Source organism: Grammomys surdaster, unplaced genomic scaffold (assembly GCF_004785775.1).
Source record: "Grammomys surdaster isolate TR1022 unplaced genomic scaffold, NIH_TR_1.0 363, whole genome shotgun sequence".
NCBI lineage: Eukaryota > Metazoa > Chordata > Mammalia > Rodentia > Muridae > Grammomys > Grammomys surdaster.
This window is the reverse complement of record NW_021604782.1, coordinates 11,354,318-11,414,476: the sequence shown is the minus strand read 5'-3', so window position 1 is coordinate 11,414,476 and position 60,159 is coordinate 11,354,318. Positions and strand designations below refer to the sequence as shown.

Genomic DNA, 60,159 nt, shown 5'->3' with positions numbered 1-60,159 from the left:
AGAGAGAGAGAGAGAGAGAGAGAGAGAGAGAGAGAGAGAGAGAGAGACTGGGAATAGCACAAGTCTTTTTTATTCTAAAATCCTGTCCCCAGTACATGCTCCTTCTCACATGGCCACATCCCTGATCATTCCCAAATATTTCCTCTAACTGTATACCAAGTATTCAAACATATGAGTCTATGGGAGATGTTCTCATTTAAACCACAGCAGTGCCCAAGACCCCTGACCAACCACACCATCCTCACACTCTCAAGCATAGCTTGCACACAAGACCAAGTGTGCAAACTTTTGCAGACCAAACAAACTTGGACAATAATAAAAACAGAACCAGGACTTCCACTCAACAGAAGCATGCTAGAATCTCATGTCCGACACACAGCCAGTGAAATAGATCCATATGCCTAGGTCTCACCACAAAAACACAAGACATATTAAAGGCTAAAACATCATGCCCCACTTGCAATCTACCAGTGCTATAGAAATGCTCTCCAGTGATATTTAACTAGATGAGCCAAGGACACAGAACTTAAAAGAACTATCACAAATTTCATCAAAGAACTCAAGAAGTAAGAAAATAAGAACAAACAGTTCAATGAACTTAAATTAAATACCAATTAATGTATGACCTTTCTTATTTGAGGTTCACAGTTCTAAATCTTTAGCTATCAATATATAAGCTAGAGCAATCATACAAACAAGAGGAGTAAAGGGGGCAGGAGTGCAGACAAAAGGAACTCTGCATGAGGAGGTAGTAAGATATAGGGGCTATGAAGAGGGGGATGGAGAAAACAACAACAAGGGACTTAATCTGGAGAGAGGGGAGGGAAATACTGAGGGAGAGGGAGTGAGGAAGAGGAGGGAGGAGTAAGGAACTCTAAGAATGTTTGGAAAAGGCATAGGGAAGCATATTTTGTGTTGAAAAATATATGTGTGTGCATATATATGTGTGTGTGCGATATATATGTATATATACATATAAGCATATATGTACATGCATATGTATGTACATACATACATATATGTACATGTGTGCACATATACATATACACTTATATATACACATGTATGTACATATATATGTATTCATATATACATATATGCACATGTATGTGTTTTTGTGTGTGTGTGTGTGTGTGTGTGTGTTGACAATGATCTCACAAGAGCCAAATACTTACAAAAACTGCAGTGTCAGCCATGGGAAGCAACCCTTTAAGTCATTGGTCAGAGAAATCCAAGAGACTCCAGAAACGACATAGGCTATTGCCACTGATCTTGGTCACGTCACAGAATTTGAAGACCCTTTACCATGCTTCAGGCACAGGACTTGGAGGAATCTAGCTGCAACTAAACTAGAAGCCTACTTCTGAAGATTAGCTCTTCTCCAATCTGAAGATGCTATGCTACCTGTGAAGGGAGAAAAGCAATCCAAAGTCCTGCCCAGCTTGAAAACCTACAAACCACAACAAAGACTAGCATGGTAGTCTGAGGGTGCAATAAACGCATTTGTATCTTGGGGGTAACCAATAGCCACACACTTGGACTGAAGGCCAGTTCAACAGGAAGGAAAGATATCATGCCTGCCCCAGTAACCCTAGCTTCACCACCTGTGGCTGGTCCAGTCAGGAACCTGAGAGGAGAGCCTACTACAACCACTTTCAAAAGCCAGCATTTGTAGTACCTATCCTTATATCCACAGATACCCTCATACCACCACTCATCAAAGAAGCTTTGTTTTGAAGTAGAAACCATTACAGAAACCCACAACTGTATCATTGCTCCTGCAGCATCTTCCCAAAAGACAGCAATGCCTGTGGATCAAGAAAGGTGTAGAGATATATACTCTGGAGACAGTTTCAGGAACAGTGCCTGCTCTATTGCACACTAGCAAGTTCTTATACAGTAGAAGCTTATCAAATGTGGTTGGTTAGCACATTACCTTAGCTAGCGATCATTCATATCACCAGGGTTTCTCTGTGGAAGAAGCACATTGAAGGAGACCTGGAGAGTACAGATTTATCCACAGGCCAGCTACAGGCTACTCACACTACTTCAGAATTCAGTGTTCTGACACCTGGGTCAAGGTGTGCCATGCTTCTTATTTAGAAGCACAGTATGCCAAGTAAGCTGGCTGCCAGGTCATGCCTGCATTTTCTCCTACAGAACTGGTCAAAGTGTAGATTAACTGTCAGTGATGTACCTAGCCCTAACTAATATAGCTACAACACAATTCCTATACCTAAGGCTCAAAGACTTCTTGGAAGAGGGATGGATAGATTGTTAAAAGCCAAAGGATAGGACTTCTGCTACAAGATACATGTTATTTAAATGACAGAAAGTTAGACCCAAGAAATCATAGCAATATAGTAGACTATATAAGACCCAACAATGATAATCCCAGTTGAAATTTCAATAGTGTGTTAGGGAATCCCCACTACATGAAGAGATACAGGTGATTTATAGCTGCTAAGAGAAGGAGAATCAGTTCTCTCTAGGGATGAGCCCCATAGAAGGTTATTCTATCCTAAATTAACAAATAAAAATACGTATATTTATATGACCCACACTACGTGGAATCAGTAGGCTGTACTTCTATATGTATGTATGCGTATGTAACAATAGCAATTAAAGACGGAGTCAGGAAATTGAGAGGGAGTAGAAAGACAGGAAGAATTTGAGGAAAGTGGTTGTCAGGTGCAATGATGTCTATAACCTACTCATCTATGAAGCTGTCAAAAGTAAATAAGCAAATACAATGTTTAAATTTAAACCAAAGCATTTCATGGCCTACCACTGCCCACAGCATAAAGCCCTAACACCCTGCCCTGGAATTACCAAACAAATGTGGTCTGCTTTGTACCTGTTCAGTCTATCAACCTCCTCCTTCTCTCATGCCTCCCCTAGCAGCTTCCTACAGATTCCAAGTAACCATGGCAAAACTTCCTGATAAGGAAACCATATTTGCTATATCTTTGGTACACACACACCAGCTTCTTTGATTGGCAATCAGTAACAAAGCTGTCCTTTCTCTGGATGCTTTCTCTTCCCGTTGTCACTAGCTAAAGCCTATCTATCTGACAAAGTCTCAGTCAAGTGCTGTCACCATGACCAAATCCTCCTTCTTCATCCCGGCTGTGGGTGTGTTATGCATTGTTTGCACCAAGTCTCCTGTGAGCATTGTGTAAGTTGATCTCCCTATAGTTCCAGGAATCTGCTACATGGAAAGGCTAGGCTTTTTAATATCTTTGTAGATACCTTCCCCTCCCTGGTACTCTATATAGATCACAGCATATGAGTAGTGTCCTTTGGTGACTGTGAACACTTAACTGGATGATGAAGTCAATCTTATCATGACACCGTCCTTCCTAAATTCCTTTAAAGCCATTTACTTCACTCAGACTAAAAACATACTCTTTCCATTGTCACTGTCCTTTTCTCAGACTCATCCAGAACCACCTCCTCTCTGTCCCTACATATACATCTCTCCCTGATGTGTTCCACGAACATATAAAGTTGTCCAGCCTTAAGACCATCATACATGTTTTTTTATTCACTTCTAAAACTTACTTCCTCCCATTAAACACATGATCTACAATTTCTGACATTTCAGGTTGCAGTACAAAAAGCCACATCCTCAAAAGACCCTTTGAAGTATGAATCCATCTGGGTAATGTCAAGATCCAGATGTTATAGACAGATGGGGTAAAAATGTTCATAATGAGCTATAAACAGGAGTATAGGTAGAGTTTAGAGACCCCAAGAAGAGACAGAGACAAAGCAGTTGCCTGTGACTAGTGATAACAGGAAGAGGTCTGAAGCAGGAGGAAATGGGCCATAGCTAAAAACCTGAAGAGGACAAGTGAAAACCGAAGGACATCAAAAAATATCAGTAGCAGGCTAGGCAGAGTGGTTCACATCTTTAATCCCACCACTTGAGAGGCAGAAGCATGCTAGTCTCTGTGAGTTTGAAGCCTGCCTGTTCTACATAGTGAAATCTAGGAATACAGGGTTAGAGAGTGAGACCCTGTCTCAAAAACAAACAAATCAGTGACATCCAGTACAGTATTTCACTCAAGCAGATCTAGAGATCTGATAGGGAATATCCAGCCCTATTATGGATATCTCACCATCTGGATAGCAAATTTATGGCAGCGAGATCTTTAGGGAAGCCCATCAACTAGTTCTTTTTCTTCTTAGTAGTCAGTAAAATTTCTAATTCTATGTTTGCCTTTTTGGATTATTTTCTGTAAGTGCCTTCTGTAGGACTGCGAAAGGCAGCCTGGTTCCAGTCGAGCACAGGCGGAAAACCCAGATGACTCTGAGGAACAGCAGGTATTTCACCACGACCCCAGACTCCAAGCTTCTGACATGAGGTCTCCATAGATTTGTGTGATTCAGTCACATAAGGGCAACGCCCTAGCCCCTCTACAGATAGAGGATGTGACCACAGGCCACATAGCCTCAAGACATATTTCCATATTAATGAGGTACCTAAAGGTCAGAAGGGTTTAGCTAATTAAGCTTTCCTTCCCAGACACTCCCCCCCCTGCAAAAGGTATTTAACCTCAGGTCTGCGCTGAGAAAACAGGTACGGTTTTTACTCATTTACTTTCAGCCATGACAATAAAAGCCTTAAAACCATGGACTGCCTCTTTTCTTTGGGATCTGCTGTGGGGCACAGTGAAACAGGCCTTCATCTAAAGAGCTCCATCTAACCTCCCGCAGAAGGCCTCTCTGCATTCCCAGCCACAGCGACCACCAACCCAAGAAAGCCAACTGCTGCAACCAGCCAAGAACTCTCATCCCCTCAGGACCCAGCCAGAGCACTCTCCCCCTCTCCCCTTTGGCAGCAGGACTGTCCAGCCCATGAGCCCTCAACTTTGTTCTCAGTTCTTCCGTGGCTTCCAGGAGCGCCTGGGTGCCCAAAAGCCTGATAACCAGACTGTCCATGGCCCCCCTGCAGGCCAGGAGACTCCCGAACCAACTCCAGAGGTCCCCAGGACCTCAGACTGTGCTCCCCCACCACCAAAGCAGTGTCCCGCGGCTTCATATAGCCCAACTCCCATTGTAAGCTCAGTCAAACTTCCAGCGTCCTGCCCCGTGGGGCAGATGTGGGACCCCACATAACCCAACAGCCTTCCAACTGTGATTCTCATGGGCACACTGCTACAAGTCTTCTTTCATGAGGACATTATGGCTTTCTCAGACTCTAGCCTATTGGAGATGCTAAATATTTACCATGTAATGAATTTGTCTGTAGTATTGACATATCTCATCATTAGGTGTGTAGTGCATATGTAATTATACATTTAGAAATCTCAGCTTCAAAGGAATAAACCATGTCTATGTGATTAAGGAATGCAGGAACATTTCTTATTTTGGTCAAGTCAATGGCAAGAAACTTACTTCCTTGTACAAAGACTTAAATTCAAACTTCAAACAGAGTGGACTAACCTACTCTAATCTTATTTGGAAAAACCCTCCATGAAAATGACAGGCTAGATGAGCCATGATCCACCACGTTACATTAAATCATTATCTTCCCCAGTCCACAGAGCATACGTAAGTCAAGTGGAAGTACTCTACATTAAATGCTGACCTTTTTGACATCATCATCACTCCTACAACATCAAATCAAGAAAGGTACCAGAAAACTCTAACCATAACAGTTTTATGTATCATCCCCAAATATATTTCTACTGGGGCTTTATAGTAATGTTGTGAAAAATCCACACACAAACTTTTGTAATTAAATTCTCCATAACTTCATTTTATATTGCATCCTAGTCTCACTTATGTTTCTGTGACTAAAAAAATAATAATAATACCCTTACTGATCAAAAGCATCTATGGAAGGAAAGTCTTTATTTGTTTTAGCTTACTGTTTCAGACTATATAATATCAATTTGGAGATGTTGAAGCTGCGTCCACATCCACAAAGAAGAACAAAGAACACGTCTTTGCTCTCTTGTTCATTTTCTTCACGCAGAGACTAGCCTAGGGAATGGTGTCACCCACAGTGGGCTGGGTCTTTCTATATCAATTAAAAATCAAGAAAATCCACCACAGATCAACTTGACCTAAGAAATTCCCATGAATACTCTCTATACAGGTGATTCTAGATTATACCAAGTTGGCAATTAAAGTTGACCAGCACATACGTTAAAGTATTTCTATATAGTTGTATTTGGCATATAAACACAAACTTCCACATTCACTTTTTTTTCTCTTCCCTAACATAGTCATTGTTTAATGGGCAGCAAATATTTTTTCATTTAGCATTTTATGCAGTATGATTCCAGATACTTCCCTTCAATTCCTGAAATGACTCATGGATCATGACTTTTGCAACCACAGCAAGTCTGCACATCCTCCTTTTCATTTTAAAATGTACTTTTCTTACTCAAACTCAGTTTATAAGCAAAGAGGTTAATAATTAGACCTTAATGATTATGAGAAATGACTTAAGCAATACAAGAACATCACATAGTATAGAGTTCAGAATACAGTAAGAGCTCAATAATTGCTATTATTATCAACAACAATTATTTCTTTATTTTCAAATTATTAACTGCAATGACTAAACCTCAGTGTTCATTGACTATAGTTGGAATCACAAGGAGACAACACTTCAGGAATGCCACTGAGGGAGTTTCTAGACAATTTTAATTGACTAGTGAAGACCCACCTTGAATGTAGGTGCTACCATCTCATGGGCCAAGAGTCCTAAACTGAATAAAAGGGGCAGAGAAAAACAAATGAGTACCAGCATTCATCTGTCTTCTCTGGCTGTAGATGTAACATTAGCATCTGTCTCCTGCTCCCATGCCTTCCTGTCCTTAGCCACAATAAACCCTTCTTTCCCTGAGTTGCTTTTGTTAGGTATTTGATCACAACCACGAAAAGCATAATAAATACACCCTCCATGTCCCTGTACAAGTATTTCTCCCACTCCATAAAGTTTCTATGTCCCCTAAATTTGTCAGTTGCCTTTACCATGGTCATGCATATGTCTTGTTTCCTTTTCCACACAGAACTTAAATTAGATTACAGTATTGAACAAAAGGCACAAAAGTAATACTGACCTGTAAGGAAGAAAAGTCCGTGAGGACTGTTTAGCAAATGCACTGATTATTGGTCTCTACTATATGGAGTTTCTAGAATTTTGTTTTAGAATTAGTGTTCAGAAGACACTGGAGAATGAAATGGACAGCCAATTCTCTCTTCCTCTGCCACGGTAGTTACTACATTTACATTAATATATTTATGTAATGTAGGCGTAGGCCCTCATCTTCTCCATCTTGGGAGTTTGACGCTGCTTGCCTCTTGCTGCAGGCCTGGGAGGGTGTTGGGCTGTAGAAAAGCCACCTGGAAGTGGGAAATCACAATCTTAGGTGTGGGAAGCTGAAGCTCTCATTCAGGTGTCCCAGAGCCTGCAATGACGCCTAGGCTGTGGAGTTCTCAGACTCTTGGATATCCAGGCACCACTGGGAGTCATGGAATAATCAAGAACAGAGTCAAGAGAGTTGGGGGACGTGGGCTGGGGACAGTGTCTAGCCCAAAGCCAGGGAGGAAAGGGGAGCTCAGGCTTGTCTTACAAGGTGATTGTCCTTAGCTTGGTGGAGGCAGGCTTAGTGTCTGTCGTGGCTGGGAGTGCAGAGAAACCTTCTATGGGAGATAAGGCTGTGGCTCTGTGGGTGAAGGCCTTCTTCATGGCTCCCCACAGCAGATCTTGATGAAAAGAGACCATCCATGGTTCTGAACAATTTATCGTCAAGGCAGAAAATGGATGTGTAAAACCACATCCAACTTCTCAGGGTGGGCCTGAGATTAAATACCTTTTTCTGGAGTTCAAGGAACTAATGCATCAAGTAACCACATGAGTTCCAATTCTCAGAATCACAGGAATACCAGAGCCCAAGGATGTATGTTTCAAATCATGAATTATCCTTGGGATTGGCAGGAAAATGGCAGAAAATATGTTGCAAAGCAAATCATTATCTCCTCTCTAAATTTGTATGCTGAAACTCTCATCCCAATGTGCTATTATTCAGAGGTAGAGAGTTTAGAGGCACTTAAGTTTGCATAATGTTGTGAGTGAGGGGTTCTTATGATGAGCCTTTTCACTACCCTGTGGGTACAGCAAGAGGACAGCTATTTTCAAGGCAGGGAAGGTTCCCAGAAGCCGAGCATGCTAGTACAAGAAAGGAGAGAAATAAATGCCTGATATTTACTTCCTCTAGACTGGTTATTTTATTACAGCAGCCCATGAAGACTCATGGTTTCCTATTGAAAACTGCAATGAAAGCTTCTTTGAAGAGCCTTAAGATGAGGGGGTGTTCCTAGTCTCACTGCAACTTTATACACTGTTTGGTTGATAGCCCTGGGAGTCCTGCCCTTTTCTAAAGGTAAGCAGGAGGAATGGATTGAGGAAGAAAAGCAGTGGGAGGACTAGAGACTGAGAGGAGAGGGGAGAGGGGAGAGGGGAAAGTGCAATTGTAATGTAATATATAAGAAAAGAATAAATAAAAAAGAAAGAAAATAAGTCTACCATATCATGAGCTGAAACCATGAAACATATAACCCTTTACTTTGTAATAACCAACTGTCTCAGATATTTGATTATAGTGAAGGGAAATTTACTAAAGCCTGCTGTCCACTTTTGACTCTATCAGAGCTCCATGTCACTCATTACACTGCAAAGAAATTGGAAATAAATACAAAGAAATGAGAAATAAATTATTTTCTTAAGTCTCTGATACTTAAAGGTTAACAATTTGTGGATGCCTATGTCTGTACTGTCTTGATGCATCTGAAGACATGGATTAGAAGTCTAGAAAAAGAAAGAACCAAAAGTTTCAGACCCACTTTTTCCCTCAGCATATAGAGTGAAACTAGAAAGTCATAGGCTCTCTGACCCTAAATTACTCACCTGTGTTACTCACACATGCAGAGATCATAATAGATGATCCAGCTTTCTCCATCTTTATCTGGAAGCAGAAGTCAATGTTTTATTACACCCTTCCCTCCCACACACAGACAAAGCTCTATATACACTGGTGAATCATGTTATTTTCATTGAAATCAAAACAAGGTATACCTAGAGTAACCATACATGTTTTCCAGTTTGACTAAGATGGGTTGAATTTATACCTATGTCCCCAGTGTGATTCAACTACATCTCTGTTGCATGCCTTCTCTTGGAGACATATGAATGAATACCCATTTACTCCAAATAGGGTTCCATCAACAGACTAAAGAAGTCTAGCTAGCACAGTGAATCACTGAGCACACTGGTGTTATTCACAAGAGTATAATAGGGGATTACTTACAGATTCATTGATGACTCAGAGGCAGCAGTTTCACCAAAAAGCCCACCCCAGCCACCATAAGTGATGGGTAATTCATGAAAGCTATGTCCCTGGGGGCTCCTGACACAAAATGCAGATAGCTAGAACCCATAAGAACCCTCCTCTTCTCCCCAACCACTGTGACTCTTCAACAACTTTGCCAAGGGGTCACATGTATCTTTGTTTTGCTTTCCTTCCCCTCTCACTTCCAGATTGGGCAGCAACAAGACTATTTTGTACATCGACATACCCAAAGTAGAAAATTTGGCCCACAGAGGATCTCAAAGCTGTGCTAACTCATAATATTAATATATAATGAACAAGAAAGGCAAAAAACCCAACTTACTCATTTTATGTGCAAAGCACAATTATTCAAATGGCATTTAAATTACATGGTGAGTGTTTGGGAAAACACCATCCAAAGATGTTTCTTACAAAGGCAGTAACTTTAAAAGGTGCTAAACACTGTGTTAAAGCTCTTTCAAAAATTATAGTTGGAGGCTTACATTTGAGCAATACAAAAGCCAGCAAGATGTCTTTCTACTCATTTCATATGGCACCCACAGGTAAGGCTGAAACCAATTGTTTTTCCACCCATAAATAAAACAAAGGACCATGTGTGGGATCATGTTCCTCTCACCACTGACAGAGTGAGCTGACAGACCTCAGGCAGGGCATTTCACCTTTGTAGGCCTCAGTCTCTCCCAACCTCTTGGGCAGCTTAAATTGAGCTGCAGACTACAAGGTTGAGACTCTGGGTATCTGGTATGTCTCAAGTATTTGATGGCAAAGCTTCAGAGGTACAGGTTGAAGCACCCATGGACTCAGACAAGTTGCAACAAACAAACTCTGAGATCTGACCTCTTTCCTCTCATTGAGTCAAAAGGTGGCAACCACTGCAAATGAGGTTTAGAGTTAAGGATCTCATTGATTCTCCTGTTCTTGTATACAGACATGTATCAACCATCAAGGGTGAAGGGCAGGGCTGTAAGCCTCAATCACAGGCTTCACCAAACATAGGTAGAGCCCAAAGAGGGCCCTGGGAGCACAAACCTGCAAGGGTCATCAGCACTCTCACAAGTGATACAGGGCATTTCAGGCAGCCTGGCTGCTCCAGTGAATTCACAGGTCCCAACACCCAAAGGCTCTGTTGTCAGCATGGAACAAAAGCCTTGCTCAAGTCCTCTCCAATCACACCTGCCCAGCCAAAGTGTGACCCTGGGAGTGTCCCTCTCCTCTTTAAGCCTCAGTTTCCCTCAAAAGAGGTACAATGGCCAGACCTTAGGCCAGGCAGGTGAATGGTGCCAAATGCACTGGAGCAAGGATGCACATCGACCATCCACCATCCACTGAGAAGGTGGCTCAAGCAGGACTCCAGGCTCTGTAAATCTCAAGCCCTGTAAGTTTCATTTACTTCCTGGGTCTGGAATGTTTTGTTTACTTCTTCGGTGTTAAGAGCCTATTTCAGTTGGAAAAAAAAAAGTAAATGCACAAGAGCCCCCTTTGTCTCTTAAGCATCCTGATTTAAACAATAACTTATAGAGGTAAACTAATTACAGTGCACACGGCATCCAACAACACTTACCACATCTCTCTCTACTTATCAGGTCCTTCCTCCACCTTGAAGCTCCACTCTCCCCCATAATCTTCCTGGGACTGCTTTACTGACTCTTTCACATGCAGACAGCTAGATAGCTCTTCACAGATTAAACTCGTAGGTTCCTAGCATAGCCCATGGTCCCAAGAATGTTGCAAGTCCCTGTCATGCCATAAAGGAATCAAGGAATTAATACTCTTGGCAGGCCTGTGTGCTCTAAGGCAGTGTTAGCACAATGCCCTCATCCCTGTGGGAAATGACTATGGATTAGTCTTCTAGCGTAGCCTATTCCCTAGAAGCTATTTCTTGATACAAATAGAACAGCATCATTAAAGGGGAAATTACTTTAATCAATAAGCTGCAAAAAAGGTAGAAATGTCTGGTGGGAAGAAAGATTTGGATTTCCCACAGAGCAGGGCCTGGAAGCTATTATAAAGATTCTGAGTTCTGTGGAATTTAAAGCTTTTAAGTTGAGTGCAGCTCCTAGACACACCTTATATGGCCTCATGACAATGCCATAGCTGTGTCACCAAGAAAAAGAGGACAACAACTTGAGAACTGTTGGGAGGAGTCCTAATGAAGACAGGTACAAGGTGCCATCTCATTGATTTGCTAGGTTTCCTCTGCCTTATTCTTCCAAATGAAGTGAGTCACTGTATGAAAGTTTGACTTTCTCCTTGCACATTTAACTGTGGCCTTTGCAAAAGATGCATCAGCATGCTCTAGGAATTTCTTAGAAATTCAGTCACCTCCACTCAGCATGTGTGAACTAGGATCTGCATGCTCAAAAGCTCTCAGGTCATGTCTCATGTAGCACTGTAGTTGGAGAATCAGGAGTACATATAAACCAGTGGCTAAATCATCAGTCACATAGACAGGGCAAAGCAATGAACACCAGCCAACTTCTAAAGCACTTACCTCTTTGTAGATAGAATTGATATCCATGTATGTGTTTCTTTTCACTGTTCCTAGTTTCTGTATGGTTTAATGAAACCCAGACCAGGAGCTCTATGTTGAGGCCAAAGGCAAAGCTTTACCCATGGTATACACTTTCCCCACAAAAAGGGACTGTAACCTCACCAAAAAAATGTTTGTGGTTTTATAGGGTGATTTTAATTGAGTGGGAATGTGACAGGAGAGTGTTAAGGAAAAGCAAAACGAAACCAAAAAAAGCCTGTCACAGGCAAAAGGGACTACAGTAAGTAAAACTTTACCAGGGAACCTCTGGTCATTAGGATTACAGGAGACTGTAGTGAAGCTGTTCTGCTAAGGCAAGCTCTGGGGCCAAATATCTTCTGATAAGTATAGAATTCTCACTTTCCATTTCCCAAAGAGCTTGGGATCCACACAAGTCATTCGTTTTGGTGTCTTAGGTGACCAAGAATCTGGACCAGCCTAATAGTTTCCATCTTTAATTCCTAATCACAGCATTACTAATATTCTCCAGAAGACTCAGTAAACAAATCAAGACCTGTTTTAGCCTACAATTAATTAGTTAGCTCTTAGTCTCAGTGCAGCACAGCTAATGTTCCTAGTATTTGAAGTATAGTCATATTTAGGGTTCATTTTTTGACCCCACGTTGCTGAGCACACTCTATCACATCGAAAGAAGTGAGAGAGTAAGAGGCAAAGCCAGCCAGTCAAGAAGACCCTTGAAAGTTGGGCCAGTTTTGTTCTCCTAGACTCTCCCATGGACATGTACAGAAACCAAAGATGGAGTCACAGGGAGAGCATAAGGCCAAGATGGCCTCTCCCAGCCTTGCCTAGACAAAATGATCATCGAGGGCTTGACCAAACTGGTAAGACCACACTCCTGGCATAGCTGTACCTCTCCCATTTCCCCAGGGTTTGTAGGCTGTCCAGTTACTAATCAGCTATGCCAACATTTTATGAGCTGAAGAATGAAAGGGCTACCTGGGAAAGTGACTTTATAGAGAAATGGGAATAAAAAGGATATGTGAGGCTGGATCAACCACTGTGTACTAGGTTTAGAGAGAAAGGTTTAAATCTATTTCTGATTATTCTCATTCCCCAGAAAGAGGTAGTGAAAAGTGGTACGTGACATTCAGACAAAAAAAAAAAAAAACCACTCGATTTTCCTATGACACATAGGAAACTACATGTATCAGGAAAGGAAAAATTCAAAATGAATCCAAGATATTATCTATAGCCTTGCCTAAGTGCAGGAATTATGGGCTGTTTCTATAACCTTATTCATAAAAAAGCAACACCTAAACATTACAAACACTTTGGATAAAATGTAATAAAAAGAAAAGTCATGAGTGCACTTGGTAAAATTACAGCTTGGAAGTTAGCCAACAACAGGATAAAAGAACCAGAACGGAATGAGATGAAGAAAGCAAAAGGGAAGAGCATGAGAGCACAGAAGGAGGCAAGCAGGAAAGAGAAAAATTCCATTTTTTGTGGTCCAACTAGAAAGAGTGAGGTGAGGAGATTTAGCTTCGTTATGTGGTCTAGCTGGGATAATTTGCTAACAAGGTGTGTAACACTTCAAATGAACAAAAGGAAAGTTTGGGAACATTCCACAAAATGTATGTCAAGGACCTACTCTGTACCTGGAGGTATCCCAAGGATTCTCCAGTCCATAGCATCTTCATCTGAACTATACTAAAAGTAAAAATGGTCATCATCTTCCAAAGAAAGCAACCAAAGTTTGAGTGACTGAATTCCTTCCCAGCTCAAAGGTTACAAGAACCTGACCCGCTTCAGGCTCTTATCAAATGGAAGCAGTAGAGGGGGACTCAAGCTCAGGCCTATAGTCCTTAAATGCCCACCATCTTCTATCACCTCATCAAGGCAGGATTTCTCAGTGAGGCACTCCACCTAAGTTTTCCAATTTGAGCCCCCCACAAAGTGGTATCTATAGCTCCAGGACTCACAAGTATCAAGGAAATGTGTACACTTGAGCACGTCCAGCCGGCCAGTGCACCCTGCATTCCATAGCTGAAAATTCAATATTAGAAAGGCAAAGTTAGGCCAGGATGTTTTTGTTCTCAGTAAAAATAATTACCGTGCAAAATGCATTGGTGTGATCTGTTGTGGTTCTGTCTGCTTCTCCCCAGCTTGTCTGTTCCCAAGTGAAAATATGTGGCCCTGCACAGCTAGCTCAGCCAATCAAGGGTTTGCTGGGTTGCCCTGTCTGGAGATAAATTGATTTTTACATCAAAGCCATGACTGCTGAGCTTACATATTTCCTAGAAATTGAAAGAAGAAAATTTAGCCCACTTTAAAGAGAAAAAAAGATGTCACTTCCTGATTCTGCTTGCATTAGAAAACATTTCTGTAGGACATGGGTGTCTCCTCTCACCTCCCATAATGCTCCACACATCTGGTGCAATATGCAGGTCAGATTGTTCACATGAAGTAATGTATTAGTGAATTCATAAATGATCCATTTTTCTAAAACAAAAACCAAACCAAAATCAAAACAAAACCAAAGCAGATTTCTACTAGGTTTGGCTGTAGAAGCCTGTGATCCTAGCACTCAGGTAGCTGAGGCAGGAGGATCATGAGTTTGAGGTCAGCCTAAACTACAATGTACATAACTGAATCCTGTCTAAAAAAATAATATAAATAAATAAATTTAAAGATACATAAACAAGAAACAGTCCTCAGATTCCGAGCTTTCAAGACATACTAAGTTCTTCCCTTACCACCTCCTCACTATCTCCTCTCTGGAAACGACACTGGTCCATCCAAACTCCTCTCACAGTAGTTATCAGGATTCCATTCTCTCAGGAGTGTGATAGTTTCTGTTTGTTCTATTTAGAAGACATGCATATTTGCCACGGGGAGAGACAGCACTGGAAAACATATATAAAAGCTGTCAATAAGGGGGTTGTTGTAAAATTAGCAAAACAGTGAACAAAGATGCTCAGAAGAGAATGACCCAAAATTTGAGTTCACCAAAATGCATATAAGTTGCTGAATACATAAAATAATTACTCCAATCAGAAGCAGAATCATGTTACAAAGGAGAGAGGTTTATTGTTAATTGGAAGCAAAGGGTAGAAAAATGGACAATATTTGAGCAGCAAGTTAAAACATGTACATACAAATAACATTACATGGACTGAGCCAATTATACTTAGGAATACACACACACACCACATGAGCATGTGCATGTGTGTGAGCGTGTGTGTTTAACAATCAAAGGAAAAGGCCATGGGGTTGGAAAGATTTCCTAGTGTTTAAGAGCACTTGATGCTCTTGCAGAGGTCCTGGTTTCAATTTCTAGCACTCACTTGTTGATGTATGACCATCTACAGTTCCAGACTGAGTTAATCTGATGCATCTTCTGACCTCCTCAGGTACCAGTTACATATGTAGTGCAATGACATGAGTACAGGCAAAACACTTATATACACAAATAATAAAATTTACACATTAAGTTTTTAAAGAAGCCATTCATTTGAATGAAAGCTTCAAAAAATTAAATTAAAAAAATGTGAACTGCAAGAGATGTGCGAAAGAGCCTTTGATGTTGCAAGAAGGATATTGCCCTTACAAAAAAAGATGAATCAGAAGAGGTTAGTAGGTATGGTTCAGAATAAAGCAATGCATCTGTAGTAAGAGAAGGATTCAGTAGGATCAAAGGCTGAAAATGAGACATAGAGGGGGGTAAGAGAAGCCTTACAAATGATGCAGCCAAGATACTGCAAGCAACATCAGATGCTGACAGATTTCAGTCCAGAAGGGGAAGGGAGCTAAGTGGCTTACTAAGAATTGGTAGTGGATTACTTCTTGTTGAACTAGTACAGAGGCCAAAAAGGATACTGTCTTTTCCCACAAAATTAACCCTAAAGAATGGTGGATCAGAGTGAGTTCTCCATGTGTGCACACAGCACTCTGAATCAACAGTTAGGAATACTGTCTTGTTACAGCTAATTCTTTAAATGAGCTTCATACCAGCCTGTTCATAAACTCCATGCAAGAAAGGATAATGCGTGCCTCTCACATTGCTACCTTGATGATGTGATGATGCTTCCCCTTCTAGTAGTTACCTTGATAGTGTCCTGCACATAGACTCTCCATGCTCAATGATGATGCCTTTCCCTGTACCATGACTTATCAGCATGGAAGACACTTTCCTCAGCTCAGCCACAAGTGCAGTGTCAACAGCTTTCAGTTTCAACTATTTGAGTTTTCCAACCCCACACTGGAATAGATCGGGGCATTAATATATATTTAATCCTTTGCTTCTATTTTGGTTTTCCCACTGTTATCATTAATTCTGTGTAACTGAAAAATTAAAGTATATTTCTTTATTGAGGCAAGTTCTCACTAGATACTCTAGACTAGCCACAAATTCAGGGTCCACCTGATTTTGTCTTCCAAGTGCTAGGACTGCAGACATGCCCTGTCCGGTCTGGCTAAAACTATGTATGTTTTTTAAGTGTTTCAGTATTTCCACTTGTTAAAGTTGGCTGATATCCTAATTCTCCAATGGCATGCTTTCAACAATCCTCAGTTTCTAAATGTTATATATTTCAAAGTGTCTTTATAATCATCAGATTGTGTATTTCTATTTTTGAGCTCATCTGGTTACGTGAGAAAAGAAGGTGATGGAATCTAATATGCTTCCTTTTTCGCCATGATGACCAGGACACCTGTAGATATATCTGTCATACTCAAATACATTTCTCAATACATTAACCTTATTCTGTCCCTTCAGTTCTCTGGTTTTATGTTAATCATTCCCATTATTACCTGTAAATTTATTTTAAATTGTCTTAAAACTTCCATGTGCAATTTATAAACAAATGCATGGACTACTGAGAACATCTTTGTATGTATCTCCAGAATTTTCTCTACCAACTCTTTTTCTTGGATGCTACATTCTGTACAGCAGTCAACCTTCATAATAAAACAACCGTATGGCTCAAAAAAAATCTTCTTAGATGAAAGTATTGATTAGCAAGAAAAACATTCACAACGATTTTATTTTAAAGGAAACTTCAACTTTTCTCTGTTATTCCAAGTCTTCTTCATTATTTTGCCTTGAGTTCATTTTAGTATTCTGTATTGTGGAAAGTCTAAATCAGAAAAGTCTAAAAGGACTATAAACTCTATAGTAAAAGAGCTTAAGACTCCACATGAGTAAAAATTTTAGATTGCATGTACTGTGATGTCTTATTGAAGTTACTCATCTCTGCCATTATAGAAAACTGCCACAGAAAGTGCATACGCAAATGTTCACGATTATTTCAATAAAATATTATTGACTAAAATAGAAGATTTCCAGATTTAACCATGGGCTATATTTCAGTGACCTTACTCTAAACTTATCACCCTTTTACTGTGTCCTCTGAGTAAATGTCATATTGTGACTGAAATCTGACGTCCAAGCTCTTCAAGTTAACCCCAGCAGAATTGAAGGCTCTTGGGTTAAGGGAACAGACAGTACCTCCCCAAAAAGTAGTTTAGTTCTTTGCTTTGTTGCTTAACGCATACTCTATGTGAGTTTGTTCCCTCTCAAATATACTATATTATTTTAAAAAACAACTTTTTATTACACAGTTGCAATTCAAAAGAATTATAGATACTAAATCATCTTCATTTTTATTCTAGACGTATCTGCATCCTCATAACCAATAGTAACTTTAGATCCCACAGTTGTAACTGAGCTTAGATGGTTCATCCAAGGCACCAGAAAAATAGTCCTCAAACCAGCACTTCCCAACCACATGATGCTGGAGACTATTTTATTCCTCTTCACTTTTTACATCCACATAGTACAAGAGTAGTATTCCTGCCCAAGGATACCTCAGATGTTCTTTCTTAGTTATTCTACCACTGTTTGTCAAATGCTCCCAGGATACTCTGAAGTGCTTTTCCAAACATGGGTTTCCTGATGCCAACCTGAGCATCTGCTTCAGTAGCCTTTGGAGGTTTAAAAGTTCACTCTTCTCCTAGTGATGCTAATGTTGATGGTGCTGAGTTAGAGACCACTCTTTAAAAGCTCCTCCTTTGTATGAGGGAGTTCCCAAAGCCCATACTATTAGGAAGTGATGAAAGGTAGGGAAACTACAGCTGTGTCCTCTCTATTTCAAAATGTGTTTTACTCCTCAAAGGATGAAAGATTAGCTTGGTTTAACACACTGTCGGGTACTGGAACCACATCTTAGCAACAAACGCTACATTAAAGGACACCAATGGATAAGCTCACTTTGACATGCTAGAACAGAAGTGCTGCTAAACAAATAAGTAAGGAAGATGGCAACATAGGAAAAGCAGAAGAGGCAGAAATTCCATCGCACAATTATTTTGTATACTCAGCCCTCTAGAACTTTCTTGCTCCATAGCCAAGTCAAGATGGTCAATGATTGAGGGTTGGTCATTTATGGGCGTAGACCTAAATCATGCAGATAGGATGCAAAGATGAAGAGAGCAAGAACATACAGAATAGCTTTGAGGCTCTAGCATCTCACAAGGTAGGCAAAGTCCACACGTGCTCATGCACTTGTCGGTAAGTAGAGCCAGGCAGGTAATTAAATCATTAGGTGGCATGGCCTGGGATCTAGAGAGTGTGCACGTGGGCTGCTAGATGGAGGCAGGTTTACCTAAGGAAATGGAGCCAGATGACCACAGTCCAGAGAGATCTGAAAGACAGACAGAGGCATAGCCAGGTGAGAGAAAGCCTGAATGGGTTTAGCATAGCATCAACAAAGACAGCTGGAGAACAGACAGAGGGAAGAAGAAGCCTGTTTCTGTCCCCTCCCTTATGAACCAAATCATTCCATTTTGATTTTGAGAAAGGGGTGTGTGTGTGTGTGTGTGTGTGTGTGTGTGTACACAGAATGGAGGCTACAGGTCAACTTCCAGTGTCATCCCTCAAGATTCACTGCCCTTGCTTTTTGAGATGGAGTTTCTCAGTAGTCCTGAAACTTGCTGATTAGGCTAGGTTGACTGATCAACAAATCTACCTGTCCTTGCCTCCCAAATACTGTGGTTATAAACACCTGCCACTGCACCCAGCTTTTATATGTGGGTTTTGGAGAGCACACTTAGGTCCTAATGCTTGATCACCAAGTGAGTTCTCAGACCTTTCAGGTTATGTCATTTCAGTGTCTCCATTTCCTTCCTTGTGAAATAAATAATTTGAGCTAAGTAATCACAAGACTCCATATTTCATGTATCATGTAGTGACTCTGGGCCTTGTAAAGTGAGCAATCAGCTAGGCTCAGCCTTTCTACCTGGCCTTCCTCTGCTCTAGCCAAGTTCCACTTTTTCTTTCTTTTATTCATTTTGCATTTCCTGTGCAGTTTTACCTCCAAGAAGGATTTGAAAATAACTCAACAAGGAACCTGTAGGATCCTTCCATTTGCACCTTGTGTGGCTTAAGCAGACATAGAAAGGAGCCTGTTTTCACAAGGAGTTGACTGTTAGGTTGCCTGGACCAAATCTTGCAACACATGAAAAGTATAGAGGAGTTGAGAACAACGGGAGTAGGGAATAGGGTGCCTCTAAAATTTCACTAGCAGAGGATGCAACCGCAAAAGAAGTGAAGTTGGGCCCACAAACTGTTAATGACTGATCTGAAAATCTCAACTGCTCAGAAGGTTCTAAGAACAAAGGGTAATTTTTCCCCCTTGTCAGCCCTCCCTCCTAGGACAATGTACAATATGCAAAACTGTAAGTAGAAGACAAACATTTTTTTCCACTGCCTTCTCAGCCCCACGGGCCTTCAAGAAGACCTGAACTTTAAGCAAAACCTTTTTATTTTTCAACACCCACAGCTTCCATTCAGCAATCATAAGTTTTCCACTTCGATCAAAGGGGCTAAACAGAGAGGCCAAGGGAGCAGCTGGTTCTCAGCAGCTCTAGGCAGATTGCCACCCACTCCCTGTCCATACCCAGCAAAGGACAAGGCCTCCTCCCGAGTCAAACAAGTGTACCCCCCAAAACACTAGCTCGCCTCACCCTATCTAAACCAGCAGGACAAGTGAATACTGAAAAATCTGTCTTCCAAAGCCCAGATTCGGCTTCCTTGACAATCAGATAGAGACACTGCCTGCAAGGAAGTATTCACAAGTTCGTCTCTCACTTCCCCTCCCACCTCTGTGGATTTTCACTTTATGAACACACCAAAAAGAGCCTCTAGACCATCTCCTAAGTCCAGGCTGCCTTGCAAAATGCTCAAAGAGAGATCTACATGGAAGCAGAAAGGTGAAATCCAAGCCTGGGTTTGGACATGGCATTTCCTTGAGGCTTCTGGTATCTCCCATGACCTGCAGAGGTAGACTATAGACTACAGAGAAGGATGCTGTCAATCTCAAGAGAAAGAGCAAATGAGGTTTCTGAAGGCCACATCTGGAGGCAGCTATGAAGCAGTGATAAGTGCTTTTTGAGGTATTCTGTAATAAAGGTCATTCATATCCACAGATAGGGTCCAGCTCTGTGTCCCAGGGATCTATTTATTATATGAAATTCCAGACATGGCCCAGAGGGCAACTTGAGCTGTTTAACAGGAATTGTTCAACAACAGCTGCCAAGCCTCTTCCCATTCAGGAAGCCCTCTTACATCATCCTGTTTGATCTTCCCCATGACTGCAAGGCAGAATGGGGTTAAAGCAAGGGCTGTGTTGACTTATTCAAGGAGCAAAGCTGAGAAAGGGAAAGGCTAAGAGGCAACAGGAGGCTTTCAGCCTGTAAGGAAAGAGTCCCACGGGCTTTTGGAGCCAGGCTGGTTTGGATACACCACCAAGTTCTTGCATTAGATAAGCACTGGTAGATTTGATTGAGAATGTTTTTATGCTTGTTGGGCATGGGTTTTCTATACTGTAAAGAAGAAATATTACTTGCCTCTGAGGCTGGTGATAAGTGTGACGTCAGCTTCTAGGCCAAGTTCCCCAGACTGTACCTGAGCCAGAATGTTGGATTCTAGTAACCTCTGTGCACAAACTCACCACAAATACCTGGAGCACTATTTGTACCCCCACACACATACCCACAGACACTTCACACACTCATTCCACAGCACTGAACCTCTCCTTCCTGACCCCTTCACTGGTTTCTTCCCCTAGTATGAACTTTATGGCAAGCCAGTTTCATCGGCAAATTTAACAGCCCCCGAGATCACATTGCAAGAGATTAAGGAGCTTTGGTTCAAAAGCAAACTATTTCCAAATTCGTGTTCTCTCACCATGTCATTGAAACTATCCTCAAATTTCCTACTGCCACACCTTGTCTCCAGGTAGGTAAATGCTCACACAGTGGGCTCTTCTTTCCCAAGAATGGGTGTAGAACAAGCTGTGATTGTCCAACAACCCCAACAGTCATTTTGCTGCTGACAAAGGACTGCCGTCTCTGGGAACCCAGCAAAGAGACTAATCTAGAAGCTTTCTGGGCCACCAGCATGGATCATGCAGTGTGCAGGGTCCCCACAGCAAGGCGTTCTGTGGCTGAGCCTAAAGGAAACAGAAGTGGTTGGTGAACACACACGCGGAACTGTCTCCTTCCTACCGCCCGCTGACATCAACCATCGTCTCTCGCTACAATTTCTCTGCACTCAGATTAATCCCGGGCGATGAAAAATGAACCTCTCCCCCACCCTTGCAGCCACTCTTTGCCTCACGCCCCCAGAGAAGAGTTTCTCCATCCGGCAACTGGTGAAGGCTTTTTTCCAAGTCACATGATCCAGGATGCAGGGGAAAATCCTTCTTGGAACAGAACTGGGTACAGAATCGAGTCAGATGAGAAGAGATAAGGTGTGATGTGGGACAGACTATATAAAGCATGGAGCCAGGGCTGCAGCAAGCAGGCAACCGTGGGGCCCCTTCCCATGACCCAGCCATGCAGGTGCCGCCCGACTTGGTAGCCAGCCCCTGGAGAAGCACGAGGCCCTGGAGAAGCACAAGCCGCAGCTACTTCTACCTCAGCATCACCGCACTTGTGTGCCTTGTTGTGGCAGTGGCGATCATTCTGGTCCTGGTAGTCCAGAAAAAGGTGAGTAAACGTCTTTTCTCTGGTTTTCTTTTCTCACTTATAATTTGCATCTTCTACAGGAACAGCTCTGAGAGCTAATGAATAGGTTAACTGGGAGCAAAAACATTTTTTAAAAATGAAAAAAGTAAGTTATGCATATATAGAGATATTATATCAGAGAAAAGGGGGAAAGAAATAGAAATGAACTTTCTGCACTCATTTGGAATTTTTTAAAGAGAAATATAACTGGACATGAGCTCAAAATTTTCCAGATGTACTTGAGCCAAAAGAGCAGAGAGGAACTATTGACCTTGAGAAATTAAGATTTAGGCCCAGATGGGTCACAGCCTCACTGTATGGAGGGAGGAAGCATGCCGGAGTGTGTACATGTGGGTATCATCTCTGTAAGGCATTCATCCTAATTCTAAGGTTACGCCCTCAATCCATGCTCCCAGGGCTTCTGAGGCCTCTCTATTGCCAAGAGTCTGATGTTGCTGTTGTTTGTCTGTTTGTTTGTTGTTGTTGTTGTTTGTTTTCTTGTTTATTTTTAGTGAGGAGCCACTTTTTAAAGACTGTGATGTTTGAGAGAGAGAGAGAGAGAGAGAGAGAGAGAGAGAGAGAGACAGAGACAGAGACAGAGACAGAGACAGAGAGAGACAGAGAGAACAAAAGAAGCCAAGGCTTCCCAGAGCTCTGGTTATTTCAATGCTAAAACCCACAAAAGAAATCGAAAGCTTCCTCACAAGCCACTGGCTTTGAAGAGCTCAGGGTGTTGAAAAGTTTTTGTCACCTGTACCCTCTGAGATGCACATATAACATGCAGTGCCACACCATCTTGAGAGATTTAGTTTGTTTGAAATGAGGGTAAGATAGAAGGGTTGGAGGAGAAAGTCAAACTGTAGTTTAGAAAAGTATAGTTGAAAGAGAAAGCTTACACACTGTCTGGAGAGTACTGTATGTTCAGCTCACATGACTCAGGGGCTTGAGGTGAGACCCAGGCATAGTGATTTGGATACTGTATACTATATGAATTGCACCCACTCGTGCAACATTCGTCTTTTATTATTCTATAATTCTCACAAGTCATATTATAATCACTCACATTTTTTTTTCTTGGCTCTCCTTCAGTTGCCTTGCACCACAGGCTCTGCAGCTTACTAGTTGCTGAGAGAAAGCTAGGGCCTTACAAGAATCATCAAGTATTGAAATTCAAATAAAGCGTGAAAGCTTCTTCCTCCTTGGCAGTGTGAGAAGGGAGTTATTCACACTTGGCCTTCAGAGCTGATGGGAGTCATGATTTAATGTGTCATTTGCATCTGCTAAGAATGACTCTTAGGCAAACCTTTGGGCACCTTTTCTTATCCCCACATTCTCCACTTTCTGTCACTCTGATTTTCCATACACCAGAAGTGTGTTGTTTTGCAGCAATGGCCAGATAAGATAGATTGGAGTGGCCTTAAGACATTTGTCACTCAGAGGATACAGGCAGAACTGCTGAGTGTGGGGGTGAAGCCAAGATGGGAAGGGCTGATGATGGCACTGTGCAGAACCAGTCTCAATCCATTGTTGAAATGATTCCTTCTGTGAAATCTGGACAGGCTACTACCCTGTTTCTGAAGATGCAGAAAATGAAGCACAGACAAGGGGACAGGGCTTGAAGTCAAGCACCCTGAACAAGTGGTACAGTAGGGGCTGCTTAGTGGCTCTTGGTTGCTCTGTGAGAATGCTGTTCCTTTTGCTTGCCCTGATGGTGGGAGAAACATGGAGAACCTTAGTTCCCATTCTCTCAGAGGTTTGTCCTCTCATGTCTGTTGATCTGAATTACCTCCGAGTCTAGGTACAGAACAGTGCAGTCTGTGTGTAAGCTCTAGTATGCTGTGATTTTTTTTTTTACATGTCAGATACTTGCTCACAGGCTAGGGCTTTCCATTTTAATAGCCATGCCATTAAGAATCTAATGATTTTCACATATCATTTCTAGTACATTACCAGGCATTAACTGTGGCAAGAACTGAAGAAATATGAGTCCCCTGGGCCTGGGTTATCAGGAGTACGTTCAGTAGGAAGACGGATGAGGACAGTTATAAATAGGTGAACTTAGCAACTGAAGAGGCTCAATAGGAATCTGTCAATGAAACCAAAGAAAAGGTCCAAGGAGCTAGTATTAAACGTGGAATGGGCAATGAACACATGGTGTCCTCCTTATACCACTGGGACCAGGTAGGGAGAGGTGAGATTTACTCTACTGCCCTATGTAGGACCACCTTGAGACTACCCATGAAGAAGTGTCTCCCCGGCAGATTGCAGAAAAACATCACTAGAAATGACAGTATCTGGTCAGAGTGAAAAATATGAATAGTTTTCAAAAAATGGAAGAGATAAGAAGAGAGGCCCTTCCTGGACAACTGCAGAGATGAGAAAAGAGATGGAGAAGGGACAGTTAACCATGTCAGGAAAGTCAGTCAGGATCCTTGAAACTTGTCTAGAGGAACAAATAACTCCAAAGTGAAAACTCCATAGTGGAGACAAAGGGGAAACTGAGGAATCACTCTCAGTATTTACTGAGTATCTATTTTGTACAGGACACTGTCATAGACACTGAGTACATAACCCTAACCAAACCTTTGAACCAAATCCACCCCTTGCCCTTGAATTGTTTTTATAGCTTTCTAGTGATGTCTTTGAAGCCTTCTGAGATAGCTGTACTTTTGTTTACATTTAAACCAACAGTATTTATTATGAAATATGATTATATTGCTCCACAAAACTAACCAACTAATAAGGAAAAAGATACTAGAAACTCTTCTTATCCTTTCCTCCAAGCAGCACCCTGTCTTTGCTGAGAATGTCACTGTAAACAGATCCCTAGTGTTCTCTCATAAATCTGAGTGCACTAGTGTACAGATTTCATTATTAAGTCCACCTCATTCACTTGGGGCTTTATCATAGAGATCCATCCATGTTTATATAGAGAAGTCTGCTTTGTGTCACTATAGAGTCCTATCTGATTCTATTGTGCCGATGCCTCGTGCTTTACCTGTGCCTTGTAAGAGTCCCATTACACTTCCCTCTAGGACGTTTTGCCCTTTGTGCATGTTTACAAACAGGTATGTGTAAATAAAACCCTAGAAATAGGAATAGAATGTGCATCTTTCACTTGAATAAATGTTGTCTATCAACCTCCAAAGAGATGACACCGTCTTGAGGCAGGGAAAGTCTACCATCAAAAGCACGGCTCTTCACATCGATATGGGAAGAAAGAAAAGTTGAGGAAGTCAAGCGTAAACATGCTTTTCCCATAGCTTGGGAAAGACTGCAGAGTAGTGATGAACTGTCTACACCCAGGGCAAAGCAAAAGGAAGAAACACAATAGAGCTTCCCTTATTCCCCCCACCCCAGGAAGAATCCAGGATGACACTGGTTTCCCAGGCACGGTATTCACAGAGAGGTTTTTGCATTATAAGGAAGGCTCTGGGCTCTCAACCCCTCAACCATAGTCATGTCTTTGCTTCCTAAGTCAGAAGGCTGGGCATACCAAGGAACACAAACACAGTCCAGAGTGGTATAGCAAGGTCTCAGGTTGTGTGACTTTCAAATATTGGACACCATTTCTAGAAAGAGAAGACAGCTAAGCCTACCTCTCTCTTTCTTTTGTAGAGCAATTGTTGGCAAGGATAGTTGTAGGACTGAGGCTGTTTGGGAAGAGCCCTGTTTCTTAAACTCAAGACAGTCAAAGTGAGTTGAAACGTCCTGAGTCACTTTCCTCTCCTTAAGGGACTCCCCACATCTGGGGTTCATTATATTTAATAATTTGTTTAATTAATTAATTTAACTAATGAAGTTTTTCCAAAACGCTGAGATTTTTTTCCTAAGAAACAAGTGCTCTGCAGGGCTTTGAAGGAAAGACTCACATTCCTCTGTGGGACCGGGTCTGGGAACTCTCCTAACTTGAGAAATTGAAGCCTAGGAAACTGAGCTCCAGGCAGAATGCTCCTGATATATGAATGGGCCACCTATGGTTAGGGTAGGGAAGGTTTGAAAGAGTAACTAGAATATAAACTGAACTCGAAATATTTAGAAACTCTCTTTTAAATTTTTTAAAAGATAGTATGATAAAGCCCATATAAACTTCCACTAGATTAATCAAGCATCCATCACATTCATACTGTCTCTGTACATATATGAAAGCAAGTCATAGGCAGTATGGCTTCACTCACCTATATTCTGCTATCCGTCTCTATCCACCACAGCACTGTTACCACATTATTGTTCATGGTAATTAAACAGTGTTGCCTAGTAACACACAGACATACAGTCCATGTTTCATTTCCCCATGTCTTCTGTGGCTGGGATTTTTATGGTTACTTGGAGGTCTAGGTTCATACACTACCTTCTGTGTGATATCTACATATGTTTTAATTTAAAAAAAAAACTATTTTCAGTGTAATGAGTAGCGCTATCTGGTTTTGTGTCTCATATCTGTGATCCTAGCTTCTCTCAAAGGTAAGGCAAAAAGATTACAAATTCAAAACCTGCCTGGGCAAACTTAGTAAGACATTGTCTCAAAATAAAACTGTTTAAAGGACTAGGGATGTAGTTCAGTACTAGAGTGCTTGCCTGGTAGGCAAGGCTTGAGTCCACTCTTCATACCACAAGAAAGTAAAATAAACAAGCAAATCAATACGTGGATCGTCTTGAGAGCTTGTTAGAAGTAGACTCGGGTTTGAGAGATGGCTCAGTGGTTGAGTTGCTTGCTACCAAGCATGAGGATCTAAACTTGCATGCCCAGAATCCAGGTGCACAATTGTAAACCCATTGCTCCTAGAACAAAATAGGAGTTAGGGACAGGAAAATCCCTGAGGCTTCTCATCCAACTACTAGGTAGTGAACACATAACTGACCAACCAAAGGACAGACATGACAAAAGCTAAGAACTGATATCTGAGGCTGCCCTCTGACCACCACATGTGCATATATGTACTCATACTCTGACCCATGAACATGCATAGATAGACACATATACCCACATACATGATACACACACACACACAAACACACACACACACACACACACACACATATATATATATATATATATATATAGAGAGAGAGAGAGAGAGGGAGAGAGAGAGAGAGATTAGGACTTACCAGTTTCACCCCAGAGCTACTGAGTCAAACTTGCATTTTAATAATCTTCCCAGAACATCTGTAAAAATAATAAAATTGGAGAAGCCGTGAGCTAACTATTACACCTACCCTTGATTGTTGGTTTTGTAGTATTAGCTATGCTGTTAAGAGCTAGGCAAATTCTTTAATAGAACAACCTACATTCTGGGTCTGCCTGAGGTTATCTTTGCTTGGTATTATATTTTTTATGGTCTTTTTTTAAAATTAATTTTTATTGAGTATTTTATTTACATTTCAGATGTTATTCCCTTTCCCTATTTCCTCCCCACCAAGAAACACCACTATCCCATCCCCCATCCTCTTGCTTCTATGAAGATGTGGCCCCACCCACGCACCCTCTCCCACCTCCCCACCCTCGAATTCCCCCACACTGGGGCATCAAGCCTTCATGGGACCAAGAATTTTCTCTCCCACCTATGCCTGACAAGGCCATCCTCTCCTATGTATACAGATGGAGCCATGGGGGCCCTCCCTATGTGCTCCCAGGCTGGTGGTTTAGACCCTGGGAGCTCTGGTTGGTTGGTATTGTTGCTCTCCTCATGGGGTATCAAACCCCCTTCATCTCCTTCAGTCTTCTCTCTAACTTCTCCATTGGGAACCCTATGATCAGTTCAATGGTTAGCTGTGAGCATCCGCCTCTGTATATGTCAGGCTCTGGCAGACCTCTAAGGAGACAGCTATATCAGGCTCCTGTCAACATGCACTTCCTGGCATCCACATCAGCGTCTGTCTTTGGTGACTGCACATAGGATGGATACCAAGGTGGAACAGTCTCCAGACAGTCCCTTCTTCAGTTTCGGTCCCACGCTTTGTCTCCATATTTGTTCCCATGAGTATTTTGTTACTTCTTCTAAGAAGGACCAAAGCACCCACACTTTGATCTTCCTTCTTCTTGAGCTTCATATGGTCTGTGAGTTGTATGTTGGGTACTGCGAGCTTTTGGGCTAATATCCACTTATCAGTGAGTGCATATCATGTGTGTTCTTTTGTGATTGGGTTACCTCACTAAGGATTATATTTTCTAGCTCCATGGATTTGCCTAAGAATTTCATGAATTCATTGTTTTTAATAGCTGAGTAGTACTCCATTCTGTAAATGTACCACATTTTCTGTATCCATTCCTCTGTTGAAGGACATCTGGGTTCTTTTAGCTTCTGGCTATTATAAATAAGCCTGCTATGAACATAGTGGAGCATGTGTCCTTGCTGTATGTTGGAGCATCTTCTGGGTATATGCCTTGGCATATACCACTCCTGGGAGTGGTATAGCTGGGTCCTCAGGTAATTCTATGCCCAATTTTCTGAGGAACTGCCAAACTGATTTCCAGAGGACTTTAAGAAGGACATAAATAACTCCCTTAAAGAGATATTCTTGATATTATTATAGCAACTAGGGACACATGTCTGGTTATACATAATTATATGTTTAGACACTTCATTAAGGGGATAGGTAGCAACAATTTTTCTTTTCATGAATATCTAATCTATTGTGTAACATACTCTAAAGTCATGAATGTCTTCTACTCAGCAGTCTGGCATTTCTTGATGATCCTTATCTGAACCCTTTAACACCCTGAGGATTGATGATGGAGGGTTAGTAGATGCTGTCATCTGCTTGACTCACTAACTATATTCTTCTATAAAGATGAGCTCTCCATTATGATAATGGACCAGGCAGACATGGAGCCCATCAAGCTAGACAATAAGCTGAGGCATGGCCCAGAGAAAGAGAAACTGGATTGTGAGAGTTATTGGGGTTTGAAAAGACCAAGACATACCAAGAAGTGAGATTAGATGACAACATTCATTGATAAAGGAGGCCCAAAGGACAAATTACCAACTCCATCTTTAGAAAAGAAAAAACTCTTAATCTCACATCTGAGAACAACTTCCTGCAGCAATTTTCCAACCTACTTGTCTATTGCAATATGTCTTGAAGTCAGCACTACTCAAAGAGTAGCTGATGGACCAGACAGGAGACTGACTACAATCAGAACACCTCAGAGCCTGTACCGGATCCACTGAATCAGAATACCTATTTTCATGAGTATCATTCATATATATATATATATATATCCTTGCAAGTGAGAGAAACACTGTTTAGGCCACTGCTCCGAATCCCAGACCTGCCAAACCAAGAGTTCCTAGTAAAAATACTTTCCCTGGGGTCTCCTATGACTGCCATTCACTCTCTCATTGGGTCTTGGGAGAACATACTGCTGTTTTGTCTACCTTAATCTAGAGAGACAATGCTACAGATTCATTGGCCTTCCAGACAGTATGACCAACTTTCTTATCTCTAGCATCTTTTGTCATGATTAAGTCATTGCTCTGTGTTTTAGACAACTCTTAATTCTTGATGTCCATTTAAAGACCAATACAATAAGGCCCAGAAAGGATTTGGTTCCCAGAGTAACCTGAATTAGATGTTTAATCGTCTTAGCTTAAGGATAGTAGAGATCTCCACGTGCTGCAAGCTACCTTCTAAGGCAATGAAAGTCAGAAAAGAAACAGATGTGGAATTCTCCATTGAATATTCCACACTTTAGTTGTCTTGATAATTTAGTAACAAAGGACTTTGTTTGAAAAGCAAATACAGGAACTTACACACATTTGTTCCATACCCTCCACATCATTGTTCTGAAAGCAAGCAGACCTTTCGGGGAATTATGACAAACTAAATACATTATAAGGCTCAAAGCAGTCCCTCTCAAATAGCTACTATTTTCAAACAATGGCTAGTCATTTACATACCATATCTTGTTATGACTGCAACAGCCCAGAGTAGAAATCACTGTCCAGAGTTCTACTCACGGTAATTAAGGGAGAGAAAAATACAGTTCTAAGCTAATGATTGGGTTGGGGGGGTTCATTTCACCTGGAGAAAAACAGACTATGCATGGCCATTCTTTCCATTACACAGAAAGAACTCTAGTACTGTTTGGAATGTCCATCAGATGTCCATAAAGGCTGTAAGAAAAGAGAAAGTATACTTAAGGAAATGAAGCAGGGTTTGGTAACCATGGTGATTGTTTTTCCAGAGCTACTATGGAGATGAGATGACAGCCTGGGGGAAGCCATTTGTTTGCATGTAGGTCAAGTCTGTGTCCTACCTTACTCAAAGCCAAGTCACTAAGCACGATAGTTCTCATTTTCCCCAGCCAAGGTCTAAAATTCCCTGGGCTAGGTTTATTAAAAGAGTTTACAGACAGCACTCAGCATAGTGCCTCAGGTCTAAACAATCTAACAAATTCTAACAGTCATCATCATGTCTCATAAATGTAAGCAGTCATCATGTCATGTCCTTAGGCCTTGCTTCTCCATCCTCAAACTCAAGGGCTGCTTGAGAATAAGGAGGAGAGAATAATGAACGGTTCTGTCTTTGGCCAAGTAGAAAGTTCACTGAAGAATTTTAGTTCAGAATTGGCCCCAGACTCTAGTATCTTGGCATCCTTTCTTATAAAATCAACTTGATGATCTGTAAGATATCTGGGTTTGTCTCTTGCTTTGACTATGGAATCATATCTACTATGGGTAGCCATAGGAAGCTGTAGAGACTTTGTGTTCTTCAACATAGGAACAATCAGACTTCTATCCTGAATTCCCTGGAACCTAGGTAAAAGATGAAGCTACAGGATCCCCTGCCAGTGCTTTGGCACTGGAGAGATAGAACTCTCATTTGACAGGCAAGAGCAAGGCTTTCCCTTCTGTGACCCCATGCCATTACATACATCTAGGTCCTCCTCCCAGATACACCTCTTTTATCCTTGATGATCAAAGGTTTTTTCTGGAAGCCAGAAGCATCAACTGAGGACTTGTGAGAGATAATGACAACCCAAGCTGTACCCAAACCTGCTGCAGCTTGAAATCCTCAGCATTAAAGCTTCAGAAATTCTTTCTTTAAGCACTGTGATCCTTTCACTGCATGTGCTATACTCATTTTTCTGATTCCATATTTCTTAGTGGTTTTCAAATGGCTGTTTTAATGGACCAAGTCCATAGCATATGTTTTAACGAGTGACACAATGTACACCACAGATGATCCAAGGCTAAACGAGCGATTCTTTAGCATTTCTGCTACTGGGATGGCTCTGCTGGTGTTGCTCTTCTGTTAGTCACTCCGGCGTCTAGGTGGATATGGAGCTCTTGGCACATTCAATCCTGTTAGGCTTCATCCAAATGGGAATGCCTTTCTTTGTGTGTTTGCACATCATGCTAATCGAAAGTCATGCTTGGCATTGAGCCAGCTGCTTAATAAGTTTTGAAGTGCTGGCTGTTGTCTCATAGAGGCAACATAAAGGGGAATTTTGTGATGTCAGGTTTTCCTAAGAATCATATGGGTAATCAGGCAATCACAGATGTAAAGCACTGTTACACACATTTAGAACTCTCAGGAAATAAGGCAACATAATCGGAAAACAAACAGAGGGGAAAGTATCATTCAAATCAACCTCACATCCCTTCCCCTTAAAAAAACTGAGATCCAAAGTTATAAACTTTCTTAGATTAGTTGTGACACCAAAGCTTTTATTCCTGAGGCCTCCAGAGCTGTATTCCTGAATGCCACCTCTTGAGTTAGAGAAAATACCTATTTTACAGATAACAGTGTGTCCACAGAAGGAGAATAACAGAGCTCTTGGGGATGTAAATTGAGATGATACTTCCATATAGTCATCAGCTCTTGCACAGAACACTAAGAAAGTCAGATATAGTTAGTTGTCAACTTTCAGCTTTGGTAGACATTGGGAAACTATTTTTCCCATGAAAATATTCACCCATTTCTAATGTTTATAATTATCTCAGTTAAGTGCACTAGAGGTAACTGACTTATGCAGGCCAAAAGGTAAATGTGGCATCCCATTCCTTTGTGAACAGCTGCTTATATGCCTCTCTAGGCTGACAGGTGAAGAGGAACACTGGAAAGCTGGTCTCTGAGGAATCTGTTGAGAACCAGTGCCCCTCCATCTCTGTGGGCCACCTTCAGAGAGCACACTAACTACTTTTCTCTTTAATCCCCTCTGACCCTCAGCACAGTTTCTTCTTAGCAGGCAATGTTTCCTCTTACTCATTTACATAAAAATCTATGTAGACGTTTATGATTATTATATAAGTCATTTGTACTACTATGTGAATGCATAAACAAATACACCTCTGTTTGTGCTGCATATTTACGAATATTTGCAAATTATATCCGGCCATAAGCTTGCAATAAATCCATGAGGTCAGAGAACCAGTTTACTTGTGACATCATCCCAATATTTGGAATATAAACACTAATAAAAACATCACAATTTCCAACCACAACCGAGGTAGAAAGATATCTTCCAGGTATGTTTACAACACTTAGATGAACCAAATACGGAAAGAAGAAAGTGTGCACATTTATTCACTTCATTTGATCACATGTTGACTTAAAGGGGAAAAACAGCACTATATGAGGAGAGGAGGAAGCTCTTGACTGGGAGGTGGAAGTTCCCTCTGTGGTCCTGAGCTCCACAAGCTCGTTGGGTGTCCCCAGACAAGACATATTGTCTTGCTTCTTGTTTGTGAGATGAGGATGGTAACCCTTATTTATCTTGTGTTTCTGGTAGACAGGTAGGCTGGCACGGATAGGAAGCCACTATAATGAATCAATGAATGAATAATCACACTTTAAGGGTCAAAGGGTGGGTGGGTTCTAAATTGCACAGTGCTGTGAGGACTCCCAAGGTAAAAATGAAGCTAAGTTGTTTTACCTCAGCCCTGTCCTCACCCTGCTCTTCTCTCTTCCCTTCCAGGACTCCACTCCAAAAACAACGGAGACAGTCCCCTTTAAAGGAGGTAAGATCTTTAGGAATGAATGTGTAGTGAATCATGCAGGTGATACCACAAGGTGTGACGCCTACTTACCAACCAGAAGTTCTGTGACTGTCCCCAACAGGAGTGGGACAGATGGAAGCAGAGGCTGATCGACATGAGCTGATGCTTTTGACTCATCTGTGTAGACCCTGATCACTGTGTTAATCCACACAAACTTCCCTCCTGCCAGTCACACTCTCACTGACAACAACATTGCTGTCACCAAGCTGAGGACCCTGCCAGGGACACAAAACAGCCTTGTATTTTTGAGCTGGAAGCCCTAAAACTGAATAAATTTGCGAATGAATGAATCTTGATACCATTTCCCACATGGAAGTCTCTGTTAATACATCCATTAAACATGGATCACTGTGGTTCTAGATGAGCCAATCAGGGCCAGCTCATAACTGCTTGGCATGACAACCAGCATAAACTAATGTTTAAATAACTAGTAATAGCCAAAATACCTAACAAAGTTTAAGACCTATGAAAATAGACAGAGGGATGAAGTGTCCGGCTTTGATCATACAGGCTAAACCAAAAGGTCCTTGACTCTGACTCAGTGTCTTTATATTCAAAATATCAATCCCTACCTTAGCTCCACTCACAATTTTCAGAGCCAAGGTACCAAGCACATCTGCCTAACCACAGAACTAAGAGAGGAAATGGAAGGAGATAAGATGGGTAGATAGACCTTCATGGACACCAGGGTAAAGATGCTAGGCATCGTTGGGACCAGAGGACACAAAAGAACTGACACAGCTCCTTACAGGAGCAATACATTTGTAGTTTCCTTCCTTCAGGGCATCCTACTGAAGATTTAGAACGTATGGGCAAAGAGCCCTTGGTGGACATAGAGCCTTCTGAACCTTTTAAGATTGATGAACAACCTCAATATTGGCCAAAAGCACTTAGGGCCTAGTATATAGTCTTATTTCCTCACTTGTGTAGATAACCTGTTATGCAATCAAAAACAAAGGTAAAGTGTAGAAGGCCACAGACACTGTCTACAAATATGTAGATAGTAAATATTCTAGGATTTGCATGCCTTGGCTGAAAGGCAGTCATGCAGTTACCATGCTTGTAGTAATCATGCTTGTAGGTAGGTAAATGCTTCCTGTGCAGCATGAGAGCCTGAGTCACATCCCCACCACCCACATAACAAGCAGGAGCAGCTGTGTATACCAATAATACAAGCATTGAGAACACAGAAACAGGAAGGTCTCTGGGTCTCACCAGCCAGGCAGCCTACCCAAACTGGAAGGCTCTGAGTTCAGTAATAAACCTTGTCTTAAGAAATAATATAGCAAGTAATTGAGGAAAACACCCTGTGTTGACCTCTGGCCTCTACACATGTATACACACATGAATATGTATGTGTATGCACACATATACACACACACTAACAAAGTTCTTGGACACTTTCTGAGACTAGAATTCTCTTGTCCTATATATAAAGACAGAAAGAAATAGCCTGACAATTGTCTGAAGAAATTCTGAAGCCACAACTTTTTTTTACCAACAAACTAATCTTAAGCCAACTCAAGAAACAAATTGCCCTTTTGGAAAAGGAAAGAAGCAGGCAGGGAATAGGAGAACACTGTTGCAAGACATCAGACAGGGCAGACCTACTTTCCAGAAATTCCTGGGAGGAAGTTCCAGGGGTGGCATGAGGTTTGTCACAAGGACAAAAGCCACAAGGTTGGGAGCCCTCTGCCATGACAGCTGTTGTAACCAGGAAACCAACACTGACCACAGCCTGGGATGCAGGGCTCTGCACACATGCCGAGGTAGTAGCCCAGCACAGGATATCCTTAGCTACAGGGAAACCACAGAAAACCACACCCGTGTTAGTAATGAGCCCTAACACAAACTTGTCATTCCTGGGCAGAATAGGCTCCAGTCAACTGCTGACTTGCACTCAGCCCACTGTGCTTGAGACTTGTTAGTCGTTCATTTGGATCCATGAACAAGCTGGAAGGCTGGGAGGCAAATCTGTCTGTCCTGTATGCTTCATGCTGGGTTTTATTCTTTCCTCTGGCAGACAGAGTACCATGCTTCCTGCAGGGAGCTACCATGAACATGAAATGGAACCAAAAATATAGCTACATTTTCCCACTTGTCTGGACTCAGAGCATCCATCTGGTCCATTTTGCTCTTCCATTTTCCGTTAAACAATAGATCCACCTCCTCCACATACAGCTTAGAGCCAAGGCTCCTGCATCCTCTCGTCATTTCTTGTTCTAATGTTTTGCTTCCACTGAATTTTAACTCTCTAACATTGTTCATGCTCTGGGCTCATTTGTTCAAATCTCAGATTACAGCTCCCTTTACCTGGATTTCCCAGGAGTTCCAACTTCCACCCTGGGTGTGCTTTTCCCCTCCAGGCACCTTTGCACATGGAGCTGGACTGGGAGGAGTGAAGCTTAGCCAGGGGGAGTAGGTTAGATAGGATCTCAGACTGAGTGAGATCAGGAGAAACAGCCTTCTCCGGAGACCGTTTTCAGTGAAACAGCTCTCTTTACTGGGGAAGAACAAGGACCATATAACCCTTGGGAAGTGGGTAGAAGCTTGGAAGTGGAATGAGTGTACATCTTTGGCTGAGGCTGAGGTGCTGTGGAATCCTTCATCTGCATAAAGAGAAATCCCAGGTGCTTGTAGGACATATTCTTGTAGGGTAAGACGAATTTAACCTATAATCTGGCCAGCAGGCTATGTGACTACCTCAAGGGTGGTGGAGGTGAGGGTTGTAAGGCTTACATGTGCCTGAACATGCAGGCCCACAGCAAAGAGTAAGTGGTCCTACTCCTGCTCCTCTCAGGACAAAATTTTCAGGGTTTGGACACAACTCAACCTCACTTTTGCTCTGGACCAGCTCCTCTGGTCACACAGCTTTCCAGCCCCACACCCAACAAAACCTCGAATCTCTGTATAGCAATATCTGCAGGAGGATGTAAGACTTTTAAAAACTGCTGACAGGGCAGTATGGTACAGTGTCTTCCAGCAGGGGGTGGAGACCTCTGGGGCTCCGTTTTGTAAAGCTGGAGTTGTTTCAGCCACTAGGAACTTCTCAAGGGCTAGCATACTCTCTCACTAAGTTCTGGGACAGAAAGGGTCACTGGTGCTTTGGGGCATGCTTGAGGGGATCGTGTGACCTGGAGTGATTCCATATCCTGTCGTTAGAAAAAATTGTTGGTTTGGGAGTTTTTGTTTTTGTTTTGTTTTTCTTGTTTTGTTTGTTTGGTTTGTTTTGCTTTTTTTCCTGCAAATTCTATGCGGCCCATGGTACCCAGAGGTCCTTGATGTCCTGAGGAAATTAATACCCTTTAAAAGCTAAAAGGAAAAAATGGGCAACAAAAGAGGAGAAATGAGGTGGACAATATGATAAAGAAATATTGAGGGTGAGAAAACTGAACAGCCAGGGAAACGAATTTCTCCAGTATTTCACTGACCCAAATGGTCTATGACCATGTGCTGTATAGAAGTCACATTGATGGCAAAGATATGGCACAAGGAGTGACAGCCTTCCTTGTCCTCACAACCCCTTCCCCTCAGGAGAATACACTGTGTCCCCTCAGGGACACTGGCTGGCAGAGTCCCACTCTGTCAGAAGGTTGGGGCTGGATCCAGAATGCCCAAGTCTCCAGTTTGTAACTCCTGGTTTCCATTTTTCTTTTTCCCCTTTGTAGCATCATATGATGGTTTCTGGTGGGGATAAATTGCTTTTCAGCTGTTCACTTACTTCACTTTCCACAGGAACCTATTTGTTCCTCCAATCAATCTGAACTCAATAAAACCTGCTCTTAAACCCACGTTCTTATACTCATGGCAGGGCTAACAGGAATCAGGAATCTCTCTGTTGAGAATACCCAGGAAGTGAGCCCTTCAGAATGAAGTGGAATTGAGTCCTGGATAAGCTATCTAGTGTTCTAAAGCCACCACTTCTAATTTTCACATCCTCCAAAAGAATGAGGAGGCAGGAAAAGACATGAGGTACAGGATAGAGGAGAGAACACAAAGGTGAAAAAGGTTTCAATTTGATGCTAGAATTGCTAGATACAATCCCCAGTCTCTAGCTCCAGAGAATATGCCAACTTGCCTATCATCCTACACTTTAAGAGGCTGGAGGAAGGAGAAAAAGAAAAGGAAAGGGAGGGGGCGGGAGGGGAGAAGGTAGATAGTACTAGACCTCAAAGTGGTTCCTTTTCATACTCTGTTCAAGTCCCAGACACATCTGTGGTCTTGATTCTCTGCTAGCCAAGTAGCCCAGGCCCCAGACCAGAGAAGGGGAGCCAACTATTTGCTATTGTTTGTGTGATATACAGTAGGCTCAGCGTTGTACCTTATTTCCATTTAATTCTCCTGCAAGCTGTTGAAGTGTATATTATTTTCACTCTGAGGAAGAAAGAACAGCTCATAGAGTCACACATACTTGTGCTAAACCATACAACCAGTAAGGAGCCAGGGTGGGACTTGGACTCACGTGTATCTCAGCCAAAACCTAACATTCTGAGAGTGCTTCTGTACTTCCACATTGTAAATAAGCCATGGCATAGTAAAGGCCATTTAGAATGTTAGAAGAATTTTAAGATGTTTCTTAAACACCCCCCTCTTACATTGTCGGGTCCATCGGCCTTTAATATGCATTAACTGCAATGAAGTGCCTTAGAGCCAGATGTGTTTATCTTACATACCACAGCAGGTCAGCGCTTGACAGGCTTCCAGCTCCCAAAAGTCTTCACAGCATTGATGTGAATCCTAATTTCATTTCAGCCCATTTGTATTCATTGCTTTCTCTGTGTTCAACAACAAGCATGCTATCTATCGCGGATGTTTTCAAGGATTATTGTGAACCCAGAGTCTCCCTTTTTCATTTGACTTCTGTTGAGATTTCTGTCTATATCATAGATGTTCTTGGCCTGGTAGTGTCAAGGAAATGGTTAGATTTGAAGGAATGTCTGTCAAGAGACCCTTTGCACAATGTCCACCAGGTTAAGGATTCACATTGATCCCAAATGCTGCTGGGAATGAAGATTCCTCTAGATGTCACTGTTGGGACTTTCCTGGGTCTTCTCCAAGGGAAAAGAAACTAAAGTATAGGGCTCTCTGCTTCTTCAAAGATTAAGATATTTCCAAGAGGTTTTCATCCTCCCTTCCTCCAAAAAGAAAAAAAATAATCAGAGAGCCTCAAACAATTGTGTAGAGAAGTTAGAAAGTCTACTCTCACAGGTAGCACAGTGTTTCATTTTAGTGAGCATCTCATTATCCAGTCCTCTCTGTATGGCATCACAGAGCTATGCCAAGAAAACAAGAGACAAGAAGAGAAGCGACTTTACATTTTCAGAGTCACGGCTAGTCATGTGCTGTGCCAGTCCCTTGACATCTGTAATCTTGATGTATGTCACATTAGCTACACATCTGTGTTGATTATTACTGTGCTTACTTCACTGATACAGTAAGTAGCTGAAATTCTGGGAGAGGAAATGACAGATCTAACACCTTTACTAGAACCACATGCTCCCTGAGAAGCACCATCTACCTGGTCCTTATAGCAGAGGTTCTGAAGAAGCTGACTAGGATTTAGGTCACATATCATCTGACTTGAAAACCCAATTTCCCGACCTGTGACTTGAGCCTGGCATTCTCCCAGACTGCAGGATCCAGAAAGCTCACTGGAGCTACTTTCCCAGCAACGTCCTCTAGCTGTGTCTTGAGGCTTCATTTGCAGTGTGTGAAATGGCTACAGACTCATTTCTCCCTCGTTTAACCCTCACTGCTCTAGAATGATCTAGAAAGGCATTTCTATAGCTCAGTCAGCAGTGTTCTTCATCTAAATTGGAACATTAAAGTCTGAAAGAGAATAGTCCAGAATCCCAATATCCAAACATCAACTTAGCCTCCGTCTCCAGAGAGTTTTCATATTCCATCTCTCAGAATAGGCCCCTTCAGACTCAGTCACTGGGGAGACAGATAGCAGAGATACAGTTCACAGTCTAGATGCTCAGTCCACAAAGCTCTGGAGCCACAGCAGGATCCCAACTGCCTGGGGTACCCTACACAAGTTTCATATCCACAATAGACTATCTTATCATGGGCTCACAAGCTGATGAGACTTGAGCTGCATGACTAGTACCCCACACAATACTGTCTAGGTCTTAGCAAGAGCCCTGTGACTTTCAAAGAGGCCAATCCACTCCTTGAACAGCACTAACCGGCCAAATATTCAAGCTTCCATCTTTGTGACTTGGGTGAAAACTTGGGTGTCTGTGTACATCTGCCCCAGTACCATGTGGGACAAAGGGGATCAGAGAGGTGTTAGTTGTTAGCTAAGAGATTTTTAAGCCTTCAGAAGCCACTGAGACTTTTGATGTTCGAACCCCACCAAGCATCTTTCACTCTTCTTCTGCTGGCACCTCCAATGTGAAGTAACAGATATGGAGCCCTCATCCGGGGTCTTCTTCAAGCTCAACAGTGAAACTCTTTCAATGACCAGTCCCTCCTTGACCGAGCTCCAACAATACCATTCTTAGAAGGAGAAACCTATGCTTCTTCTTTAGCATGAAACCATCTAATCAATTCTTTAAGAAAAACTAAAGTATGCCTGCCATTTGACTTCAGGAAATGCAAATGGTTCAAAATAAGATAGACTTTTTCCATTATTGGGTTTCTCAGAATTACAACTGAGGTCACCCCACTGTACACATGAAGACCAAAGGGGAAAAACAGAAGAAAAAAACTGCATGTTTGAGAGACAAGCCTGGGCTTGTACTTCTGCCACCATCTGTATGCAGATGCTCAGCTCTTACAGATGTCACCACAAGCCACCTGATACAGAGGGGCCTTTGGACCAGAGAGATAGAGCCTGTCTTTGATGTGACATCCTAGCTTTGGTCCAGGACAAGAATCCTACTTTCCCAGCTAACTTAGACAGAATCTGTGAGCATAGGACCAATGTTCTTCTTGCCAGGGGAAAAAGTAAGCCAAGCACCCCTTCTCACTACACTGATGCCCTTAGTACTGGTCTGGCCAGAGCTTCCAAAGGAAATAAGAGAGATAGACTCGTTGACTCCATTTGGCAAATGTGTCTTCTTGACTGATCAGTAGGAGAGACTAAACAGTAGTCTCTGCCAGGGTATGTTTCAAAGGACAGCTGACTTGGTAGAGGTAGGGGATTCCACGTGGCAGGAACCAGACTTGTTCAGGTGGAAGCATATCCATGTGGTTGTGAACTGGAACCACAAGCCTCCAAACTTGAGTAGAGGTAGAGGGAAATCTGTTTGAACATTAGAGTCACACTGGCTGAATTTTAATCTCTACCCTAACAGCAACTAGATGTGTGGCTAAGAACAAGCTAGTTAACCTTATTTGTTTACTTATATCCCAAATGCTGCACCCTTCCTGGTCCCACCTCACAAAGTCCCTCTTCCCATCCCCCATCCCCTTCTCCTCTAGGAGGATGATCCCTCAACCCCTACCCAAACCCCCTGTATCCCCTTCCACCATGGAGCATCAAGTCTCTGCAAGATTAAGCACATCCTCTCCGATGCCCTCTGCTACATATGTGCTGGGGGCCTCTGTCCAGCCTATGTATGCTGTTTGATTGTTGGCTCAGTCTGTAAGAGCTCCCAGGGGTCCAGGTGAGTTGACACTGTTGGTCTTTCTGTGGAGTTCTTATCACCTTTAGGGCCTTCAGTCCTTTCTCCCAACTCTTCTATAAGGGTCCCTGGCTTCTGTCTAATATTTGACTGTGGGTATCTGCATCTGTTTCAGTCAGCTGCTGGGTAGAACATCTCAGAGAACGGTTATGCTAGGTTCCTGTCTGCAAGTACAACATATCATTAATAGTGTCAGTGACTGGTGTTTGCCCAAGGTCTCAAGTTGGACAGTTATTGTTTGGCGATTTCTTCAGCCTCTGCTCCATCCTTGTTCCCCAGTTAAACTTTTAAAACCCAGGACTTCTAGTATGTATAACAGAGATAACTATAAACTGTCTCTCATTAGATGGTTGTAAAAATTAAATCTCTTATAGGATGGTTTTAAAAAATGTAAAAATGAAATCAAGGCTGTAGCATGCTCAGCAAAATATCACAAAAGTAGTCAACGTTAGTTATGATGGTGGTAGTGGTAGTGACATTGATTATTATTAAGACACAGAGGAAAATGAGATGAGGGAAGGTATGGGCTGAGCCTAGAGGGATTGGGAGGAGTCAAAAGCCCATAGGAGCTGTAGGAAACATAAATCAGAGTCTATAAGATTTGCATCTCTCTGGTTTCTTCTGGTTGATGTTCTACACTTCCAAAGATGAGATTGGACAACAGTCACAATTCCTTAGACTATCATACTTCAGGATCATAGGTCAGATTATATATACCCCATGAGTATGTGCAGGGCAGCAGCAAGCCTCAGAAGAACACTGCTTGGATGATAATTATGGGATAAGATCTAGAGAGTGGAAGCTGGCCTTCAGCCTTTGATGGGCCAGAAAGCCCTTTGTGAGTCAAGAGCAGCTAGAGATGAATACAGCCCCTACTTCTGCTGGGGAAGGGGGGGGGAGGTTCTCTCGTAGTGAGCTTGCTCAGACAGCAGAGGGAACCACTCCCTCAGCTTTTAGCCACTCTTGGGCCCCAGGGACTTTCTCGAATCTGAACAATGGGATATAGAAAGAAACTTGGAGCTCAGGACATGCTACTCAGAGATAGTAAGGAAGCTCAGCAGAGCATGGCTCCTACTGCATGAGCTTAAAGCTGTTAGTCTCTGAAGGATGGGCTGAGTGGTCATCTCTGGTGACATCATCAAAATATATCAATGTTAGGTTGGAGGGTTTCCAGTTCTCCAGATAGGGGAACCAAGGCCCAGAGAAGAGATTTGCTCCAAATACATTGAATTCATGAGTCACTGCAGGAAATGTATAATTCGGTTCTTTGCATACAAAATAGCTTGTTATAATAAGAAAGAGCGATCATCATCAGTGATGATATTAAAAATATTTTTATTTCTCTAATGCTATAATGACACAAGTAGTATATTTGTCTCTATTAAAGAAGCTCCAGATGGGAGGCTTCCTGCTAAGATGTCATTAATGTTTTGTCCTCTTAAAATTGAGTAGGATATTTTCATCTTTGTTGTCTAGACGAGGCAGATGTAGAGAATCCTCACATTCCTACATGCTCTTTTAACCCTGAGTATGTCCTTGAGTGTCTTCAGACATAAAAGCTGGCCCTGGGTTAGGCTGAGAACCATATTAGCTGGTACTGGTAAAAGCAGAAGATACTGGGTAGCAATAGCTGCATCCATGTTGCTGTTGGGGAGACTGGTGTTTAGGCTGAAGGACATGGGATGCTCAGTCTCATTCAACCTATTGGAGGTGTTCAATAACACCTTTCATGAGGACTGTCAAAAATGGTGCCCAGCATGCTGTGGGAACTAGATCATATTTGTTTAACTTGTACAGTATTCTGTAACAATCCAAGAAGAAGTAAACTATAGAACTGTGAAAATCCTAGGCTGTTTAACAGCAAAATGAAAACAAGTTTTGGGGGGGTTTTTTGTTGTTGGGGGGTGGTGGTGGTGGTGTTAGTGGTGTATGTGTGTGTGTTTGTGTGTGTGTTTGTGTGTGTGTGTGTGTTTAACCACACAGATAGGAGCAGACTAGTAAACGTCATCTCAGTGGGTCTCAGAAAAAGATGTGGTTGTTTACAGTCCCCAGAGAAGCAAAAGACAACTCATACCTGATCTTGTTTTAGGAAATTGCTCAGAGGACCTCTTATGTACCCTGAAAAGGATTCCATCCAAGAAGTCACGGGCCTACCTCGAAGGTCAGTAGCCAAAAATAGAGAAATATGTCCCCATGAAGAGAATGTCCTATGCCAACTTCTAATCCAGAGGTCCCAGCTAGAGTCTTGTAGCTGAAAGTGGCATGCAAATGTGTTCTTAGTCTACATCATACTTTTTAAAATTGAATTTCAGTGTCTTAGAGAAAGAAGATGAGAGTATTCTCCAAAGCTACAAGGCCCTTCTCTCAACCCTCATTTGATGGGTCGAGGGGAGGAGTTTGGTTAGAAATGGTACAGTTGAAACATAAAAACCATGAGCTTTCAGGGAGCTACATTAGGGTCCATATTGGAGGCAGACCATGTACAGATGGAAAGATATTCAAAAGCTCCCTCAGCAGATGGGAACCACTTCATTCACTCCTTTAGGTTTCCTATCTGTCCTTTGAAGACACTTTTGTCCCTTGACTGTATCACATCCTCCTTCCTCCACTACCCCCACCACCATGCACCAACTTACTAGTTTGGACCAAATACAATCTTTTCCCTAATGCAAAAAAAGAACAAGAACAGCTCCATCTCTACCTCTATGAAGTTATTCACAGGGGAACTACAAAATTGCCTGGTCCCCAGATTGACAGCTTAATGAGCTCCTTGGCACAGGGCCTGTTTGCATCTTGCAGTGTGCTTCAGGTAAGAGCCTTTTGTAAATGAAACAGTAAGAGGCACTTAGAATGTGAAAGAATGAGCCATGGAAGAAATGGCCAAGATTCTCCGAATAGCCATTTTGCTTATTTAAAAAAAAAAATCCCATTTTTTAGTTACATTAGTTCTTGCTTTTCAATTGAATTGCAACAAGGATTGAAGAGAAAGCATTGAATTAATTAAAACCAGAATGCCAGCTTCCCAATTCTAAAAGCACCTTTACCAGTCAGTGCTAACTTTCATTTGTTAGGACTCGAGACTTGGCTTTCACACAAACATTTTTGCTTTGAGGCTGTTAATTCTCTGCTTTTCTGTAATCCTACATGCTGGGTCCCTCACTGTGCACATGAGGAGCCCATCCAAGGATATGTGATTGCCTTTTAAAGAAAGGAGACATTCAAAAATTCAGACCATGTTAAAGAGTGTATCTTATTTTTTATCAGCACATATTAATTGCCTGTGATAATAAGTTTCATTGTTGATATTTTATGCATGCACATAAAATACTTTTCATCTTAAATGCAAAAATTAATAGAGAAACTCAATACTGAAATTGAATAATATTGAATGTCACAGCTCTGACACCACCCACAAATACCTATCAAAACATTAAATGCTCATTCATCGACAAATAACACAGTAGCATAGACCTTGTGCAAAATACAGTCTAGGTGGGTATGGTCTAATTAAGCAAGAAGCTAGAGAAATGGTGTAGGCAGTCAAGTGATTGACTTTTAAGCTTGAGGCTCAGAGCTGGAGCACTAGAACCTGCTTTTTAAAAGCCAAACATGGTCCCTCATACTTGCAATGCCAGCACTGCTAAGGCACAAGTAGGGAGATCCCTGGAGCACATTGACTGACCAGCTTAGCCCACTGGGCAAGATTCTGGACAGTGAAAATCCCTGTATCAAAAACATAAGTTACGGAGCTGGAGAGATGGCTCAGCAGTTAAGAGCACTTTCTCTTCCAGAAGACCCAAATTTGTTTCCCAACATTCACATCCTCTCAAAACTGCCTATAGTTCCATCTCCAGGGTATCTGATGCCCTCTTCAGGCTTTGTAGGCAAATCAGTACTGTGCATACTGGTACTGTGTAAACACTGATACCCAAGGTTGTCTTCTGGGCTAAACACGCACATGTACACAGACAGGTACATCTGCACCTGCACCTGAATACATGCCTGAGTCTAACACAAACACATATATACATAGACACACACACGCTGAAAAAATGGTAAAAATATTAATAAGTATCAAATGATATAAGATAATGATTAAAAGAAAGTCATCCATAGGTGCTGCCTTCCATCAGAAAACTCTCCTGTAAGGTCTTTTGCTTTCCAGTGCAGTGTTGTGTGTTGATCCAACCCTGTAGTTTGAGCATTAAACAAAAGAAAGACAAATGTTTTTCTTCCTGTGACTTCCTAAGTAGAAAAAAACAAGCTATGGAAGAATATTCTAGAAAGAATATTTAAGAAGATGTTTAAATATTTGGGATAGCAGGCATCCTTCTAGAAAACAGAGATGCTGAGTGGGAACCTTGGGAAAGAGATTTCCATCATGTAACTAACATGTGAACAATAATTCTATCTCCCCAGTGTCAAAGCATCTCAACAGTACCAAACTGTCATGGAACCAAGATGGCACCATCCACGGACTCGTATACCAGGATGGGAACCTGATCGTCCAATTCCCAGGCTGGTACTTCATCATTTGCCAACTGCAGTTCCTTGTGCATTGCTCAAATCATTCTGTAGACCTGACACTGCAGCTCCTCATCAATTCTAAGGTCAAAAAGCAGACAGTGGTAACAGTGTGTGAGTCTGGAGTTCAAAGCAAGAAAATCTACCAGAATCTCTCTCAGTTCTTGCTACATTACTTACAGGTCAACTCTACCATATCAGTCAATGTGTATAATTTCCAGTATGTGGATACAAAAACTTTCCCTGTTGATAATGTGCTATCTGTCTTCTTATACAGTAGCTCGGACTGAATAGTTGCTCTTAACTGTGTGAAAATGTTGTCTACCATACAGTACTTCATCTGTCCAAACATGGGCAAAAGAAAATATCAGGACAACTCAACCTAAGCATGTGAGTTAGTATACTTCTCCTTCTGTCCTTTGGAAAGATACAAACCCATGGTATAGAAAGTGAAGTCTCTTTCAGATGCACAGCCAAGAAGGAGTGTGGTGTGTGGACAGATACCTACTTGGGCACTGGAAGGGGTTGAGTAGTCCCAGTTTAACCACTAACTCACTGACCTTGAGCTATTTTTTCCTCCCCTTGGAACTCCGGGGTCTGAACCTGAAAAAGTAGGAGATGGGATTTATATTTCCCCAACATTTTTCTTCAACTCAGAAGATGAGACTGTTGAATTGAGCTTCTCAAGCAGATGAAGGTCTTCCATGGCGTGAGGAAACTGACGGTACCAGTTATGTCTGTCTGCTTGTCACCTCTGCGGGTCATAAAGACATTCATGCTGCCTCGTAAAATGATACTCCAGCCTCTTATAATAGGCAAGGTGATCCTGTCTCTCACCTTGGGGAGTAGCTGCTGCTATCTCCTGAGATGTACATGGAGACATTTTCTGCTTCAAATTTCACCTGTCTGCAGTTTTTTAAGTACCCTCAAAAAGTTGTTGACAATGAGAAGAGCTTCTGGACAGCAGACAGCAACAGCTTCTCCTGACCAGAGAGGCCATGTAGTTCTCTTAGACTCATCAAGCTTGAGATTTCTACAGCACTGTGGGAGACAGACTTTTGACAGATCATTCGAGCTGACGTATGGTCCCTTAGGAGTTATGCTTCAGTGAAGAAAGCACATCCTGCCAGTGCTGTGTGAGAGGATGGAGTAAAATAGGAGCTTTTCTGAAAGAAAGGAGAAGAAAATTTTCCAGAAAAAGGCTAGAAAATATTTAAAAGGAAAAGAAGAGAACCCAGCTTTTCTGATGTGAGAGGAACCCAAAAAAACAAAACTGAGAAGGAAAAGTGTCTCTATCAACCACCTCTTAGGTCCCCTCCTCTCTAGTTATTGGAAAAGTAGTTGCATGGTACAGGTCAAGTTCTGGTATGTGGTCAAATAGAATCAGGTGTGGAGAGTGCCGTGCAGAGAATAAGGAGATCTGTCATATTTGTGTTGTGCTCAAATGAGGGGCAAGTGATGCTGAGATTAAACCAACACATGCACTCTAGAAAAGGCACGTAGACCTGTGTGAGAACCGAGCAAATGTTCTCCCCTTTCAGACTCTAAAGCAAGAAAGACTCCATTTCATTCTTCATAGGCTGCCCTCTAGGCAGAAGTACCTGACTTTTTACTATGGTTTGATCTTTTCCTAATAACAGTCTCTGTCAAGCTGTGCTCAGAAAGCCAACCACTGAAGATGGGGGTGGGGCATTTCATTTCAAAAAAATGAAATGTAGCAAAATGAAAACAAATACAGACAATAGTTATTAATAAGTCAACTGGTGTGTACAAAGGAAGTGGACAGTCCAGGAGTTTAAAACTAAACTATGACACTTTTGAGGGTTAGCCAGCCTCCTGTGGGACTTTCTGGCATATCTGTAATAGTTATATCTTATATATAACTATATATAGATATGACAGAGTACCTGATAGATACAAGTGGAGAAAAAGATTTATTTTGGCTCACACTTAAAGAAAAAGATACAGTCCATGATGGCCAGAAGGCAAGGCAGTAGGAATATGGAAGAATGGTTACGTTGGGTCCACAGTCATGAAGTAGAGAGAGATGAACACTGGTATTCATCTCTCTTCCCCCTTTTCTCCAGTTAACCAGTCTGAGAGTAAACATTCTAGTCAATAAGATAGTGTTGCCCTCCTTCACAATGGGTCTACAATCCTTAGTTGAATCTCTTTAGAGACACTATCACAGAAACAGCCAGGCGTGTGTCTCCTGGTAGATTCCAAATCCTGTCAACTTGACAGTGAAAATTAATTACCACCACACACATGTAAGCAAGCACATCACTTTTCTAACCGGATGCTTAGGCTGCCTAAGACTCATGTTTGCTTAACGAAAAGTCAGTGAATTTACACACTATGCCCTCATAAACTTGAGAAAAATTGTGTGTAAAATGTTGATGAAATGTTCCACCTCTGGAGTGAGGTCAGTTTGCCATGGTGGAGTTCCCGTTGTATAGAAATCCAGGGGACACCAATCCCTATCTCTTGAATCTAGCCCCCTGACTCCAGTTCTGTTGTTTCTCATCAAGCTTTCTTGGACATCCCATAGCCTTTGTGAAAAGCTTCAGGTCACATCTCTCCAGCCCCACACTGAAGCAGCCCTAGCATCCAGGAAATCCTCAGCCCTCCTCTGTGTACTCCAGCCATTTCATCTCCATCTTCTGTAGATTTGGCCCATAACTGAGTCACAGAAGAGGGATAGAACTATAATGTCATGACCCTCAGAACCAAAGGTATTTATGATCAAGTCAATATTATTTTTTAGATTAAAAATAATAAAGTTTATTGTTTAATTTCAACCTATGCATATATATAGGTATACATGTATGTGTGTATACACATGCATATATGTGTGTATGTATATTTTTCCAGTCATGTTTTACATATCATCTGCTTAGCCTAGGTCTGGGGGAAAAACCTGACTCTTGCTTTGGGAATTGCAATGCTTGTATATGTTTATATTTATTTTTAATTAAAAAGGAAACATAATATTTTTCCTAGGCTTCATCAACTTATTTAATTATTATTAATATTTTTCCAGATTTCCATCTGCTTCAATTTTTTTTAAATGGAGATAGAACTTAGCCACCCTCTTGCATTCCCCACACCCTCTCTGAGGAGTCATAACTGCTGTCTGGAAGTCTGTGCCTGCCTTTCATTTACAGAAAATTACATTTGTTTTCTAAATAAGAATATATAGAACAATTTTGTGTGCTTTTTAAATTTTTTAATAAAAGATTTACTTTATACAAAATTTTGTGACTTGCAATGTTTTATGTAATACTAATGTTTTAAGGTTTGCCCAAACCAGAAAATAAAATACTTAAATCTAGTTTATTCACTTAAACATGAGATATTTATTTCATTGTTTTAATATATCTCTACCCGTCCTCATAAAGACAAACGTTTGATTCACTTCCAAGGTTTCACTATCTATTTCATGTATTAATGAAAGAGACTTTTTTCCCTTGTGGAGAACCTACCTTACACTGTCAGTTGTCCATACAAAGGAAAGCAGTGGTTCCCCATAGCTGCTGGCTTCATCGTGGCCAATGAAGGCTTAGACACCCAGTGACCACGTTTGAGGACAGGAACTTAGTTCTGGGAATCTGAAGTATCTTTCTATCTCTTGTGAGAACTGCTCTTCTCTGTGCACCCACTCAACACTTCTGTCCTGAGCTCCAGTGTACAAGCCTCATGGTGGGTACCCGTGTGTGACCAATAATGGTGAGTGAATTAACGCTATGCCTTTCCAAAGTACTCTGGATCTTTTCTAGATTCGGTTCTTTTTTTTTATGGAGAATAATTGAAAAATATCATCATTCACAGGACAAAGAAAAATCCCAGAAAGAGGTTCTTGTTCAGAGATCAAATGTTCAGATTCCTTGTGTCTTGTCCAGGTTGCTTTTTGCCCCCATCTTCCTTAGTATCCCATGGGGTGATCATCCACTTTGGTGGATTTAAGTGACAGTTCTCTTCCAATTCCTGTAAAACTGCATCCCTGGCTTGTTTTTAGCCTTAAATCCAGCCATCTGCCTTCAGTAGGCATCGAACTCTACCCACGGCTGTCTTCTAAGACTTTATAATGAAGACTGACATGCACCAGCCAGCACAGTATTTTTTCCAGAATTGCATCTTTTCAACCCAGAAGAAATATTTCACATTGCCAGCAAGGACCAACCTAAAACAAACAAACAAAAACTTGTACTTGACTATATGACACTTTCATTAGTTATACTAGGACTCTACAGCTATTGAAACTGAGATGAGCAGGACTTGGGAGTGTTTGTCCACTCAGTCAGCAAACACAGCAGTGAAAGGGCACTTGGTTTCACTCTGCAGCTGTATTGGCACACATTCCAGTGTTCAATTGCTAACAGACTACACCATGGGGAGACTGGAAGGAGCTGGGAGAGCATCATTCTGGCAATGCAATATTGCCCACGGCAGTGGGGCAGCCTCCTAATTGCAATGGTTTTCTGTTTATGATAGCAGTGTTGTGGTTCTAGAAAGGCCAGACTCCTGGTGGCCTGATTATTGAAGGGATGACTGCTACTATGACATCTCACTGTGGATAGAAGTTGCCCATAAAGGCTCAATCTGTTTTGTCAGCCCTTTTTAAAGTACTGTGATCAATCTCTAGTTGGTCTCAATAATGTGCTAAAATGAAGTCTGTCCCCTCTCATGTATTCTTATCAGACACAATCTCAATATGGTCAGATTGGCTGTGTTTAGCTGTTGTCCTCTTCCTGGCAGTTTTTCATGATCCTTCTTCTTTCCTACCTTGACCATTCCCCCGGTATCTAATTCCTTCCACTATCAGCTCACTCACACTATTCAAACTCCTTCCCAAATCACATCCCTGGCAGTCTCACTCCTTACAAGCCATCTCCTGACAGCATTCATAATTGAGAGAAGAAGCAGTCATTTATCAAGCTCCTTCATGTTTGGCACTTTTCATATACTCTTTTGTTTTATTCCCAAATCAGCCTTAGGAGATAAACATCATTAGACCTATGCTCCTGATAATGACACAGAGAGTCCAAGCCTTGGAGTGACCTTGCCAACATCTTCCAGGCAGTAGATGGTACATTTTAGCTAAGGAACCACATATCTTTCTATTTTATGCCTGCCCCTCCTCCCGCTACCTTTGCTCAAATCACCTTTAACTCCTTCCCATTCCTGAAGCCTTCCATATTTTCCCTGACAACAGGTGTCTGATTTCTTCATTTCTTCACATTTTCCTTTCCATTGCTCTGTTGTCCATTTCCATGTTCCCCCCTGATACTAGTCGTCCGGATCTTCTGGTGCCTCCCTAATCCTCAGTGACACACTCTACATTGGAGTCTCTGGTTCTCTCAAAGGACATCTCCACTGACATCCAAATCCCAGAAGACAGCACTTATTCAGCACAGTTCTTGAGATATGGCTAACTATTTATTGAATGTTTTATAAATGAATTTTTTAGAAAGCCATTTAAAGCTCAAGTACATTTTATGAAAAGAACATTACCTACGACATCTGGTTACCACCCCAGCAGTTAAAAATAAATTCAAAATATAGAAACCTAGCCTGAATGAGATAGTTTTCTTACAAATAATTTTTAGTACTCAAGAGAATACCTATTATTAGGCATCTATTAAACAAAGATGACATGTCCAGAAGACAAAATTCACCTGGTTTATCTGAGAATTATAGGGGAAGAGGCCAGTCTGCCTTATCTTTATTGAATGGCTCTTATAAGCAAACCATACTATGTATTTTATTCAATAATGCATACCACCTCTTCTTACTTCGAGGTACATGTCTGCTGTTTCCATTATATTGATTTTAGAAATAATTAGTGAGAATACTAAACATAGAGAGTTTATACTAACTTCTGGTGTACTTCAGAATCAAATGAAAGGTGGTGTTGGTGGAAGTGGTGATGGTGGTGGTGGTGATGGTTATTGTTGTTGTTGTTGTTGTTGTTGTTGTATCATTGTTTGTAATCCTAAAATCCCAGGCCACATACAAGATCAATTAAAGATTAGAATCTAAGCATCAGGATAATCTTAAGTTCTCAAACTTTAAACTAAGTTTAAGAGTTAATAATGATTTTGGAGGGTGAATGTCAGGAGATTTAAGGAGTGGGTTAACCAAGACTAAGAATTATGAAAAAGTTTTAAGGAGACCTGCTCCATATTTGTAAAACAATTACAAAATACATTTTTAAAGAATATTAAATAGAGGTGGGAAATTCTGCTACCAGAAGACATGAGTTACTAAATAAAAATCTCAGGGCCAGGCATAGGATATCTCTCTATAAGCTATTGGTCAGGCTTCCATCATAAGAAGATGATAAGGCCCTATTAATGAAGACACACAAACTTTGGCTGCAGAATACAGAGAACTCAATCCCAAATTAACTAGGAAACTCCCTCTAGAGTGGCTAGCTTTCACAGGGCCAAAAAGTACCATACTTGCCACTGGAAGAGAGAAGGCATCAATGATCTTATCTAGCAATGGGCCCTGCAAACTACAATATCCCTTCCAGCTAAGATGTCCACTGATGGAATGAGTTACGGGGATAACAAACTGTTTTCTGATTGAATTCAGGTTCTGTTCCACAAGATGGAACTCGTGTGTGATGCTGTAAACATAGTCAAAAGTACATAGTTTGGGAGACCATTGGCCCTAGGGAGGATTGGACTATTGTTATCTTGCTGAAACAAAATATTTTGGTTGGTTTGTCAAACTGCCTTTTAAATATTTATTTGTACACCCATAGGTTTGTACTACACTCAATACTGGTCAGAGAAAGTTCTTTTTGCAGGGGGCAGCAGTCATTACTGGTCTAAAAATAAGTAATTATGAGTGTCTAACCTTAAATGAGAGCACTATAAACTCTTCCCAGTACTTAGCAAAACAGGGGACAGAAAAAAAAATAAAAATAAAAACTAAGAGGAGAGGGAGAAATGCTGTAAAATGCTGGCGGTTGTGCTTATGACCTCAGTAACTGTTGTTACCTGCACAAGATCAAGACAGTCAAAAGCCCAACATGGATGGAGGAGGGACTCACTAATTCTTACTTCTAGCTGAGGAGATATTGTCAGTTGATGGGGAAAGAAGAGTCATTTTTTTCTTTGAGGGTATAGCCACTAGTTGGTTACCCATGCTCCAGTATATGGTCCCATGCCCACATACACTTGGGTGGCACCAACTGGACCCAGTGGGATATTCCTAAGAAAGAGAGGTAGAGAGATGTGAAGAGGGAGAGTATCGGAGAGAGGAAGTGAGAGGAGAGAGTTGAGGGACATGAATTTGGGTTAGGCAGAATTTGAGAGGGGAACCAAGAACATTCAAAATGTACTTTATGCATGTATGTAATTTTCAGAGTAGATAAAACATTATTTCAAAGAGGAGTCAAAGAACTTGAAGGACACAAAGTCAGGGAGTAAGGAAGGGAGAGGATCTGCAGTTAGTTGAAGGATAGGGTAAACATGATTAAAACAAACTGTACACAATTCTCAGAAAGCTAATGAAATTTATAATTTAAAAATTCTACATGGGGAAGCTTGTAGTGTGTGGCACTGCTTCATGACACTTGTTTTTTGTTTGTTTGTTTGTTTGTGTTTGTTTGGTTGGTTCTTTGTTTGTTTTGTTTGATTTTTTTGTTAGATCTTCTGCATGTATTTCAGGAAGGAAGGAGGCACCATGAAGAGGGGAGGTTATTATACTCACTCCAGGGGCCTAGACTTGGAAAGAAATGACCGTGTTAAGAAACTCTGCTGAGTTAAAACCCTGCTTGCTCCACTTCCTTACCCCAGTAACTGAGCCCATACACTGACTTCCTGAGGTTATCAGAAGAACATAAAGAGTCACACCCAAAGTGCTTGGAACTCTCCTTCCTCTCTCTTGTTTAGTGAGATGATGATTAAGGCAATCATTATTATTTTTTAACACAAAATAATTCTTGGCATCATTTAAAGAATCAGATGGTATCTTCTTGGGAATCACTCTGACTTATGAAATCACTTGGACTTAGATAAAAAGTCAAAATGTGTGCTTATTCAGATGGTTAGTGGACAGGTTCATGAGGCTCTACCCCTGGCTGAGTGGATATTGGTAATTGACAGCTGAGGTGTGCCTTTTCCTTTGTGGGTGTAGCTACTGGACCCACACACATGCACAGATTGCCCAATGTACATGCAGGAAACACTAGTTGAACTCAGTGAACAGGCGATGACGGTGGATAGAGCATGATACTAGCAAGATACATTGCATCTAAGTGTATAATTAGTAATAAAATAAATAAAAATAAATAAATAAAATAAATAAAAATATTTTAAAATAAAAATTGGCTTAGCAAAGATCTCCATGAAGCAAACACTCAAAGAGTGAGTCTATCTACAATCCCTACAAAATGGAGAACTCCTTGGGGAAGGCTACCACAGAGGCAGAAGAACACCAAGGACTTAAGAACACCCTGTCCTTAAGTCTCCAGCTATTGCAGATGAGCCCCTTGTCCACACAGAAATGAAACAGAAATCCATCTCTGAAGCAGCACAGAAACAGGTGACTGGCACAAACAGAACTCTGGAAATAGGATTTCAGCATCAGTAGAATGAGGGACTGGCCAGCCTGAGTTATTGATTAATGTGTCTTGGGGCACACTAAACTGAAGGTCAGTCTTCCTCCAAGAGAACCCAGCCTAAGTAATTCACCATTCCATTCTCATGGCTGGACGACAGATGACATAACTGTGGTGACGTTCTGACTCTGCCCTTTTCTGTCTTTCTGGTTTCCTTTTATTAGCTGTCCACATACAGCCTGCAGAAGCTCTGGAGTAAACAGAAAAAAAAAAAATGCCTAACTCGTCCCAGGATGGACAATGCAGCTAAGGAACCAGTAGCCAAACGCTGAAGGAGACTGTTCCTGCTACTGATGCATATTCACAAAGACTCAGACCTCAACTGTGATCTTTCCAGGTTCCTCTGATGTCATTCATGATGTATTGACTTAATACACTCTAAAGCACGTAAGCAGGACTGCTGACGCTTACTGAATCCAGGCAGCATGCTGAATCTTCCAGACACTGTAGGCCATTTCATGCTCCCGATAGTCACATGAGATTATTGGAGAAATAGAGGTTCAAAGAAATCCAAAAGCTTGTCCAAGCGTAAGCAGCTCTTTAGCTGAAGAACCAGATGTAAACATTCACCATCTGGTTCCCAAGTCTCATCTATCCCCACAGAGTGGTGAGCAGCCAGGAGGCCACGTGACTTTGTGCAAGCATCATCCATAAGGATTTTGCCCTACCTCTACCCTTTCAGCTTAGTTAACTTGGCCTCTTTCATAAGATCCCAAATCAGATCTCATTTCTCAGGAGCCAGTCTCAAGCTAAGTTAGACCATGAGTCTTGGTGGTCTCACCACCAGACTCATTCACTCTCTGAACCCTATGAGCTTGATCTTGTTCTCTGGGAAAAACATCCAAATGCAGAATGCAGTCCCTCCCATGTCTACAAAGTAAAACCATTCTTCCCTCTAGTTGTTCTGGCCTGATCCCCTCCCCATTCACACTCTCTTCTGGGCTTCAGAAAAGGACTTGCTTCATTTGAGCCTCTGCAGAACCTTGAGTCTTGACTCTGGTTACTCTAGAAACGGGGTAACTGTCCTCTTTGTCACTGACACTGGAGAGTGGAAAATTATGAATTTGATTATACCATTCACCCTGTCAAACTCAGGATGGGAAGAAAATAGCTCACACCCCCATACAGAATCATACAGATCTTTCTGTAATTCAGAGTCTTGGCACAACTTTTCTGGGCTCCAGAGAGAGGAAGAAATTTGGCCACCCCCATCCCAAACTGTGTACTCATTTCCTGCCCAGGACAAACCACTTCCCTTCATGAGTGCCTGTAAAACCCCACCCCCACCTCCAGGCTGTCATCTTGTGCTATGAGCCCAACCTCACAATCACCCGGCACTCCAGTATTAGTATTTTTCCAAATTTTGTGTGACTCATCTGCATCTTTCATCATTGTAATCCTAGGAAAGCTCTTGACACACAGTGAGTGTTTGGTGTATATTTCTTTAGTAAATGAAAGGTGAAGCAAATGCCATCTTAGATGCCTGTATAGCACTTTTAGGTTTACAAAAACAATTATTTCAAATGACAGATGAGAGAACTAAGCAACACCATCCACTGATAAAAACTAGGAGATCCTGGTATTGGTTTTTAGTTTACTCAGTACTATACTGTATTCAGGAGCCGGCAAGAGATAGCCTCTGCCAATGGCTGACCATAAAGCATTGAAGGAGCAAAACTATCCTTCATCACTCAGAATCCATGCCTGCTTTTGTGCAGCTATGGTGAAGGAAGTGGTTATCCCAGAATGCAAGAGCTCCTATATGGCTGCAAAGCTGTCAATTCAGCCCTTTAAAGAAAGCATTCCACAGACCCAGCTGGTATTGTTGGCGCCTTGTTGGTTCAGATATATGCACAGTGCATACTCACACACATTATAAATTTTCCCACAAAGAGAGTTGTACTCCATCACTACTGCCTGAAAGCCTCAAGACTGCCTGCTGAGATGGGGACTGTATCAGAGTTTTCACAATGCTGTCTGCTAGTGTCGGGGGAAATTCATGGGCCTTCTCCATGGACTTGGTCATATTCACCCTCGAAATATGAAGAAATCGAAAGAGTACGAGACAAGGAAAAAGGAAAGGAGGAAAGGAGGGAGAGAAGAAGGGAAAGAAGGAAGAAGGAGGGAGGAAAGAGGGAGGGAAGGAGACAAGGAGGGAGGGAAGGAAAAAAGAAAGGAGGGAGGGGAAAGAAAGAAGGAGAGAAAGACTAGAATGAGAGCATGGTGGGGGGAAGCAAGACAGAAGGAGAGTTTGAAGACATAGTAAATCCAAGGTTAGCCTGGGCCACATGACAATACTTCATCTTAAAAAGTTAAAAAAAAAACATAATAGATTTTTAATAAAAGTCTCTCCAAAGAAGTTATAATGAAGGCAATGCTTTAAGAAAAGTGTTACATAATTTTTCGGTCCATGAGGGCTTTATTTTGGTTTTTAGGTAGCTGTTTACTCAAGGAAGCACAAAACAGATAATGACTTGGAGGGAAATGAAAATCATTTTTTCCATTTACACAAGTAAAGGGTGTTTATTGAAGCCCATGTGGATGTAAACAATTCTCTTTATGTCTGTGTTTTAGATTGCACTACTGAGATCTCTAAATTATATCAGAGAAGAGGACCTGCTCAAACATGTTCCAAAGCTCATCCCTGTGACTGGGGAAATACAATAGACAACCAGTAAAGACAAGATGCCAACACTGTCTCTCTTTGAATCACATGATGATCTGAATACAAGATGCATTCACAAACAAAAACTTCCTGTATTGATTTTATTTTATTTTCTCCTTTTACAAAAAGAGAGAACAAGAATGATGTTCTATTTGAAAAAAAATATGTGGTAAAGAAGGAAATTCTGAAACAGAAGTTTACTGAGAGCATTGCTTCATAAATTTAGGTTATGGCAATCTTTGTAGTCTCTAAATTGTTATAATTCAAAAAGTTGTAGAAAATTGATGGCAGTACATGTAAATTTTACCCATAAGAACATAATTTATGGGCTAGAGAATAGAAACTGATTTTTACTCTGTGGTTATTGTACAGCTTTTCAAAATTTTACGTCTGTTTTTAATGCTGTAGGGTTAATGGGGTCCTGCTCGGCCAGTCGGGGAGGCAGGATGCTGGAGTTTTGACCACATGCTGACCCCACAATGTTTCCAGGCGAGTGTCTGGCTGTGAGGAAGCCCCCGGGGACACCGCTCTGGGGGTGGGGAAGCTCAGTCTGAGGTGTGGGACAGCTGGAGCTGGCTTGGGGGTCCCTAGGCCTGTGACTAGGCTGGGCCGTCTGGTTCTCAGGCTCTCCAGCACTAGATGCCACGGAAGAGCTGAGAATGGAGTTGGGGCCCACTGGCTGGATCTAAAAGAGAGGAACTCTAGCTGGATCCTGGGGTTGGGGGCGGGGATAATATTCAGCAGCTGGCTTGGGCTTGGTGGAGGCCTTGGCTGGGAGCACAGATAAGCCTTCTAAAGAAGATTAGACTCTTTAGGAGAGATTCTTCTCCATTGCTCCCCACTGAGGATGAAAAGAGGCAGTCCACAGTTTTAAGGCATTTATTGTCATGGCGGAAAGTGGATGAGTAAAACCATACCCCATTTCTCAGAGTGGGCCTGAAATTAAATACTTTTTGCTGGGAGGAGTGTCTGGGAAGGAGATTTTATTGGCTAAGTCCTCCAGACCTTTAGGTACCTCATTAAAAGGGAGACCTGTCTTGAGGCTAAATGACCACAGGTCACGTCCTCTACCTGTGGAGGGGCTTGGGGCATTGCCCTTACATGATAGATGGCCACAAATCCATGGAGGGCTGCAGCCTTGTGTCAGAAGCCTGGCTCTCCAGGAGAGGGGCGAAACACCTTCCATACCTTTAGGGTCACCTGGGTTTCTAGCCTTTGGTCAACCAGGAACTAGACTGCCTTTCACAGTCCCACAAATGCCACCCAAACTGTTAGTATCTGTAGAGAACTGTCCTTGTTAATTGGTCTGCAGTCTTTATAGCAGTTGTCAATTCAACAATCTTGTGACAATATACACACAAAGACACACACAAAGACACACACACGTTTTAAATCTGAATATGGGAGAAAGGTAAATACTGCATTTACAGTGAGACAGTATGCCCTCATTTTACTGGTGCAGAGATAGTTATGCTAAGGCTGAGAGAGTGTACCTCACTGAGAAGTAAATGCTGTCTCTGAACTCCAACCCAGATTTTCAGAGGCCAAATTCATTTGCATTCTATTTCTTTGAGAAGCTTTTCTCATCTCTTCCCATGAATACTCAAAAGAATAAAAACTCTGCATAGAGAGGCACAGATGTCACCTACATCAGAACTTCAGAAAGGACCAGGCTAATGATATTATCAGAAATATAGTATTTTTTTAAAAAAACTAAATTTTGATTCATTGTTTTTTATTATGGTTAGTAAATTTGACAAACACAACGCAAACAAAAGAAGAGTGTAAGGTCCAGATGTGCTTTTATGGAGCTTGGAAACTAATTCTGAAATCGGTCATGTGTGCACAAAGCATTCTGCTAAAAGTATATGATGATGTATGTTAAAGTCCACAAATGTACTACCAGCTAGAGACAGCAGCTAATGTACATCAAGTTCACTATCACTCAGGCCCTTGGCTAAGAACTTTTATATCTAGAGAGCTGTTTTCATCTTATTTTTGTGTGCTTGTTCCTGTTATTATCCCAATTTCAAGAGAAGCAATCAAGGCACTGAGAAGGGTCTGATGAAGGGACGGGAGTCTGAAAGCAACCTTGTTGATTCCACCAGCTATGGAAGAAATAAGGGCCACCATAGCTGTGTAGATATGTGAGATGGAAAGATGAATCCTGGAAGAGGATACTAGGAAAAACACAGAAGAGAAAATGGAACAGTGGAAGGACCAGAAAATGAGGAAGGAGAATTCAATGTCCCATGAAGATCATACTTTGAAAATACCTTGCTTGGACAGAATGATTTTTCAAATTCTTTGTGGCAAGCTTATTTTATTCAAAAATACTGACAGGGAGACTGACGAGAAAACTTAGGAGGTTAAAGACTTCCCTGATAATCCAAATTGTATCCTAAAACCCATGTACACTTTACAGAAACAATAAAGTTGTTCTCTGACTCCGTGCGCGCGCACGCACACACACACACACACACACACAAATTTCAACAATAAGAGTAAGAATAATATGAAAAAAGAATAATAATAACAAAATCTAAATAAAATGTTTTAATTTTAAATACTGAAAAGCAATGCAAGAAAATTAGAAACCTTCTCGCTGCTCCCAGAGGCACTGACTTAGAAAGGGTTAATATTGCTGGCATGAAGCTCCATGGTCAGAAACAACTTGTGGAGGAAAGGTTTTATTTGGCTTTCACATCACTGTTCATCACTGAAGGAAATCAGAACAGGAACTCAAACAGGGCAGGAACTTGGAGGTGGGAGCTAATGCAGAAGCCACGGAAGGGTGCTGCTTACTAACTTGCTCCCCATGGCTTGTTCACCATGTTTCTTTATAGAACCTAGGACCACAAGCCCAGTGTTATTACTACTTTTAATGGGCTGGATCCTCCCTACTAATCACTCAGAAAATGGCCTGCAGGGTTGCCTACAAGCCAGGACTTCTGGAGACATTCTCTTAATGGGGATTCCTTCTTCTCAGATGACTCCAGTTTGTGTCAAATTAGTGTAATACTGACCAGCACAGGCACAAAGCAGAGAAGTGAGTCCACCTTCCGTGTAGCAGAAAGAACAAGAGCCAAGTGAGACATGGAGTAGCGTGCATTCCATTTCTTCTGTGTAAAAGACACACCTGAAAAATGAGAGTGTTCCTCCTACATTCATTGCCCTTTAAAATAATGGCAGAAAACAAAGGAACCATATTTATAAAAACCTATAACTGGAATGTTACTCTTTGGTAAAATACTGGGACTTCTCATTATCATCCACTCTATTCAATACCAAACAGAGGGTCTAGCCAGAATAAAAAAGTAAGATAAATGAATAAAAAACATAGGAAATGAAATTTTATAGAGAGATATTATGTAAATAGATTAAAATTAATATATTTATGAAGAATTGTATTGGCATCTGCTCGTTGTTCGTGATACTGAGTCTCCTAAAGGTTCTTATGTCCAACATATCTTTTGATCATATTTACTTTCCTTGTTTGTACATCGAATCCCCTATACTCTTTTCTCACCTCCCACTAATCTGTCTGGATATCTACAAATAAATTCTATCCCTTAAACTGTCAAAAGCAATTGGAAAATAAGATTCAGGGAAGTATAACAATCACAATAGTAATCTAAAGTTTCACTGATAAAAGAGTAAATTCTAATGAGATGCAAAAATTCTTCAAACTCTAAAATGTTCTGAGAGAAGTTAAAGACCTTACAGAGAGAGAGAGAGAGAGAGAGAGAGAGAGAGAGAGAGAGA

At 41.6% G+C, this 60,159-nt stretch overlaps 1 protein-coding gene across 1 annotated transcript; it reads left to right on the top strand.

The window, feature by feature from the left end:
- The first annotated feature begins 21,702 nt into the window (after positions 1 to 21,702).
- Tnfsf8 (TNF superfamily member 8) lies at positions 21,703 to 45,676 on the top strand. The gene is made up of 4 exons (XM_028780021.1): positions 21,703 to 21,912; positions 32,855 to 32,897; positions 42,660 to 42,731; positions 44,990 to 45,676. The coding sequence occupies exons 1-4, from the start codon at positions 21,703 to 21,705 to the stop codon at positions 45,382 to 45,384; spliced, it is 720 nt and encodes a 239-aa protein (XP_028635854.1). The 3' UTR covers positions 45,385 to 45,676.
- Positions 45,677 to 60,159: the final 14,483 nt, after the last annotated feature.

Bases quoted from the DNA above. Each gene is read 5' to 3' on its own strand.
- Tnfsf8 (XM_028780021.1), top strand. From the start codon at position 21,703: ATGGAGCCAGGGCTGCAGCAAGCAGGCAACCGTGGGGCCCCTTCCCAT. The intron at 21,913-32,854 runs GTGAGTAAACGT...CTTCCCTTCCAG, and splicing joins TCCTGGTAGTCCAGAAAAAG to GACTCCACTCCAAAAACAAC. The intron at 32,898-42,659 runs GTAAGATCTTTA...ATCTTGTTTTAG, and splicing joins GACAGTCCCCTTTAAAGGAG to GAAATTGCTCAGAGGACCTC.